The 71,893-nt window shown below is 36.3% G+C and overlaps 6 protein-coding genes across 8 annotated transcripts; 2 read left to right on the plus strand and 4 right to left on the minus strand.

Annotated features, from left to right (window-relative positions):
- The first annotated feature begins 11,836 nt into the window (after positions 1-11,836).
- LOC109011074 (pentatricopeptide repeat-containing protein At1g62914, mitochondrial) lies at positions 11,837-14,898 on the plus strand. Its single transcript, XM_035688328.1, has one exon. It carries the CDS (start codon positions 11,981-11,983, stop codon positions 14,495-14,497), a length of 2,517 nt encoding a protein of 838 aa, XP_035544221.1. The 5' UTR covers positions 11,837-11,980; the 3' UTR covers positions 14,498-14,898.
- Positions 14,899-23,185: 8,287 nt separating this feature from the next.
- On the plus strand, positions 23,186-27,595 carry LOC109011073. The gene is made up of 7 exons (XM_035688329.1): positions 23,186-23,907; positions 25,552-26,087; positions 26,169-26,236; positions 26,384-26,437; positions 26,592-26,681; positions 26,852-27,028; positions 27,227-27,595. Exons 1-7 carry the CDS (start codon positions 23,411-23,413, stop codon positions 27,269-27,271), a joined length of 1,467 nt encoding a protein of 488 aa, XP_035544222.1. The 5' UTR covers positions 23,186-23,410; the 3' UTR covers positions 27,272-27,595.
- Positions 27,596-28,617: 1,022 nt separating this feature from the next.
- Positions 28,618-43,694, minus strand: LOC109011071 (solanesyl diphosphate synthase 3, chloroplastic/mitochondrial). Of its 2 annotated transcripts, none has more exons than XM_018992120.2 (12): positions 43,452-43,694; positions 42,227-42,319; positions 41,151-41,231; positions 40,986-41,057; positions 34,635-34,766; positions 33,699-33,785; positions 33,349-33,420; positions 33,114-33,195; positions 32,006-32,145; positions 31,343-31,432; positions 29,838-29,936; positions 28,618-28,992 (listed from the first exon to the last, which is right to left on the minus strand). In XM_018992120.2, exons 1-12 carry the CDS (start codon positions 43,587-43,589, stop codon positions 28,813-28,815), a joined length of 1,266 nt encoding a protein of 421 aa, XP_018847665.2. In that variant the 5' UTR covers positions 43,590-43,694; the 3' UTR covers positions 28,618-28,812. The 2 variants fall into 2 exon arrangements, with proteins under 2 accessions (XP_018847665.2, XP_018847666.2); XM_018992121.2 differs by having other exon boundaries at positions 32,006-32,138; positions 33,110-33,195.
- Positions 43,695-47,732: 4,038 nt separating this feature from the next.
- LOC109011070 (transcription termination factor MTEF1, chloroplastic) lies at positions 47,733-48,998 on the minus strand. Its single transcript, XM_018992119.2, has one exon. The coding sequence runs from the start codon at positions 48,950-48,952 to the stop codon at positions 48,011-48,013; it is 942 nt and encodes a 313-aa protein (XP_018847664.2). The 5' UTR covers positions 48,953-48,998; the 3' UTR covers positions 47,733-48,010.
- Positions 48,999-49,426: 428 nt separating this feature from the next.
- LOC109011069 lies at positions 49,427-58,497 on the minus strand. Of its 2 annotated transcripts, none has more exons than XM_035688330.1 (7): positions 58,327-58,497; positions 56,513-56,717; positions 54,140-54,263; positions 53,272-53,597; positions 51,441-53,160; positions 50,142-50,389; positions 49,427-49,751 (listed from the first exon to the last, which is right to left on the minus strand). In XM_035688330.1, exons 1-7 carry the CDS (start codon positions 58,380-58,382, stop codon positions 49,680-49,682), a joined length of 2,751 nt encoding a protein of 916 aa, XP_035544223.1. In that variant the 5' UTR covers positions 58,383-58,497; the 3' UTR covers positions 49,427-49,679. The 2 variants fall into 2 exon arrangements, with proteins under 2 accessions (XP_035544223.1, XP_018847663.2); XM_018992118.2 differs by having other exon boundaries at positions 56,513-56,762; positions 58,327-58,496.
- Positions 58,498-65,158: 6,661 nt separating this feature from the next.
- Positions 65,159-68,427, minus strand: LOC109019057 (receptor-like protein EIX1). Its single transcript, XM_019001281.2, has 3 exons — positions 68,047-68,427; positions 66,668-67,359; positions 65,159-66,545 (listed from the first exon to the last, which is right to left on the minus strand). Exons 1-3 carry the CDS (start codon positions 68,405-68,407, stop codon positions 65,286-65,288), a joined length of 2,313 nt encoding a protein of 770 aa, XP_018856826.1. The 5' UTR covers positions 68,408-68,427; the 3' UTR covers positions 65,159-65,285.
- Positions 68,428-71,893: the final 3,466 nt, after the last annotated feature.

Raw genomic sequence — 71,893 nt, forward strand, 5'->3', positions numbered from 1 at the left:
ACATCATATAGTTGAATTACGCTATGAAAAAGATTTTTCTGAAAAAAATATTCCAACCAAGACTAGACCTATCCAAATGAATAATGAATTATTAGAATACTGTAAAAAAGAAATAAAGGATTTAAGATCAAAATGATTAATAAGAAAAAGTAAATCACCATGGAGTTGTGCTGCTTTTTATGTTAAGAAACAGGCAGAATTAGAAAGAGGAGTTCCTCGCCTAGTCATCAATTATAAACCTCTAAATAAAGTATTACAATGGATTAGATATCCAATTCCCAATAAAAAAGATTTATTATCTCGACTTTATAATGCTACAGTATTTTCAAAATTTGATATGAAAAGTGGATTTTGGCAAATTCAAATTGTTGAAAAAGATCGATATAAAACAGCATTTACAGTCCCTTTTGGACATTTTGAATGGAACGTTATGCCATTTGGATTAAAAAATGCCCCTAGTGAATTCCAAAATATTATGAATGAGATATTTACCCCTTTTACTCAATTTTCAATAGTTTATATAGATGATGTATTAATATTTTCTTCATCTATTGAACAATATTGAAAACATTTAAATACTTTTGTTCAAATCATCAAACAAAATGGATTAGTAGTTTCATCACCTAAAATAAAATTATTTCAAGATAAAATCAGGTTTCTTGGACATGAGATTTATCAAGGAACTATTACACTAATTAGCAGAACTATAGAATTTGCCGATAAATTTTCAGACAAAATAAATGATAAGAACCAATTACAGAGATTTTTAGGAAGTCTCAATTATGTCGCAGACTTTTATCAATCTCTCAGACCATTATGTAAACCATTATTTAAAAGATTAAAAAAGAACCCACCTCCTTGGACAGATGAACATACTAATATTATAAAACAAATTAAGGCTCATGTTAAGAAATTATCATGTCTAGGAATTCCATCTCCGCATACCTTTAAAATTGTTGAAATAGATGCCTCTGATCTTGGATATGGAGGAATTATGAAACATAAATTATCAACTGATTTGGAACAAATTGTTCGATTCCATTCAGGATGTTGGAATCCTACCCAAAAGAATTATAGTACTATTAAAAATGAAATTCTAGCTATTGTATTATGTATTTCTAAATTTCAAGATGATTTGCTGAATCAAAAGTTTTTACTTAGAATAGATTGTAAATCAGCCAATGAAGTTTTGATCAAAGATGTTAAAAACCTGGCTGCTAAGCAAATATTTGCCAGATGACAAGCTATATTAAGTATTTTTGATTTTGATATTGAACATATTAAAGGAGAATCTAATTATCTTCCTGATTTTCTATCCCGAGAATTCTTACAGAGAAAATCATGTATTCCTCAAAGTCCACAGTAAAGTCCAAATCCTCATATGCAAGGCCACCATCTCCTTCTTATCCTTCACCTTGTCCCTCCGCAACTCCAAGACCATATACGGTATTGGGGTCATTACCACAAAATATTAAACCCTCTTATAATTTATTTTCACCATTAGCTGCCCCAAAATTACCGACCTATTCCAAAGTTGTTTCTCCCTCTTCCTCTTCTCATTCCCAAATTATTAATCCTCCATTATTATCTCAACCTTCTTCATCTCCTATTATCATCAAGACTCATTGGCATCCAGTCTTTCCTATTGAATCTGAAATTCAACACCTGTCTGACTCCCAGAAATTACTTGATGCCTTCCTTTTACCAGATTGACATTATATTCTACAAAACATTAAGAAAACTCAGCATTTTTATGAATTCATATTAGTAGATACCGACTCAATTATTCTCTCTGAAATTTCTTGTTTTTTACAAACCCAACATTCTCCACCTGCATCACCAATTATTGCTTTTCATAAAGTCACCATTAAACAGGTTCTCACTCTAGAACAATGGGGAAAAAATCCCTATTTAACAAGAAAGTTCTCTCATTCTTATGATCCCCCTTATTATGATTACTATGATTACTAGCAAGCATGGACAAAAATGTTTCTAAAACAAAATAAAAACCTGCGTCATTCATGGTTCCTTCATTTTGACAAATTACAAGAAATCACCACACTCCCGAGATGGTTCTCACTATGGTGGAAATATTACGGACCTGAAACTCTTATCCTTCCTGTTCCCCTTCAAGAAAGTTTCCGAAATTTCATTTCACAAAATGACAATCCACCAGTATTAAACCATTGTTCTCCACTTCTGCTCTTTTTTCTCAAAACAAAATTAAATTGGATTATGAAATGAGAATATGTTATCAAACCTCATCCCTCTCTCAAAACCATTATGTTTCTAGCTCGTTAAGTTTCTGTCAAATGGTGGGAAAAATACAATTATGATCATGTATTAAAAATGTTTTCGAAAGTCACCAAAACTCCGGAAGTCCTAGTCCAAAGAAGCAGATTTCAAGCACAATTAGCATCTATTACCAACAAGAAAGATTTGAAAAAATTAGCTAAAGTAATGTCACAAGTATCAGACAGTGACAATGAAGAAGAAGCATAACATCAAACCAGATTATCTCCACTACAGCAATCCACATTATCACCAGCTCATCAGGCATCTCCTTCTCAACAGGCCTCCCAAAGTAACCAAGCCGCCTCTCCCTCTCAAGATTACTCACCTTATCATCCAGTGCAACTGATGGATTCTCAAGACCCATTTGAACTTGAATTAGCAAATTACGATCCTCAGAATATGTGACTCTAAAAGATTATTGCTTTTCGATTAAGACAAATGGAAATTATCAAGAATATTATCTCTCCAGAAGATTATTATTGTACATACAAGATTACGTGTCCTATGTCGGCTATACTGTATTTGTTTACATGTCATGTACTGTGTTTGTTTTTAGTGTCGGCTGGTACTATTCATGTATTATTAGACTTACTGTTTAAGTGTCTATATAAAGGGGTTCACGAGGAAAGAAGGACATTCAGAATTCCTGATCTGAAATCCCTTCCTCTCTCGCTCAAACCTCTCTGTTCGTCCAGTCCTTCGCACTTCATCTCCCAATCCTTTTTCCCAATGTCTTCAACCTTCAACTCCTTTGAGAATTAGTCTTCTTGTAAGTATTATGTTTTTAATGAAGAAGTTTAATTCTTATATCTCTCTTATACTATTTATTTCCTCATGCATATGGTCGGTTAAACCGTCTGCTCTATCTGTTATCATGCATATGGCCAGTTATACCGCCTATTATTACTATTAATACTATCTAATGGTTGGTTATATCTATTATATAATAAAAATAATTTTATAATCTTATAAATTACGTTAATTTATAAGATTATTTTTATATAATTTTTTTATAATTAAAATATTTTTTATAATTATTTCAATTTTGTTAGAGGCAACCGGGGGGTCGGCAATCCCAAGGAAATGGATGATGATGTGGCATTATTGACGTTAGATGAGATGATTAAAAAAAAAAAAATCATCGACTGAAACATAAAGGAGGAAAATTTCATCTTCTTAGTTCTTTCAACACATGAGCCCTCTACTGAAAATTTCATCTTCATCTTCTTTCCCTTTTTCGTCTTCGTCTTCTTTCTCTTTTTCAAAACAGCCGTCTATTGGAGATAAATTTGAACTACAAATAAAATGTAACAGCTCCCAAAAAATTCTTTCAACACACTTATAAAAAAAAAAAAAATCTTTCAACAATAAAAACCCATCACTCACGACCTAGGAAAAACTGAAAATGAAAAAAAACTTGGCCTCTTCTTTCACAACATTACGAATTGAATACCACAGAGTCCGAGTCAGGCCTTGAAATCCCCATTGCATAAACCGGAAAAAACTTCTCTAACTAGTGCTGGGCAATCTTGGAATCAATAAATCTATTCCTTTCCTACTCATCACGAAGACGAAGACGCAAGATTCAGACGAAAAATGAGCTCTGCTTTGGTTTGAATGTTTGAATATCTTTCTTCAGATTTCGTATGTGTTTTTATTCACATAGCAAGAGTATTCTCACTTCTGGTCTCATTATTTGCAACACTTTAGACTTGCCAATAGCAAACATTTTTTGATTCACCCTGACAATTACAAAAGATTCCACTCAAAAAAAAAAAAGGATAAAATAAATAGAGAAATAAAAGATTAGGGACACATGAATAAAGGAAGTGGTGGAGAAGATGAAGACAGTGATTTCGAGTGTTCGTGTGGGTTCTGTGGGTCGGTGGGTTGGTGGAGACCACGACTACTGACTGTGGAGAAGACGAAGATTGGACTGCAGCGGGCTTCGACTTCGTGAGGCGGCGACTTCATGGAGGACGATGAGGTTTCGTGTGGATGTAGAAGACAAAGAAATGAAGACAGAGTGAAGAGTAGCATTTGTGGGGATGAACTGAGACAGAGTGCAAACGCCGTCGTTGCTTTACCACGTCGGACACGATGCCTCGGGGGTCCCCTAGGACAGTTGCGTGTAGTATTTTTGTTAATTAAATGGTTTGGCTCGTAGTAGGTAGTCAAACACAATTGTTTGCTTTCAAGCATAATTGTTTGCTTTCAATAAAGAGTAGGGTACTAGGTTAGGAATTTTTGTTTAAATAGTAATTACTCTATCACAGTAGGAGTTTAATGTCATGTGTTTTAGTTTCAAGATTTCTCTAAAATTTTACTAATTTGCCAATTATGTATGGATGGTTGAGAACAATGGGAAGAGCATGACTTGGACCATTAATAGTTTCAATTTATATTATTTTAGAGCGAATGGCGGAGAAATCGGGAGGGCATCGTTTGTTTTTATAAATGAAATGAGATGAGTTGAGATTAAAATTAAAAAATTGAATAAAATATTATTAGAATATATTTTTTTAATATTATTTTTGTTTTGACATTTGAAAAAGTTGAATTGTTTATTTTATTTTATGTGAGAATTTAAAAAAATTATAATGATTAGATAAAATGAAATAAATTAAAATAAATCGTAAAAACAAACGAGACAGTTTCAATGCTAAAGATGAAAATATGCAATGATAACCATTCATAGACGTGTAAGACATTGATAGTGTCGATGATAAGACAAGAAATTTAATTTTGGATGATACTGATGAGATGGCCTAAAGAAGTTTATAAAATTTGTAGTCAAAGTTAAGTTTTAATTTGTATTTGAAGTTTTCACTTCAATGAAGTTTCATAGAATGCCTCATTGTTCAATCCATGAAACATAATATTCTGTAAAGTAGAATTATAATGTCCAAATTAAGGAGTGTTTGGATGAAAGCAACGAAATATGGACATGTTCAATTAATAATGCTCTTCAAAGATATTTCAAAGGTGGAATGCTACGGGTCAAATAAGCAAGTCCAGCAAATTCCAAGAGCTAGCTAGCAAAAGATCATCATATGAATTGATGTCCATGCCAGATTCGTCGTAAATAGGAATAGGAGACAAGTAAAAGTTCACGAGTTTGGTTAATGCGAAAGTCTTTACTTTCATGGTAAAGATCAGACATCTAGAACTATTTGCTCTATCATATCAGGAGTCCAACTTTATCTCCTAAAGCCATGGTTAAGAATATAATAAAATAATTAAATATATCTCTTTCTATCAATTTAATTTTTTAAGATAAGTGGTAATTTTATATAGTATGATAGTATATGTATGAGTTTAAATCTTGATTTTACACTCTATTCTATTTAATTAAATATCAACCAACTTATTGAGAGTGAATTTGATCCACACATGAAGAGAAGTATTAAAAATATAATATGAATAATTAAATTTATCTATTCCTATCAACTTAAATTTATAGAACAAGCGATAATATCATCATAATAATAAACATGACTTGTTTATCGAGTTTTGGGCTCTATAAAAACATTTGCCACATAGCATCTAGCTCAAATCCACCAGTCAATGGTGATAACATTACTTGTTTCACAATCTCAAGGAGCTCTCTCTCTCTCTCTCTCTCTCAAGCTGAATTCTTAACAATTATGAATCGCTGAGTGCCCACTACCTCCATTAAGAACAATCTCCTATTTAATCTCATGAATTGTTTGCATGCATGGTGTTTAGAAGCAAGATTTTTCGTTGAAACTGGACGTAAAAACAATTAATTACTAGTTCTAGTATTGTCAAAGTCAATGATCGATAAAAATAAAATAAAATCTAATGAATGAAATGTAAGCATGGTTAATGCCAAGTATCGACAGCTGAAACAAATTTTATTTTATGAGATGCAACTAAAAAAATATGAATAATTTTGTTTGAATGATATGGTGTCCTCAAAGATGGCACGTTATAATTCGAGCCAGGTCATACATATTAGAATGTTGTGTTTTATTTTTATTTTAAAATCAGTCAGAAGTCCAGTTGAATGGGTGTGGTGGCTCAAACGAAATTTATATTACAATACTTGCAATGTTAAAAGGAAAATTAAAAATAAGAAACAGGTAGTGGGTGCCCGCCACCTGCTACACCGCCCTCGCCTGGCCGGGACGGGGGATCCGCCCCACACTGGTGGGGGGCAGGGCCCCCCGCCCGTATGAAAGGGGCGATGCAGAGGTGGGGGATGGAGGGGTGTAGCCCCGCTCCGTAAATCCCCCGCCCCGCCCCCAAGTTTTCAGTTTTTGATTTTTACTTTTCCCGAATCTTCTTCAACAACTCAGTCCCTCTTCTCTCTCGATCTCTCTTCGTCTCTCGTCTTTGTTTCTCTCGATCAAAACCCTTTTCGTAGTTCGCACATGATCTCTCTCGATCTCTCTTGTCTTTAAGCCTCTGCCCCTCTTATGTAGATGAATCCACTGCTTCAACCCTTTTCGTCTTCTTCCTCAAAGTCTCTTTCCTCAGACTATTTTCATGTGCATGACTCTTTATTTTGCAGGTTCTTGAAGTTTTTGTTTTCCAAACAAGTCCGCGAGCTCCACAGACTATAGAGAGCATAGCCTGTTTCCAGATCTTCAAATGAGGTTGTTTCGCTCCCCTTCGAGTTCGCTCTGTGCTAAAACCCAGTCCCTCTTCTCTCTCGATCTTCAAACCAGATTTTCACTTTAATTTTCTTTTGGGGGGTTTGATTTTGTCGGCAAGTTGTTGGGTTTGGTTTCAATGATTTGTCGTTGGGGTTGGAAAAATGGTGGACATTGGACACAATAGTAATCGATTGGGGAGGGGAGGAGAGGGGCGGAGAGCGGACGGATAGAAGTCCACCCCTGCACCCGGTGCAGTGGACTGGGTACCCCGCCCCCTTATGGACGGGGGCAGATTGCGGGAAAGAAATCCCCACCCCCGCCCATGCAGGGGTGGGGGGCGGGGGGCGAGTAGCACCCCTGAGTGGATCAATGGTGTAGACCCATGTTTCTTGACAAAAGAAAGGGACATCGGAAGTTAAGAATATCACATTATATTTGTGAATGATAAATAAGTTATTTGAGTTAAAATGTTTTGTTGGGTTTTAAGAAATGAGAGAGAATAAGTTAAATAAAAATATTATAAAGATAAAAAAAATTGTTTGAATATAATTGTTTGAATATAATTTTTGTTTTGAAATTTAAAAAAATATTATTATTTCTTATGTTTTGCTTGGGAGTTTTGTGAAAGTTATAATGATTAGATGCAAAAGTTGAATATTTGAAATTAAAAATATTTTGTGTTTGAGTGATATTTGAGAATGAAATACCTGAGAATATCTAAGAATATTTGAGAACAATTGTGTTACTAAACGGACCTTAAAAGATAACAATCGATGGTTGCAACAATAAAAAAGAACTTCAAGCAACTATTTTGACTTTTTTGCTGACTTTTCTTCTTACTAACAACAGGAGAAGCGAGCTTGCCGCTTTTAGAAAGAGAAACTCTCTCTTCACTCTAAAAAGTTACTCATCCTCTTCAATTAGTGTTTCCATATAAGAGGTCCTCTCCGTTCATTTTCTAGTTCCTGTTTATATATAAGTTTTTTAGCTAGTGTTTTTAGTCCCTCATTTCTTTGTGGCTCGAATTTGGTTAGATTTATTGCACTTCGATGACCGACGGCCTGAACGTGCCCCACCACACAATCCCCCACTTGCTAATCTACTGGGATATAGCAAAATCGAGGCGAAACTCCTTGCACGTAAGGCTCATGCACAACTTGTTCCAGGTGTGGTCGTCATGCGCTGCTACAACAAAATGTGTCTAGCGACTACACACATTGTACCTGTAGATTTGCCATCTCAAGAAACTACATCTGCTGTAGTCTAGCTCATTTGATGCCGATCTCTCTACTATGTTTCCGTTTTTCCTAATCGATGATCTTGAAGAAGGAAATATGAGTCTCTTCAGGAAACATCTTAGGACAACAAACTACAATGCACCTTTAGTATCCACTGCCTCCAGTGGTGACATCATAGTTCCCATAGCTATGTGAACTGTAAAAGACCGTTATTTAAGACGGTGCCCTCTTTTGCAGCGTATGGGTGGGGATCAAGTTTTTGGTCCCAAAACCCGATTTCTTTCTCACCTTTGCCCTGTGATTGTTGTAATGAGGTATTTGTTGGAGAACCCTACCTCCTCCTCATGTGTCTCGCTTTCCGTTTCTTAATGAAATATTTGCTTGGTTAGGAAAAAAAAAAACACAGTAGGAGAAGCTATCTCAAAAATGGAAAAAGTAATAAGATAATGTAAGATGAAAAGTAATAGAGTAGTTAAAATCCTTTGGATCAAATGACACTAGCCCGAATTTCTCAATGGGAGAACCAAAGCTCAATCCCCCACTCCTTGTATAAAAAATAGAAGAAAAGCAACAAATAGCAAATCTTTTCGAAGCAAGCAATAGAGTAGCTACACCTTGCTCTATAAAGTAATGCCAAAAGCGAAGGCAACTCATTGGAATAATATGAAAGAATGGGGGGCAAATGAGATTAGATACCTTGGTAGTCCATATTGTAAATGAGAGTGTTCATCCTTTATTTAGGTTCACGTGCTAGCTAGTGGAATTGGGGTAGTGGCACCAAACGTGAAGATTTCAAATCGAGAGACTCGTTAGTGTTGCATCTCTAAGTATTAAAGATGTCATTTTGTGAAAGTATGCGAAATTCACTTCTAATTTTTTTTTTATATGAAGGTGGGGAGTTTAAACGTGATTCTTATAGAGACATCTATTTCTCCTCATAAAATACCTAATAGGATGAGTAAGGTAACTCCTTATAAAGACCAGGATTAATTTATTCCTAAGCCTTGTGAGACTTCTCAACACGTCCCCTCACGTGTGGGCCAGTATTTTCGATACCATCATCGTGGGTAGGTCGCAGGAGCCCATCATCGATAATAGGTTAACTTGGCTGATGCCATATAGAAACACCCATTTTTCCTCATAAAAGGCTTAATAGGAGGAGTGAAATAACTCCTTATAAAGACCAGGATTAGTTTATTCCTAAGCCGTGTGAGACTTCTCAACAATTCTCCCAATTGAAGATCATGTCTTATGTCATCTGATCCAAATAACTTAACAACTCACCTGCAATTTTGAATGACATGTAAACCCTACACATCGGTCTAATAATGGAGAGATTCTAAATTTTGTTTAAGGTACATAGTTGGAGAGTTCATTGGAATGGCCTTGTGAACTGTGGGTGACAGGAAGGCGACAAATCTAAACATTTTTAATCTGGAGAAAAGAAAAATTAAAAAAGAAAAAAAAATGAAAACGCTGTGCTTTGTATCAAATTTTATCTTTTCAACTAGGTGAAAGTAACGTGCAATGCACATCTACTTAGTTTATATTTATTTATTTTTGTTAAGAACTAATTTATTCTAATTTATATATTATCGATTTATTGTTGATTCTGTTCGAATACAATACCGTCCTTAAACACAACACCAACGAAGTCACAAACACAGTATTAAACACAAAAATAATAACTCAAAAAGAGAAAATTCCATGTGAAATTTGTTTTTTAGATGCTTTTTTAGATGATTTTTACAATACACTCACTATTTATGTTAGGTTGTATATATTGTATGTTTTGCTTAGTTTGTAACAAAAATCATTTCTATCAAACTTGTCCAAAACATAGTTTGTGACAATAACTTTTCCAAAACACTCACAATTTGATAAAATGGAGAAATAATTATATAACAAATGATGTAACAAAAAAATAACAATATACACTTACAAAAATTATAAACAGAAATGTTCACACTCAACCAAAAGACCTTAACAAGAGAAAAAAAAAAAAAAAACTTAAGAAGTTTAATAACCATTCATCCAAAAAAAAAAAAAGGAAGAGAGGAAATCCATAAAAGACTAAATTGAAATTTTTTACTCTTTAAATATGTTATAACCCTAACTTATTTTATGTCTCTCTTTCTCTCTCGCTTGAAAGCTCTTTTTCTTTTCTTGTTCTTCGCAAACAACATCAGATCTAGATGTTTTAGTCTAGAGCCGAGAAATTCCAACACTTATTTTTTTTTTTTGTGTACTGACATATCTATATCCATTCGTTTAGATCTTTTAGCTATTTATTTTTTTTAACTAATGCGTGTTGATGGGTGTTGGTTTGTTGTTCCTGTTTTTTTTTTTCTTAGGTTGTATATATTGTATGTTTTGCTTGGTTCGTGACAAAAATCATTTTTGTCAAACTTGTACAAAACACAGTTTGTGACAATAACTTATCCAAAACACTTACAATTCCATAAAAGAGGGAAATAATTATATAACAAATGACGTTACAAAATAAATAACAACATACACTTTCAAAGATTATAAGCAGAAATTTCTAGACTCAACCAAAAGGTATGAAGACAAATTAATAAGCATTGCATTAAAAAAGGAAAAAAAAATGAGAAAATACTATACTTCAAACATAAAATAAATGGGAAAAGAAGAAATTACAAATAAAATTAAGAAGCAAAACCTTTTTTCTTAGAAAATCACCTGTAATAAAGAACAATATGCAAAAGGAAAATGCTAGTAATTGACTAACCCCCAGATCTTTTCCATGTGCAGCGTTTTCTGTTCTCTGAATGTGGTGTTGTACTGAAATATTGAAGAGAATGGATTGATGCTGACTTGAGATGAGCTGAGATGGATTGTGAATAGTAATGAGATGAGTTGTGAATAGTAGTGAGATTTATGAGTTAAAGTTGCTGAATAGTAGTGAGATGAGTTGAGATGAGCTGAGATGAGTTGAGATGAGCTGAGATCACTTACGAATCCAAACGAATCCTTAATGACAATTTTTCATTATCCTGCCAAATGCATGAATCTGCCTGAATCGAAGAATATGCAAAGTTTTTTTGTTTTAATTTCTAATTTTTTTACTGTTTAGAAATAAATATACTATTTTTTTTGTCAGTGTAAATCTCTATTTTTCTTTCATTACCGATGATAGTTGCTGCGTATCTCGAGCATGAGCTTTTTTTTTCTTTCACAGATGCATAAATCTGCCTGAATAGAATAAATATAAAGAGTTTTTTATTTTTTTTTTGTTTCTATTTTTTTTAACTGAGATTGCTTTTATAATGGAATTGCTTTTATGATGGCTGACAGATGGGAATTTTATAGATAACGGACAAATTGACAAATTTCGTTAACTTTAACAGAAAATAAAAAACATACGTTAAACCAACAATTTCTGTTTGATATGCATTTTATATATTATAAAGAGATAATATTCGTTAATGCGTTTATATAATATTTTTTTAAAAAATAATTCTATTTATAAGTGATAACATATTTGATAAAATATTTATTTAAGTGATATAATTTAATATTTAAGTGATGATGTAGCCGATTTAAAAATGAATATCATTTTTTTATAATATAATAAAAAGAATAACATTTTCGTTTCCATTTGTTTTATTTTTCGAAAAATATATAAAACCCGAAAACTAGAAACACAAGAAGAGGCAGCTCTCACATTTCTCTCCGAGTATTTCTGTAGTTGGAACCAGCATTCTACGAAGCTCCAAGGCAAAGCTGCTTGCTCAAATCTTACACCGTTGTTTCAGATTACTAATTCTAAGTTACTTTTCCAGTTTCTTTTAGAGTACTGAGATGTTATATAACTTCAATTCCTACACCAGAATTCGAAAACCTTTCGCCAAACCTCAAAACTTCATCGATTTCTTAGAGTTTCATGCATGTGATTGTGGCACTAAGGAAGAATTCATTGGGCAGAAGGTTACCTCTAGATCCAGAAACTCTCTCTTTATAAACCACTATTTCATTGGATTTAGGGCATATTATTCTTCTCTTTCTTCAAGAAGTTCTGTCATTAGTTCTCATTCAAGCACTAGTAGTAGAGGGCAACGTGGGGGAAAATGTGACATTGATGATAGTGGTGTTGGGCGTCGCAGATTTAGGCAATTGGGTTCCGGGGCTTCTTGGAATCAGCAAGACTGTAACTTTAATGATTTTGATGAGGGTGAAGAGCTTGAGGACGAAGAAGAAGAAGGAGAGGATGGTAATGATGAAGATGATTTTATGGTCTTGAATTCGTTTAATAGGAACCGTGAACAAAGAGAAGTCGTAAGAAGAGATGAGGCGGACGAGGATGAACTTAGACACCCTTTGGTGAGAGAGATTTGTAGGTTAATTCAACTTAGGTCGGCTTGGAACCCAAAGCTTGAGGGGGAATTGAGGCACTTACTTAGAGGCCTTAAGCCTAGGCAAGTTTGTGCTGTTTTGCGCTCCCAGGCGGATGAACGGGTTGCTTTGAATTTCTTCTATTGGGCTGATCGGCAGTGGCGGTACAGACATGACCCGATTGTGTACTATACGATGCTTGAGGTCCTTAGTAAGACAAAATTGTGTCAGGGTGCTAGACGTGTTCTTCGGCTCATGGCACGTAGGAGTATTGAACGCCTGCCTGAAGCTTTTGGTTATTTGATGGTGTCGTATAGTCGGGCAGGTAACTTGAGGAACGCAATGCGGGTGTTAACATTGATGCAAAAAGCAGGAGTTGAACCTAATTTGTCAATATGTAACACTGCAATCTATGTTTTGGTGAAGGGGAATAAACTGGAAAAGGCATTGAGGTTCTTGGCTAGGATGCAACTTGTTGAAATTACACCTAATGTTGTCACTTATAACTGCTTGATCAAGGGGTATTGTGATGTGCATCGCATTGATGATGCCATTGAGCTGATCGCTGAAATGCCACTAAAGGGATGCTACCCAGATAAAGTTAGCTACTACACAGTGATGAGTTTTCTTAGTAAGGAGAAAAGGATAAAAGAAGTGAGGAAATTAATGGATAAGATGGTAATGGACAGTAAATTGATTCCAGACCAGGTTACCTACAATACCCTTATTCATATGTTCTCCAAGCATGGTCATGGGAATGAGGCTTTGGAATTCTTAAGGGAAGCAGAAGAGAGGGGCTTTTGTGTTGATAAAGTAGGGTATAGCGCAATAGTTGACTCATTCTGTAAGGCTGGGAGGACTGACATTGCAAAAGAATTAGTAAATGAAATGTTCAAGAAGGGTTGCACTCCTGATGTTGTGACTTACACTGCTGTTCTTAACGGGTATTGTCTCTTAGGAAAGGTGGATCAAGCTAAAAAGATGCTTCGGCAGATGTACAAAAATGGTTGCAAACCGAACACTGTATCATATACAGCCTTGTTACATGGGCTTTGTCGGCATGGAAAGTCATCAGAAGCTAGAGAGATGATGAACATGAGTGAGGAAGAGTGGTGGACCCCAAGTTTCATCACTTACGCTGTTGTGATGCACGGGTTCCGTAGGGAAGGGAAATTGTCTGAGGCCTGTGATTTGGCAAGGGAGATGATTAGAAAGGGGTTTCTTCCAACCCCAGTTGATATTAACTTGCTAATTCAGCCTCTCTGCCGAGAGGGAAAAATGCACGAGGCTAAAAAGTTCATGGAGGAGTGTCTGAACAAGGGATGTGCTGTTAATGTGGTAAACTTTACCACTTTAATTCATGGGTTTTGTCAGAAGAATGATTTGGATGCTGCTCTTTCATTGCTTGATGATATGTATCTGAGCAACAAACATCCTGATGCAGTCACGTTTACTACATTAATTGATGCATTGGGAAAGAAAGGTAGAATGGAAGAAGCAACCGAACTCACAATGAAGATGTTGAAGAAGGGTTTGGATCCTACTCCTGTTACATACAGGGCAGTTATCCATCGCTATTGTCAGATGGGTAGGGTGGAAGATTTGTTGAAATTATTAGAGAAAATGCTTTTAAGACACTCATTTAGAACAGTATATAATCAAGTTATTGAAAAGCTTTGTAGTTTTGGAAATCTTGAGGAGGCTGATAAACTCTTGGGTAAGGTATTGAGAACAGCTTCAAAAATTGATGCTAAAACATGTCACATACTTATGGAGGCGTATTTGAACAAAGGAATTTCTTTGTCGGCATATAAAGTGGCCTTTCGTATGTTCAGCCGGAATCTGATTCCTGACTTGAAGCTGTGTGAAAAGGTGACAAAAAGACTGATGTTAGAAGGAAAAACAGAGGAGGCAGATAAGCTTATGATGCGTTTTGTTGAGCGTGGGCACATTGTATCTGAGTGTCGAGAGCATCTGGGAAGCTAGTGGTACTATAGATCTGACCTTTTAATCATAATTACTTGTTGCTATCATCAAGTGCTTTATCATGTTAAGCCTCTTCTTCCATCATCACGTGATTAATTTAATCACGCATCAGCTATATCATGCCAAGTCCCCAATTTGGTCTCTTTTCTCATAACAAGAAATTTTAGAATTGTGTGGTCAGTTGTTACTCTCAAGAGGTTCAGACAACTAAAACTTGTACTAGTTCACCAGTCACCAGTCTGAATGTTAATATTTAAATTTTGATTTTTGAGATAAATCTATTGGATTAATTTAGGTTCTCTTAGATTCTTTTTACACTTTCAATTATACATAAATGGTCCTCGTGTCTACTTGTATTATTCTTAGATTTGATGACTAATGGATGTATTGATCTGTCATGATTGGTCTCTTTTTGTTGTCCTTGAAAATTAACTGTACATATTTTCCTCTTGATAATGTGACTACAGACGTGTGTTCTTATTTCCTCTTACTAAATTGCCCGCATATGTATCTATTAGTGTTTATTTGTTTTCTGTTTGGCCATGGCAGAAAAATGATATTTTTTTATAAAGTAAATTTGGCAGGAAAATGATATTTAAACTGGTTAGTGAAGATTTTTAAGAATATTGATTTTGTCCCATACTCTTAATTTTGGCTGTCAATTCAATGAAATGTTTAAAAGCCTTATATGATTGCACAGAATCCAGTATTATTGACATGAATTATAGGTCCATCAATTGATTATAGTACCCTATGTACTATACAATAAGAAGAACTGAGTTAAACATCTTATAGAGCACATAGAATACATAGATAATGACACACTAAAAACAAAATTACCTCTGCTGCTGTTGTGGATCATGCCCTTGGTTAATTTGCATAAAGGTTTATTGTGGTATTTTTTGTTCTCTTCGATAGGCTAAGCTGATAAGGCCAGTTACAACTTACAGCAAATACTAACGAGTAGCAGTCATTGTTCTTTTTATTTTTTATATTTTCAGTTAAGTGAAACTTGATTAGGAGTATGTGAAGTTAAAAATGGGGAAATTAGGAGGAGCCTAACATGTAATGCTTTTGGAGAAAGGGAGATGGTGGTAGTCTACTTTCAGTAGGGTAATAACCATATATTTTTTTCATTTGTTGGTAAGTGGGTTATACTTTTACTTAAAAAAAAAAAACAGTGGGTAATAACTCTTCAGGTCTGGCAAATCGACTACTCTAGGAATGTGTAAAGCATCATAACTGTCTTAATTTCATAATGATTCCTGGCGTATCAACACAAAATCTTTGTTCATGTTTGCTTAAAACATTTTAACTTTGATTTTGCCCTCTTTACATTTGCTATGATTTTCCCCTTAAAGCATGTTGGCTTGTTTCCTACTAATTATTAACCTTCTCACATATGGTACTCGATCAAGTCTTTTGTTTCAGTATGTTGATGTGTCCTGCCCAGTACAATAAACAGTTTCTGGCTACTACTTTGACATGGACTCTGATATATTTGAGTGCCATGTTTAAAACTGTGTATTTTGCCATTTCGATATCTAATCAACTTTTTCTCATAGCATTAAGGATTGTTCTCCATCGGTGTTTACACTTACAAGGAATTACTGAATTTCCTGAGTAGGTTTTTAGTATCTTCAAGTATTATATTTTTATTTCCAACCATATTGATAAGCTACAGCGAGATTTCTTATGGAGTGGGATGGGAGAGGAGTTCAAATTTCATCTGGTGAACTGGTCAATTGTTTGCACACCAATATCTAGGGGTGCATTGGTAACTTGATGCATTTCAACCAAGCTCTTTTGACTACATGGTTGTGGCGGTATGCAGTCCATACGAGATGGGTTTGTGGAAAAATATTAGAAAATGATGAGAGATTTTCCTAAGACATGCACTAATTGATAATATTAAAAAAATTATATTTTAATTTTATAATATTTTTATTTAACTTTTTCTCTCTTATTTTTCAAAACCCCATAAAATATCTTAACTCAAGTTATTTCAGTATTATTCACAAACTATTTCAATATCAGTATTATTCACATATTTTTCATCTCATTTCATCTCATCTTATCTCAACATTCAAATAAGGAATTGGGCTACTCTCGTGGCTCCCTTCAATGGAATTTGGATTGGAGTCCCTCCAAGAAAGGTAGATTCACAGTCAGATCGTTCTACCAAGTTCTAACTAGCTAGGGCATGACTTCTTTTCCATAGAATACATGTAAGACGAAAGCTCCTCTGAAAGCAGCTTTTTTATTGGACAGCCTCCTTAGATGAAATTCTTACTACAGAAAATATGACAAAATGTCGTGTAATAGTGTTGGACTATTGTTGCATGTGTAAGAAGAATGGAAAATCAGCAAATCATCTACTTTAACATTGTGAGGTGGTTAGGACCATGTAGGATGATTTTTTTTTTTTTTTTCTTTTTCATTTGAATTGGATTTTCATAGGCCATGCCTTATAGGTTGGTGAATTTTCTATCAAGCTAGAGAGTCCTCCAAGACAATCCACAAGTGACAACAATCTAGAAATGATAGAAGTTTCGAAGATCGCAAGAGAACAATGGATATACTTAAAGTTCTGTTTTTCCTTGTTCTTATGGGCGGAGATCATTGATTTTAATGGACTAAATGCTAAATGTCCATGATTTTCTACTTTCTCTTGTAAACCCTAGTTATATAATTCTTATGTATACATCTTGTGTACTTGGGCTATACCTATAAATAAAAATTCTTGATTACTTGTGTATACTTCTTGTGTACTCGGGTTTTGCCTATTACATTGTGATTAATAAAGTTATTACTTGTCAAAAAAAAAAAAAAAATTCTTGATTACCTATCAAAATTTTTTTTTTTGTTTCCTTTCTTTTTCCCATCCAATTGAAGTCCATCACACGAAGTGCAAAGATGTTACCTCCAAACATCTTATGAAGGGGAGGAGGAGGATCTGAAAACATTAGATCATGCGTGGGAAAGCTGCAGCTTCATCTTATCAAGTATGACTCATCACATGGCCCATCAACCCAAGGCTCCAACATAGGGAAAAGGCTCTTTGCTTATCTATGAATGTGTATGTCAATAATTTTCACTGTATTGAAAGCCAGGCTCTTTCTTTGCAAACATTAGAAATGCGATCTGCTCATAATTTTGTTCATAGATAAGCAAAGAGAAAATGTTACGAAGTTTGCCCTTTGCGCCAATGTCAGTTGCTACTGATTGAGGATGTTACAAACAACTGATCAATTGCAACATCATCCTCCATTGATAGTGGAAAGGTTTCCTAGAGGATTGTACGTATAATTATGTCTCTCCCATTTCCTTTGTGCTCTTTAATTTGTCTTTGCATGCTTGTAATTACCTCTTTTACTTGATCTATACATCTTAGCTAGCATTGAAAGTCGAGAACAAGTAAAAATTTGAGATGTTACTTTAGGTTTGCACGTGTATTGACTGTTCTTCTTTATTTTATCTGAGTTAATTATCCTATAATGGACGTTGCATAGTAAAGCTGGGATGCTCTTCACTTGTGGAGGGTCTGTCCCCTCCCTACCACTTTTAGGGTGTCCTTCTTGTGGATTCATGTGGCAACTTTATTCGACCATCCTCCATTATTGTCCACCTGCATGCGACCTAAGTGCCAGTCCAATCTTTACAGGTGGAATGTATATCCTCATAGGTGTTTTTTTTTAAAAAACTTTCAAGATGCGGATCGTCCTCATTACTTTTATATATGTACGTGGTCTGGCCTAGTACCAAGTGGTGGTTGGTTCTTAAGGGACGGCCTAAACTGATGTGGTCTTATATATAGTGACAGCTTTTTGACAGAATTCTCAGGACTTTGAGGATTGAGACTGTAGGGGGGAGGGGCCTGCTAGATTGGATTTGAGGCTCAAAAATTTAGTAATGGAAGTTGATGCAGAAATTATTTCAAAGTTGAATTGAGACCACAAAGAATGCCTAGCTTGTACCATAACTTTAAGGTTCATAGTACAGCATTAGATCAGCTGGTTACCACCTAGGTTCCCCAAGTTGCAAGGATATTCATAGAGATTTGACATTGTATATATATTCCTCTCACCAAAGTAATGCGCCATGCTTTATAGTTCAAGTAGATGTGTTTGTTCCTTTCACCATAAGAAGCCCCGAAGCATTTGTCATGTTGTTTACAACTAATTCAGGGCATCTTATGGTGAAAGGAAGAAACAAAATCTGAAAAGATGAAGAAGATAGAGATGATCAGATGAAAAGGTGGAGGAGCAATTGTATGATAAAAGATGGTGGGGGCTTTGAACATTCTTTTGCTTTTGGATTGAAGAGATAAAAAAGAGGATTTCCAAGTTGAGAATGAATGTCACCATATCGAAACTTCTTGCTTGTCTGCTTCATGGCCGACCCATCAACAGCCAATGATTCTACTGTTGTTGCTTGTTATTGTCACTGGTTTTATATATTTATAAATTATAGAAATACCAAGAGAATCTCTGTATAATTTTGATCCGTTAGTAATTTCATTAATTCCCTCTATGCTTTCCAGGAAACATCCATTAATTGAGTCCTTGATGTGTCCCGTACTGTCTAAATTACATATGGTTTTCTTAACTACTTAATTAAGTTAACATAAAGATACTCAGAACTTGTGCAAGCTAAAGCAAAAACTAGTTTTAATTAAAAAAATTTTTTAAAAATGCTTAGTCTATAAAGAGATTTTTTTTGTAGATCTAGTAGCACTTCTCTCAAATAGACATGACGTCCCATTGATCTATACGATGTTATTTATATATATATACCAATTAGGGCTACATGCACGAATCATATAGATGTTCATAAATAAATCATAGGGAATCATCACCGATAGCTTTACTTGCTATGAATGCCATATATATATATATATATATATATGATCAAATATATCTATGTCGAAGTTCAAATATAGAATTTATAACAACAATCATCTCATGCTAGAGATTGGGCGGGTTTCTCTTTTTACCATTATATATGTTTAATCGAGAAGGATGAAAGAAAACATCATCAGATTAATTAAATGGACTATTAAATATCAGCTCCAATATTTGGTTCATCCACTAATTAATACAAAATTCCATAATTTTTATCTATAAAGTCCAGAAAATTGAAGTCACATGAATTAAGTCATTTCTATAACAATTGACTGACATGACATTTTCTGTGCTCTTTATCTAATGCATGGACAAAAAATTATTATAAAGTTCTGCTTTTAATTAAAAGTAAGAAAAAAAATAATATGTTGATTGAAAATACTGATTTGACTTTTTCACGCCAGTTATGTTAAGGTGAAGTGTTTTATTTATTTATTTATTTTTTTTAAAGTTTTTTAGGTGAAGTGAATTCACAATACTTGCTGTTGAGATCCACATATTAATCTTTATGAAAAACATATAATAATATGAGTAGTGATCATAGGCTAGCCGGATATTATTAAGATGAACATGATTTACTTTAATGATTGATTGCAAATATATCTTCGACCTCATTAATGTGCATTCAAGGAGAAAACAGCTACTAAAGTACTTCTACCACACCAAGCTGCAAGCAGTACTGCTCACTGGAGATAAATATGTATGGGAAAAGCTTCTATATATGCCATCCTCGTTTGACCGCTCTAGTTTATCGTTGATCAAATTTTATTTTTTTATTTTTATTTAATGATTAATGAAATGATTTTAAATATATTGATTTATATATTTTTTATTTTTTAAAATTATTTAAAAAATATGAAAAAAAAATTCCTGGAAGGCACGCCCAGCAGTAAACGCTGGGCAGCATAGTAGCCTTACCCAATATGTATGTATAAACGTGTGTAGTACAGCCGTTTGGCTTTTAGGCAGGGAAAGTCTCATTCTCTCTAGAAATTTCAATCCGTTCGAATGTTCTCGCTGGATAGGTTGGTGGAGGTGTGTATATATTTTTATGGTAGTTTTTTTTCCCTCCGCTCATTCGGTTTGGTTTTGGTCAGATCTACCACTCTCCTGTGACCACATGTCGACACGCGCCCCACCACGCAACATTATAGCCACCGATCTAGTGGAAGGAGGCAGAACTACTGCGAAAATGTCGGCGCATGATGAGTGATCCACATCCACCGGTTACACACGCCACACCAGCAGATTGCCTACATCGAGATCTTTCAGATTTGCCCCACCTCACCTCCCAACCATCGGCATGTGGGCTCCACGCGCCACCACAGAGGCGCGGGCCGCATATCAGTCCATCCAATGCCGGTCTTGTAAAAGGGACTACTATATTATCACTTTCCCTAACCAATGATCTTTGGAAAAGGGACTAAGGATCTCTCCAAAAAATATCTCAAGACAACAAACTATAATGCACCCATAGTTTACACCGCTTCCAGTGGTGGCTTATTTAAAAACCATCTTTTAAGATGGCGCCTTCTTTGTAGGGCATGGGTGGAGACCAAGAAATTGGTCCCAAAATCAGTTTTAGTTTTTTTTTTCATCACTTTTACACTGTGGTTATTGTACTGGGGTGGTTTTTGGGAAACTTCACCCCCTCCTCATGTATCATTTTTTCTTTTTTTAATGAAATTTACTTGCTTAGAAAAAAAAAAAAAAAGGTGTGTGTCTGAGTCTGGACCACCACATTCCTAAAAACGAAGCAGAGGCCAACATTGTAATTTGTGGTTGAGTAAGTAGGTTGATCTACTCCATGAGATTAAGGCCTCAGTTGAACGTTGGGCTGAGTTGAGATGAATTGAGTTCTTTATAAATAGTAATGAATTGAGATGGTAGAGTGAGTTTTGTGAGGCCTACTTAATATGAGTTTAGATATGTTTGGATGTTAAGACGAGTTTATATGTATTTATGAGAAGTTGAAAAAGATTGTGGGTCCTGCATATAAAAAGATGTTGAGTTGAAAAATGTTGTGAGTCTCACGTGTAAAGAGATTTTGAATTAAGATTAATTTCATGATTTGAGAATTAAGTATTTAGATGTTAGACTCAGTTTAAAATTAAACTGAGCTGAATTGATCAGTACATAGTGGGCCTAAGAAAATTCCTTTCCTTTTAAACATTTATCTCCAAATATTTAAGTTGTCATTGTTAATGGGATCTCTTATGTGCATCACATCATCTTCTCTTTTGCTTTAAAAATTTCTGGTACCTAACCCTTATCTAATAATAATTACCTTATGCCACTGCTGAGATTAATGGCAATATTCTTTGATTGCAGGATTGATGATGATCTCTCTCTCTCTTTCGGGTTGGAAAGTGGAAAGCTTTTGATCAGGGCATGCATTGTCCCCTCTTCCGGTATCAACCATCCTTTCCCCCCCCTTCCCTCTTTTTTTTTTTTTTTTCACGCCTTTATCAGTTACAGCTAATTCACTAGTCCAACTTAATTAATTTTCTTCTATTTTCAAATTATTAATGCAGCAGCTGTAACAAGTGTTAAATATATTCTACTCTACTTATACCGATAAAATAACTCAATTAAGTCGCTGTATAAATACACCACTCGTCATTATATGATTCATTATGGTTATAAAAAAGTTAAAATTTCTCAACTTTTTTATTATCAATGATGTATTAGGTATGTCAATAAGTGGGCAACGACTACATGATCGATGTACATATATCGATGACATATCTATAAAGTAAGGGCAGGTTTGGTAACTAAAATAAAATATAAAATTCTCATATCATATCATCTCATCATTACACATTTTTCAAATCTCCATACAAAATATAATAAACAATTCAACTTTTTCAAATCTCAATACACATTTTTCAAATCCCAAAATAATAATAATATTAAAACATAATATTTTAAACTTCAAAACAAAATATAAAATTCTCATTTCATCCTCCAAACCTGCCCTACATCTAAGTCATATGTATAAATATTTAGAATAACTACTCTTTACTACAATCAATCCTGTGTTGAGTTTGTGGAGTTATTATTGCGGCAGCTCGGCTTGTTGATCCGGTCCAATAATAATTCGTTATGATTTTTGAGTAGATTTTCAATGAGACTATTTTTGACACTATTTTTTTACTCAAGAAGCGTCAAGATAAAAAATTCGCTCGACAATGGATTCCAGCAAAGCCCAGATAGAGAATTCTCTTGATAGTTGTTCAACTTGGTGCTCAAGCGAAAATCAGATAAAGAGTTCGCTTGACACTTCGCTCGAACGAATATCGTAGAAAAGTGAAAATTAAGATTTTTGCCGTGTAATCCTATAAATATGTTTATTTTTGTACAACATGATCATTTTGAATAATAAAAAATCATCCAAAAAGTATATTTTGTGATTCTTCTATATAATGAAATCTTTTACAACTTTGTGGACCTAACTAGGCATATTGTTAAACTCCGTAAACTTGTATCGTGTGATTACTTGTTTGATTATGTCTTATTTACGTTTGCTTTATTGTCATCATTTTTAGCAACATCATGTAGTTTATATATAAGCAACACTATTAAACTCACTCTCTAAGAAAAATAAAAGCAACCGAAAAAGAAAAGGGAAGAAAAGGTTGTGCCTGTGGGGACAGAAAAACCATGATTGAACCGAAAACATGTTTATTTTTTTATTTTTCCAGGTAAGCAAGCGTGTGGTAATTACTGTTAAGATATTGGAAAACATCATCAAGATTTCATTCATCATCGCCTTTGTTTGATGTTTCCATGTATGGGTTCCTCTTTAGCCACCACACACTGGACACAGAAATCCTTTGTTTAAAGAGAAGAAAAGAAAAAGTTGCTGACTTTTCCACAAAGCTCCTTTTGTCCCCAGTCTCTCTCCATATTATAAAAGCACGTAGAGCGTCCTTCTTTCAGTACTGTATATTAATCAAATCTCTGTATATACTTCAACCGGCCTCCGCTACCGGACTATTAATATATTATGGACGACTCCTGGCGAATGCGCATGGGAATGCCAGCCCTCCCTCGACGCCGTTCCATGGAGGACACGTCCTCCGGAAGATCCGTTTTCGGCAACGAAGATACACTGGACCCCGAAGACTTCGCCGACGTCTATGGCGGGCCGCCGCGGAGTGTTCTTCTGCGAAAATTCTCCGCCGACTACGTGAAGCCTGGCTCCGCCAATTTCTACGAGGAGGTTTTCCGGCAGAGGGAGTCTATGACTCCAGCGAGGAAGGGCGGACGGAGTCTTCCGGCTTTCAGGATTCCGGCTAGGAGTGAGGGGTTCTTCGGAGATATATTTGGATCGGATCATGATGATCATCTTAGGAGGTCGAGGGAGCGCTCCAGGCCGAATTCGAATGCGAAGTCGAAGTCGAAGTCGAACTCCTCGTCGGTTCTAAGCTCGGAAGAGTTGAGCCCTCTCCGGCCGATGATCGGAGATGACGTGGCATTGTCCTCTTTCGCTTCAAAGCTCAGGTAGCTTAACTGAAATGTGCTCCAGTACTCATGTGAATGACTCCTAACTTCTTTCTGCTTTGGATACTCAAATTTGACGTTTATGTCCCTCTCGTTTGCCATATAAAAGTTAAAAACTCGTTTTATGCTTTACGTTTTTAATGTCTGGTAAGAGTATTGTAAGAATTATGCATGACAGTTCGATGTCGTTAGGCTCCGAACCTCCGATAATTGCGGGAGAGAAAGCAGGGGGTGATAGACCGTTGTGTCGTACGTTTATTCTGGTAGCATCGTAAAAGTGTAAGCCTGCGTTTTGTAAGTTACGCGAAGGTTTTGATGTGAAAGTTTTGAGTTGAAATGAATTTAATAATTTGAGAGTTAGATGTTTAGATATTAGATTTAATTTAAAATTAGACTGAATAAACTAAACGCAGCCTAAATAGAAATTAATTGTCAGCAAGAAAATCAGAAGTTTAATGTTGTAATTTATCTTTTATTTTGAATCCTTAATTCTAAATTGAAACTCATATATAAATGTATTTATTATGCATCAATTATTATTTATTTTCACACTTCACACCTATAATCTTTTTATAAAGTATGAAAGTGTTTTTTTATAAAGTATGATCGTGTTTTTTATAGGATGTGGGATAGTGAAAGTGACTGATTAGAATAATTTTTCTATATAAATATGATAATTAGATTTGATATATAAAAGAAAGTAAAATATATACTTGTACCTTAGATAGATGCATAAATAATCCCCATTTTTATTTTTAAATTTCTATTTTGTTGGTAAGGGAAATTGGAATCTAAATCCCTATAATTATCTTATAAATATATCTTCTAAGGTCGGATTCGAAAAAGATAGATATAAATGCTTTTAGTTAGTTTTGGATCTTCTAATATTCATGTCTGGACTCTAAAATTTAGAATGGAGAAAGAGAAACATATTGAGAGACCAAGCTTAGCTCCAATTACTGTTAGAACTAGATCGATTGAGTGAGTGACACGTGCCTATGTTATCTTGTTATAGGACACGTGTCCCACATCCAATGGGTCTAGTTCCAACCGATATTCGGTCCAAAGCCAAATCTCATTTTGAGTGGATTTCTGCATTTATTGCTGTTTACAGCATCAAATGTTGAATGGATTACCCAATCATTATCTATCTCTCACTGCTTCCTTGACCTTAGAATTTGGACATAAATTAAATTTAGACAGTGAGATGAGATAAAATAATTTTAAATGAGTTGAATAAAATATTATATTTTAATATTATTATTGTTTTAAAATTTGAAAAAATTGAATTGTTTATTATATTTTATATAGAAATTTAAAAAAATTATAATAATAAGATGAAATAAGTGTACTCAATTGAAACCTTAGAGATCTTGACTCCCTTTGGTCTAAAACATTTTATGAGTATTAACTATTGATCACACGTGAGTACTCTCCTTACTGGCTAATTAAGATAATCCTGGTAATTAAGCTGGAAATTGTCATTAAGTTTTGAATCTTTGATTACTCATCTGGGAATTGTCACTGAACAATTGATATTATGAATTTTTTCATAGCTCAGAAAGCCAATAGTCAACACTCACAAGAATGCTGAGTAATCAAAGATTCAAAACTTTCTAAGATTATATATCTTGATCACTGCAGGCCAATCAGTGTTCCATGTAGATGGAACTCATCCACTATGATGCCCGAATTAGAACATGCGAAGAAACAAGCTGCTGGGAAGCCTGCTTTTCCTCGAAATCGCTCTTTCCACACCGAGCACCAATTCGTGGAAAATGAATACCATGAGAACTTCAAAAGCTTCTACAATGGATTCCCAAGTCGGCGGGTCTCTTCCCCAGAAACCATTAGTATTGAACCGAATTCATATCGAAGTGTCAAAGTGTCTACTGTGGATGATCTAGAGCTCAACTCCTCTTCCTCAGCTGTGTCTTCACTTCATCAGGACCCCGAGGCTGAAACCGGGATTCCGGATCATGTATTGTCCGAACAAGAAGACGATGAAGTTATGAGCTCTTATGTCATAGAGATCAATTGTGACCATAGGGAGGGAACCAGTGAAACAGTTTCTATTGACGAAACAATCGCATGGTTCAGAGAGAAGTCTCAAACACATAGTACCGAGAAAGATTTGAGCATAAGACACCATGACAATGAGCAGCCTGTTGAAATGGAAGGTAATGTGGTTATTTGTTTTGACGAATCTTAGGAATCCAACGAGAAGATGAATGACAAGTATTTCACATAATATAATGCAGGAAGGTCTACTGCAAGTGAATTTTCACATCAACCTGTACATGGGCAGGGAATGATTCAGTCTACAGAGGTAAAGTAATGTTTTTTGACTCGCAGTGGTGTTTGCATAGTCAATACATATAATATATATAATATATATATTAATGGAGAGCGACTGACGAAGTACGTAGTGATAATGCCAATACTTTAACATCTCCTTTTCCCCCCTCTTTTGCAGGAAGCTGGAAAAAGAAATTGGACAGCTGAAGAAGAAGAAGAGTCAGAAAAAGATGTAAGCTTCTTAGAAAAATAAGGATTGCATTACCAGGACCTAAACTAAAATCTTCACGATATTTCGAAAAAGATTCTGTACATTACAATAAATTTCTACAGCTGATCACGAAATTGGCTTTTATTTTATACTTTTACTTTCTTTTAAACCATAGATGGAAGTAGAGCTATATGATGAATACATAAGGTTGTGGTCTGCTGGCAAAGAAACCAACATAAAGCTGCTGATTTCAAAACTACATCAAGTAAGATCTTTGATGCTTGACATGATAGAAAATTCTCTGACTTCCTCTTCTTCTTCTCATTCGTCCATTGAGTTTCTTCTTTTTTCTGAATTCTTTTTTTTTGGGTTTGATGGCTAAAATGGGATGAAACTCATGTTGATAAATAACCATTTGGTTTGACACGGATTCAGATTCTCTGGCCTGATAGTGGCTGGCAGGCTATACCCCTAACAAACCTAACAGACAGCTCACAAGTGAAGAAAGCTTATCAGAAAGCAAGGCTATGTCTTCACCCAGACAAGCTTCAACAAAGAGGAGCAACACTCCCACAAAAATATGTTGCAGAGAAGGCGTTCTCCATTCTCCAGGTAACTGTTCTCTCTTGCAAATATTCGATGCAATCCAGGCACTTCAATAAACACGCACATGAACAAAACGTTTTACGAGGATGGCTTATAAGGAATGGAAAACGAAGTAGGAAAACAGCAAGAAATTTGAAAGCATGGTTTGTGAAACAATGTTGATGAGTAATTTTAATTTGGATCATTACCTTGCTGTGATTGTAGAATGCATGGGCTGCTTTCATCTCCCAAGACGTCTTCCTTAACTAGTGGGAGTAACCGGGATCCTTTGAAACTCACATTAATGTCTTGGAAGATCAAACATACAATTATGAGCAGGGTCTGGATATATATATTCAATAGCTGAAGCAGTCTGTCGAGACACGCACATGATGAGGGACATGCATGAAGCATGAATTATAGGTAGAAATGGTTTTGGAATTCCAGTAGATAATATATATTCTAAAATTTGTATGTTTGTTTGACGCTTTTGCAATGTGCCGCATCTCCTTCCTGTACTTGTATAACTCAATAACGATATCAGAGATGAAGATGAGAACGATAGTGATGATAATGGCTGCATTTACCTGTATAGTGGTTCACACAAATCACTTTGATTTTGATCCCCCCCTTTCTCTCGCTTTTTTTTTTTTTTTTTCACTTTTAACTTTTAGAGGCAAAATAATTATGGTATCAAGGAGTTTAATCTATCTATTAATATTTATCTAACTTAAAATAATACCTTTTAAATACAACAGATACATTTCAACTTATCCCATGGTAGCTCTGTTAGAATTCTATTACTTACCATCATTTAGTAAACACACTGCTTATTGTAAGATTTATTACCAATATTTTGTTACTCGTAAATGCGACAAGCTTCTATATCAATAACATATTTGATGTATTAATAAATGAGTTTGTAAATAATTTTTTTTTCCTATTATATACTCTTTGTATCTGATAATACTTCTTAAAAAGGTCTACAGACTGCTTATCCCTATGCTCTTTTTATGGCAAAACATGGTTGTGTGATGGTTTATAACAAAAAAAAAACCTCTAGTTACTTTATTTTCTCGGATTTGTCATTTGGCAGTGAGGTATTCTCAGGTATTCTATGAATAGTAGTGAAAATGTGATAAAAAATAATTAGTAGTGAAATATTTTGAAAATACCTTAAGTATTCCCAATACCCAAACTTATGCAATTTAAGCCGAGTGTAAACTACCATCAGAAGATGAGTCACTTTTGAATATAAGATTTCAACAAGTATGGATATGGGAAATAAGGGGAAATAAGATTTCAATCGGCTGAAAGGAAGTCACAATAGTTCTTTTGTATTGGAGTTTAAGAGTTCAATATACCCATATGTGCGGCTATTGATTGTGATTTAGTGAAGATAGAAGATGTATCTAATAAGCTAAATTTAATCTGATTAAAATAGATCCATTTTCTATTCAATTTGTGTGGTCAAGAACAGTGTCAATAAGACATCCATCGTGACTGCTTAAATTAAGTACTTTCCAAACACAGGAGAACTCAAAGAATAGTCAGGACAATAGCAATCAAGTCATATTTGTAAAGCAAGAACTAGATGTCACTACATTTGGAGCAGATACTAGAAGATCACCTGTGTTGTCATTACTCCAAACTAAGAGTTTAATTTACAAGACATGAGTCATTTTCATGAAATTATTGAAAAACAACAATTGGAATGATTGAATGAATATTGATAAAAACAAGGAGCATTGCCCCTCACATTACAGAAACAAATGTTATCTTCTTAAGTCGTGAATTACAAGTCTTGTTTGTCACTTGGTTCTGGTAATGACCCTTTGAGTGAGATCTACGAGTGCCCTTCTTGATTTTCTTACTTCTTCATCATCGCTATCGGGGAGAGAATCAATTGCTGCAACAGCAAGGTTGGCATGCTTTGTGGCTAGCTCCCTTGCTCTCTGTATTCCACCACTCTTCCCAAGGTACTCCAGAGCCTAATTTTTTCAGATAAGAGTTCAACTTTCAGAAATCGAATCCAATAGAAGAATTGTGATGTACTTATCAGAAATGGTAATGTCATTAAAGGATTCTGATAGATAACAATTTTTTTTTTTCCTTTTTTTTTTTTTTGAGTATTCTGAAGTATCAGAATAACACGGGCCCATGTTTGACAGTAAGACTGAACAAACTTGCACATCAAGTTTACATAAAAAAAAAAAAAAAATGCAAAAGGCAACTAGTAAATCATACAAGTTACATACAGTACACTACTGTACCCATATCTTACAAGAAAACATGATCCGTTATTCAGTTTTATTGACCGAACAGAAAGAAAACGATTTAGGGAATTGGGTTCTTGTGAAGGTGAGCAAAAAATAAAGACAGACGAGTCTGAAAATAGGAATACAAAAGAAATGGTTTAGAAGGAAGCTATTCTGTAGATCAAAGCCATATTTGATATTTCTGAAGGCAGGGGAGATTTATTCAAAAGCGATAAAATGCACAAATAAAGAGTCCAAAACAGTGCCTAAGGTCAAATATCCAGGCCCCATGTTACTAAAATCAGGAGAAACGAAGATATGACAAATAGTGTAGAAATTTGATGGGAATTCAGGATCCCTATGTCCTACTTGGAAGATTTTAAAATCAGCTGATCTTTACAAGACAGCAAGCAGTATAACCTTTTTTTTTTTTAATAGGTTATGTGGTATAACTTGTAAGAGAAAAAACATTAGAAACTGTGCATCGCCTGTAGTTGCTTCAGCAACAATCGTCGCAAATCACATGCAACAGTCTGAAAATAAAATAAATCAAAAGAAAGTATTCTCTATAGACTTACGAGATCAACATTCGCAGGGTCATCAAATCCCTGGTCAACAACTGCACGCAACTGAGGGAACTCTTCCATGGCAAACAGCATTGGAGCAGTTATGATTCCCTACAAAAGTTAACTTATTTATTTTGTTAATTTGATTATAACAGAGGCAGGTGCATTGTCATTGTATATGTTACTGATGAATGGTCCAATAAAATATAAAAAATTATACACGCGTGTCTAGCATGCTGTACACAGAAACTTGAAAATTTAGCAGCATCTGACAAAATAATTGAGATCAATGTTCTAAAACCATGATAGTTAATTGATCCAGGAGACTGACAGGTCTAATAGTTATTATGTAATTTAATATTATACATATACATAAAAAAGCAATGACGACAAATATAAATTTGATAATTACCTTGGTTTTGGGGGCATGAATATGTTGGCAATTATTTATGGTTTTAAGACATGGCATTATCTTTGCTGCTTTTGATTTTTCACTTGACTAAAACCAATATAAAGCCTGACTTATTAAAAAGAAAAGAAAAAAAACTTATGATAGGGAAGAAGCTTATAAGCCTAATGGCAAAGGCCTGAGCTTCGTACTTAGTTTCAAACATATGAAACTTAAAAAACTAGAAGTTTGACTGAACTGAGACTCATTACAACTACTTCGGACGTTGAAATAAACGATTTAAAGTTTTCTTTTTCTTCTGAGTCCATCAGCAACCAAAACCATCATGAATATGTAGCACGCAGGTGCTTCAGAAAGTTCCAAAATTTAATTCATACATAGAATTAACAAACAAATAGATATAGAAAACGTTTGTGTAAAACAGGTACGAAACAACCACAGCCATAAAAGGAATAAAGAAAACATCAAAATGAAAAGGCTAAAAAATCTAGCAGGTCCAATACTCGGGTTATTTCTAGATATATCTAGCAGCCCGGGCCACTTTTACCTGTGGCCAAACACTCAACAGTTAAGGTGGATTCCATGAAACAATATGCTTCAAGCAATTTTCATCCAGAAACAAGTGACATTATCAATGAGTGGTATAAGCATCAGGAAGGTCACATTTCAATTTGTGCAATAAATTTGGACACTTTTTACAGGTGAGGGAGATGAGAGGATAAAGGGGAACAAGTAAAATGATTAATAGGGATGGATATTATACTCCAATGTGAATTGCCATTGAGTTGTGGAATGACCTTTTCAGTCGTGTTGGGATGACTTGGGTTATGCCCAGAAATATAGTAGACTGCCAATTGGAGAGGATTACCTGGCAGTTGACAAATTGTGATACCATGGACAATGGTCCCTATCCGTATGGTATGGTGTATTTGGAAATAAATTGATAGAAGTTTGAGGATTGCGAGTCAAAGTTAAGAGGAGTTTAAAACTTTCCTTTTAAATACTTTATTTCTTGGGTAGTTTCCATAGATTTTAACGCTTTTGCATTTTTCTAATAAAAGTTTTTGATTACTTATAAGAAAATGATATCACAAGATAGATGAATTACATGGCGGATATCAGATAGAGAACCCTTTCCAAGGGAAGCTGATGTGCCTGTGAAATCAAGAATGTCGTCTATCAATTGAAATGCCAATCCCTGTGAAAGAAAAGAAAAGAGATCAAATGTCATCTATATAGATACCCAGGGAAAATGAACTGTCTTAAACTTATCCAGAGCAAGGGAAGGAAGCATCCAGTTCAGAATTATTTGCAGACCCTATATACAGCTGTATACCAATCAAGGTACAGATTACTGCTGCTACCATTTTAACACAAAACGTTAAGATCTTTCACATAATAACAGTATTTTGCTTCTATATTGGACCCACCAACTTGATCCCTACAACTAAAAAAAAAAGCATATTGCACATTAAGTTGGGCACAAAACAATCCTAGTCATTAGTTACAATAAAACTTAAGGGTGACCCTCTTTCATTTACCACAGCCATAAATCAACTCGTAAGTTCCTCGGTGCAGTTTATTTTTTACTGCCATTTTAGGTGTCTGTATGGAATATCTTTTATTCTAATTTTGATGTTTCCTGAATTCAAAATAGAATGAGAGGCCTAGTAACTAGAAATTAGGAAGGATCGCTCATTTTCTATTTCCATCACTCTCTAAGCCTTTCCTTGAAGTAAGTAACAGACAAAAGAACTAAAAATTTACATACCAGATTTCTGCCATACTCATAAGCCAACATTGCAACTTCTGCAGTCTGCCCCGCAAGAAGGGCAATCGCCTTGCAGCTGTTGGAAATTAGTGATGCCGTCTTGTAGTATGTTTTCTGCATATAATATTCCATGCTGCAAACTCCAAAAGGATGCCATTATCACAAAATTAATATATACTCAAGAAATACAGGAGCTACAGATAAAGTTTGGTGTTCATTAAAACTGAAATTGTAAAAAATGAAAAGACAAAATTGCCCTAACTCTTTCATTGCTATAACTGCAGTAGTGTAAATAGTACCCTAAGATAAGAGCTCACTAAAAGTTGTTTGCTAATGGAACTGCTTATAGATAATTAGATAGCTCATTTCTGCTAGTAAAACTACTCACAATTCAAATATAGATTATAAATCTCCAGTATCACCCAAGATCCATTCTTGCCAGATAATCACAGGCATTCATGAGAGTCTTCTACAACTCTATTGCGTGAGTATGTATGTGCATGTGTGTGAGACACTTTCCACGTAGAATAAGCCCAAGAAGGAAACCATTGCCTGCAGGGAAGTTATGACGCCTATAAAATTTGAACTGATAATGCCAATAAGCATGCACAAACAGAAGGCAGCCATTTTTTATGCAAGACATCCTTTTTTTTATATCTATAAGGAAGGCAGACAACCTTTTTTTTAAAAAAAAAATACGGCAGGCAGAATTTTTATTCAGGAACTCACAAAGTAGACAAGATTCAAACTGTAGAACCAGTGACACAAATTGAGAAACCATCATCTTAGTAGTGGATCTAGGTAGGCTGTGCATGAAAAATTTTTGGTCCATCTTGCATTGAAGTAATTATGGGACGAACCAGAGTCAGATGATCTAAGATAGTGGTCATTAAAGGAAAGAAATAATAAAGTAATACAAGGTATTAGCAAGAACACACAGATGATTGGGTAATGAAAAGAATGGAAAAAAAGAGACAAAAATGAAAGCTCTTTCAGTGGCTGAGAAATTATTGCATTTAAAGAGCTCTATGTAACGGTAAAACTTATAGTGCAAGGAACAACCAAAACTTTTGAAATGATAGAAATTGTGGTGGAGCAGGATACCTACAACGTTGTTGAGAAGTCGTAGTCATTTGCATGGTTTCACCCGTCACAAGATGCTCTACAACTTTTGCCAGTAATGATACAACCTAAAGATAACAGTGATGAACCATATTGGAAAAAAAAAAGTGTACCTCTGTATCATTTTTCAATCAAGTTCAATGTGTTCATTAAGGAAGTACTTACAGAAAAAAAGAAAAAAAAAAAAAACATGTTTCATTAATATAGAAGTAACGTGATACCTCTGTGTTTTTCAATGAGGCGAGTGCCACACAAGCTCGAGAGAGCAGAAAATCGCCTGCTAACACTGCTAACTGCATTCGAAATGAATGAGAAGGAACAACAACAAATTAGGCAAACTACTCTACACTAAAACTAAGTATACATCACAGGGGAAAAAACAGCCATAATATTTTTTACCAGAGGGAAAAACCCTCGATATGGTCTATAACTCTTTAAAAGCCCATAAACAGAATTCCACACTTGAAAATATAGAAAGCAGAGATACATAACAAATTTTTATGTTTGAGAAATTAAAAAACAAAAAAAAAAAAAAAAGAAGGAAAATTTACCAATTTAAGAGAAAATGTACCTTATTGCCCATGACAAAATTTAATGATCCTATACCACGTCTCGTATCTGCATCATCCAAGACATCATCATGTAGAAGGCTTGCCACCTAAAAACAATGACACAATTACGTCAGTCTCAAAGCGATAATGAAGGTGGTTCCTGACATGAGAGGAACATTACAACTACTTGCAGCAAAATAGAGGAAAAAGCCAACAGGATAGTCAATGGCTTTCTTCAGGGCCATTTCAAATATACATGGATGACACATACCAGAACTCTGTTGATAAAAATCTTATCCCTTACAATCACTTCATAATGAATTAGTAGTAACTAACTGCAATCAATCGGACTCAGAAAGTATTGTTCTGTTGGCTCTTTGTTCTTCATTTAAAAAAACCATTTTATTTTGGAGTGATCTTTCTACCCACCTAACATGTTCCACAAGTTACATTGAGTGGCATGGGCTGACAAAGTGGACTATATTCAGAGCTGAGCTGCCCTAAAAAAGACAGCAGAAATATGGCATAGAATGTGAGAAACGAAGGGTGGAATAAACATGTAAACAGCAGGAGAAAAGAAAAGAGAAAAAAAAATTAAGGGGGCTCATTGCCCTTCTATACTCCAGGCTCCAGCTCTTGAAGTGGTTGAATAGACTAATGCACCTTTACTGGTAGATTGTTAGCCATTTTGCAAACATTCAAAATGAAATGAGAAGAACAATAACTATACTATAAGATCTTTTCAGTCTTGCTACAACATGGACACGGAATAAAATAGCATATTTAAAACCACTAGTAGGTGGAAAACAAAGATAAACGACTGAATGAGCAACAATAAAAATATAAGTGACTGGAATTATCAGTCCATATTTATTCCCTGAGGACTGATAACCCATTTATATATCAGCATCATCAAAATATTGCACAAGAGATTTGACAGAAGCATCATAACTGACATGAATCATCTCAGTGATCTCAGCTATAGATTGCTGTCTGGCACGTAGTTCCTTAGTCAAAACATCTCCGGGTCCACTGAGATATGGTTTTGGTACAGACACATTCAAAGCTGTTGCCATCAATAATAAAACCTGCATAGAATATCTTTATGTCATTCCATACATGAAAGATGAATGCTACAAAAAAAAAAAGAGTAAACTTATAAACTGTGTAGCTATAGCTAGCATAGATTTCCAAAACAATAGCTGAGGTGAAACACCATGTCACTAGTGTGATCCATAAGCAGTTATATATAATATCCAAATTAATTAAAAATAAAAAATAAAAAATTATGTCGTGAAACAAAAGTACAAAATAATTAAGTGAATCTAATCTAACAATTAAGTCAATCTAATCTAATTAAGTACAAAATAATATACAGACCAGACTAATTTTTTTAACCTGTCCCCTCAGCCTCCTCTTCATATTATATCAACAGAAGATTAGGTTTTTTGATCCTACAGATGTATCGCTGAGAATTAAAAACTGTTTGAGGACCAACTAGTTTAGCTGGTAAAGTCTCTTTGCGTCATACCAGAGACTTGAGACAATAGCCTCAGCCTCAAAATCCTTTTTAGATCATAGTATTATTATAAAGGGGGAAAAAGTGGATAAAGTGCATGTATTAGCAGTGGCCCAACAAATTTGTTTGAATTGTTTCCTCTCACATCAAGAGAAGCAAATTTGGGATTCACTGTCAAAGCATAAGTTGCTGTAAGTAATAACATAACAAACAAGCAACCATACAAGAAGTGGAGAAAACCTCAAATTTAGCACAAAAAGATGTTCTTATTTTTTTTTTTTTTTTGATACGCAAGAGATAAATTTTATTAATGAAAAAGGCCTAAGCCATGTACACTGGAAGTATACCACAGAACACCTAAATACTTTCTAAGAGCGATGAACTAAAGACAAGAAGTCATGAATGTTATCCCCAATTAAAACAATAGCAGAAAACCAAAGCAATAAAGTATTTAAAAAGAAATTCTTCAGCTCCACCACTGTACGTTCATTGTCTTCAAAACAGCACGCATTCCTTTCCATCCAAGTGCACCACATGATACACAACGGAATCATCTTCCATATTGCTGCCACTTGACGACAGCCTTGCCAATTCCTCCAACAACCCATCAAATCCACCACCCTCAAAGGCATTACCCAAGCGACACCAACCCTCCGAAAGATCTCATCCCACAACACCCTTGTTACCTCACAATGTAGTAAGAGATGATCCACTGATTCTTCATTCTTTTTGCACATGTAGCACCAATTCATCACAACACATAATCTCTTCTTCAAATTGTCGGTGGTCAAGATCTTCCCAAGGGCGGCATTCCAAACAAAGAAAGCAACTTTGGAAGGCACACGAGATCTCCAGATGTTCTTCCAAGGGAATGGAGTATGGTCCTGTGTTATCAAAAGGTTATAATACACCTTAACAGTACATAACTTATGATCCTTAAACCTCCACTTCAAACTATCATGTTGTGCCCTAGTAGTCCCCGAGGAATGTAATAGGCTGAAAAATTCAGTAACCATATCTAGTTCCCAATCGTGAAAATCCCTATTAAACAAAATATTGCACTGATGCGAACAATGAGAAAATAACCGCACATCAGCCACTAAAACCTCCCTATTAGCTGCAATACGATATAAAGCCGGAAAAACCCTTTTCAAAGTCTGATCTCCACACCACACATCTTGCCAAACATGGATTCGGTTACCCTCACCGACTTCAAAGCGAATATGATTTTTAAAACATATCCACCCATTCCTTATATACTTCCATAACCCCACTCCATACCCCCCTCAATTCGTTGGAACACCATCCGCCCCATGCAACACCATATCTCGCGTCTACAGTTTCCTTCCACAATGCTCTCATCTCCCGATGATATCTCCAAAGCCATTTCCCCAATAGTGCTTTATTAAAGGTTCTCAAGTTGCAAACACCCAACCTACCATTCACAATTGGGGCACATACCGTCTTCCAACTAACTAGGTGGAATTTCTTCTCCTCCCCTAAGCCTCCCCATAAGAATGCCCTAAAAATTTTCTCAATCTGATTCGCCACCCCTGCAGGCATAGGGAAAAGAGATAGGAAATATGTGGGCAGGTTAGTGAGTGTGCTCTTAATAAGAGTAAGACGCCCCCCTTTTGATAAATACACAATTTTCCATCCCGCCTGCCTTTTCTCTATCTTCTCCACCACCCCATCCCAAATAACTCTACTCTTGAAAGATGCTCCTAACGAAAGGCCTAAATATTTCATAAGAAAAGAGGACACCCTGCAATCCAAAAGACTTGCAAGACTGCGAATATAATGAACCTCACCCACCGGTACTATCACAGATTTGCTAAGGTTCACCTTAAGTCCTGACACTGCTTCGAAGCAAAGTAACAATGCCCTTAGAGTTTGGACCTGACTACTATCCGCTTCGCAGAATACTAGAGTGTCATCTGCAAAAGGAAGTGAGATGATAAATGGGCCACCAGAGCCATTTCCCACCTTAAAACCTGATAAAAAACCCTCATCAACAGTAACTTGCACCATCTTACTCAATGCCTTCATAACGATGACAAATAGAAGAGGAGATAACGGATCTCCCCGTCGCAAACCCCTCGAGCTATCAAAAAAACCAGCAAGAGTGCCATTAACTAAAACTGAGAATCGGGGCAGTTGAAATACAATGCCTCGTCCAAGAAATCCACCTATTTCCAAAGCCACACCTCTCAAGCAGGTACAAGAGGAATTCCCAATTCACATGATCATAAGCCTTCTCTATGTCCAGCTTGCATAGAATACCTGGACTTCCCTCCCGCAATCTAGCATCTAGGCTCTCATTTGCTATGAGCACAAAATCAAGAATATGTCTCCCATGAATAAAAGCATTCTGAGGCTTGGATATAATATTTTCCAACACTGGACTAATCCGGTTGCCAAGAACCTTCGAAATAATCTTGTAAACACTACTAACCAAACTTATTGGACGAAAATCCTCAATAATTGAAGCCCCGTGTTTCTTGGGGATGGGGGCAATAAAAGTCGCATTAAGGGATTTTTCAAACTTATGAAAAGCATGGAATTCACTGAACACCTGCAAAACATCACCTTTCACAACATCCCAACAAGTTTGGAAGAAACCTATTGAGAAACCATTCCGGCCTGGCGCTTTATCCTTAGCCATACCAGTGATGACCTTGAAAATCTCTTCTTCATCGAACGGTCTATCCATAATACTCACATATTGCGGATCAATTGCTTCAAAAGACAAAGCATCAAGCTTCGGCCTCCAATTTGCCGATTCGGTGAGAAGATTCTCATAATAATGTACAATATGATGTTCTAATTCTGGAGGAGAGGATAACACCTGAGTACTAGAATGAAGCGACTCAATAGCATTGTTTCGACGATGTGAATTAGCCACTTTGTGAAAGAACTTTGTACACCTATCTCCTTCTTTCAACCAAAGAGCCTTGGATTTTTGACGCCATGATATCTCCTCTGACAACAAAACCCTCTCCAACTCTGCCACCACAGTGCCCTTCCTCACCAATACCTCCTCCGAGGCATCTCCCAATAATTCCCTACCCTCTATCTCCTGCAATTCCTCCAACAAAGTAGACTTTTGATTGTCTGTGTGACCAAAAACTTCCAAGTTCCATTTTTTCAGATCTTGTTTTAGAGCCTTAAACTTGGTTGCTAAAATGAAACTTGGCGTGCCACTAAACTGATACAACGCCCACTAGGCACGCACCGTGTCTACAAACCCATTCGTTGTTAGCCACATGTTATCAAACTTAAAGTACTGGCGGCCCCTATGAATGCCCCCACAATCTAGGAGAATGGGAAAATGATCTGAACTGACTCGAGTTAATCTTTTTTGACTTACTTCTGAATAGTGAGCTTCCCATGACAGAGAGACAATGAATCTATCCAATTTCGACCAAGCCCAACCGTTAGACCATGTGTACTCACCCCCCACCAAGGGAAGGTCCATAAGATCCAGATAAAAAATGAGCTCAGAAAATTCCTCCATGGCCCTAGAATGCCGATGATGCCCTGAACGTTCACTAGGAAAGCGGGTAATGTTGAAATCAGCTCCCATACACCACGGCACATCCCATAATGAGTATATACCCGCCAATTCCTCCCACAACCTTCGCCTATCACAGCCCTTGTTTGGACCATAACACCCTACAAAAGCCCATTCCTATCCATCACACATTTTTGAATAAAATCGAAACAGAGAACTCACCAACACACTCCTCGATCGCCTCAACCACTCTTCTATCCCACATTAATAAAACACCACCTGAAGCTCACAATGAGGCCAAATAAGACCAACCCACATGCGAGCATCCCCATAAGCTATGCACAATATTTGTATCTATTAGACGCAACTTTGTTTCTTGTAGACATACCACATCACCCTTCCACATCCTCAATAAGGTTTTGATACGAAGACGTTTATTACTATCATTGAGTCCCCGTATGTTCCAAGATAAAATCTTGGGCTTCATAAAAAGCTTAACTTGCCCCTCCTTTTCGGTCTTATCCCTTCCACTACTCCCTTAACGTCATAATTGATGGAACACATTCAACGTTTAAGTTCCCTATCCTGTTTTGTGGCGGATTTCGATCTGCTAACTTCAATAGCCACTATCAGAGCCATAAATTGCTCTTCATAGCCTCCAAAAAAAACCTCAAAAATATCATTAAGCTCCTCAACCTTCTTAAAAATCCAATTAGACGAGCAACTCCCATGGTTAGAACTAGGAGGACGTGTACAAAGAGGAGCAGCTGCCCCCTCCTCGCCTACACTATCTTTGGGAAGCAAAGACAGTTCCGAGCCCCCCACATAACTTGGTTCATTTCTAGTAACCACATTTCCAGAGAAAAAATCTTCCCTTGATTTATGCCCATGACACATCCATTTCCAGTTTCGAGCTCCCCACATCTATCGGAACCTCCAGACTCGATGATCCAAAAACTGGCGAAACAGCCTGCACCGGCATGGCATCTTGGGCTACGACCTCCACACACGACTCAATCTGGCCACTCCCCAGCCCCACCTAAAGAGACGGCAACGGTTCAACCTCATTCAAAGTCTCCACCGCGTCTAGCTCCATCGCAATCTCTCCATCCTCCAACCCCTCCCATCGGAATAGCTCAACCGGCACACCAAGGTGGTCGACGGAGGCCAGCGAAATTTTCTGTGCCGGTGGTGGTGCCAGCAGACTATGTATCGACTCCCCAAAAGCCTGTTTCGGTTCCTGGCCTGATATTTCGGTGGGAGCTCAAGTTAAGACCCTCCAAGCCTTGGTTTGACCAGCGCCCCGGCCCAAACTTGGGCCCCACGAACCCGAGTTATACGGCCCATTCTTATGGCCTGTTACCCGACCCAGATAAGACTTCATCTCTGCCTTACCCTTAACACAGCGTTTCAAATAACCAATTTCCTCTAACACTGCACCCACTTTTTCCTCTAGGCCAATCAACATCCTCAGAATAGTTTCCTCATTCAACCCCAACAGCCCACTGCCATCTCCCTCATGTCTCTGTATAGCCTCTGAGATGGACATGTCTGACACCCCAACACTAACGGCATGAGGCACTGCCTTTAGCACCTCACTGTACGACCTTTCACCTCCTGCCTTCGACAATGGAGCAACACCACCATCTCCTCTGTTCATCCTCAAGTTACCTGCTTGAACAAGAAATGCTCTGGTTCTCTTACCCGAAACAGAGGATGCATGGAGTTCCATTAATGTATCACCGAAATTTTTCCACCCCTCCCCCTTCCTCCCTTCCGGCACAACAATCAAACCTCTCCTCTTATCACAACCAAACTCTGAAAGATAAATGAAACTGCCATTGTGATTATGTCCCTTCCGCACCATTAGCACCGTGCCTCCTTTTCTACGAGTTCTCAAAAACTCGTGAGCACCCCTAGACACTGCACATTCCCTCACCATAGAACCCAGCCACCCCATAGCTTCATTATCTAAAGCAATCTATTTCACAACACGGTGACTACTTTCTATGATTTTCCACCACCTATCATTTTCCTTCCTGAACTCGAAAAGCTTTTGGTCGATGAAAACCTCATTGCAACACCCCATCTATTTCAACCCACAGCGAAAACCCAAAGCTACAATGATACTTTAATCTTCGCAAATAGCAGAAGCTTAACGAATCACCACCAACATCAGGAAAAACCAAAAGAAAAAAGAACAAAAAAAAAAAAGGGAAAGCTTGTACGGAGAGAAAAGAGAGTTTCAAGATCTTTCTAAGATGTTCTTATTACCGTGGGTCGAAACCTCTTCCCTTCTGCCCCCATTTTGAATAAGTATTCAGCAGCTGATGCAAGCTTGGGGACCTGGGTGAGACAAAATCCGGGTTTGAATGTTACATGAAGATTATCATTTTCTAAGCAAGAAATGATAATAGCAAGAAGAAAAAAATCAGATACCTCAGCAACTACCATTGATCGCAATCTATTAGCAAGAAGTGATAACTCATCAGCAACAAGTGAAAACGGGTCTTGCTGTTCCTGGAGAAATAGCGAACAAAACATAAAGCTAAAAGGGAGAAAACAAATTAGTTTCCTACAGGAACACTAAGGTGTGTTTGGTTAGTTGAGGTGATCTCAAGATCACCTCAAACTACCTCACTACTATTCACAAACTATTCACTATTTTTTTACTAATATCCATTACTTTTTCACTACTTTTTTACTATTATTCACAGATCATCTGAAATCACCTCAGTATCCAAACGTATTAGTCTGAAGCATAATAAAGGATTTGTATTGATTGACTTAAATACTTCAACCATTGCCCAGAAAACATATTTCATCAACTTAAATTTTACCAATTTGGGAATTCTAAGAAATTTCAAAATTTTCATCCAAAGAAAATATTATTTAAATTCAACGGTATGTTCTATTGACATGGAGTATTTGAAATGATTAAATAAATTATGTTGCTTGAAATTTGCAAACATAAGTGATCTTATTGGAGTAAGATCCTCAAAACTCATTTCACGATACATTAATAAAAATTCATATAAGTAAGCCCTTGTGTTAAATCTTAAAGACAAATAAAATCTTACTAGAATGTAACATTTGTGAGCGACTATTGCACTTTTGAACCACAAGAAGTGCTTAGTCATACATTAAAAAAAATAGCAACAATTTGAACATCAAAATAGGCAAGGAAGAGTGATCTAAGATTGCACGGCCAAGTATCAAAGAAACAATCAATGTCCAGCCAAACTGAAATGCATTTATATTTTAAAACAAAAATTTGCTCGGGCCACAGTAGAATGCATGAGAGTAAGGCACAAGGTTCCTATCTATTTTATAGCTTTTCTCACATAGGGGGAAATTATGAAAAGGGATTGGAAAAATGGGAACAAATAGGAAATTAAATAAGTTTTGGACTTCTGGAAGTCAAGAGTCCTCTGTAAAAGATATAAGCACGTACAAATATTTGCAATCATAATGGCATGTGCAGGAAAGCAAGCAATGAAACTTCTACACATTACCTCAACTATGGAGCTGCTCTGATGATGGATGTCATGGCTGAAACCATGCAAGGCAGGCAAATCCCGGGAAAAAGTTTCTCTACAGCCCAAAACCTACTAATCACAGCAAACCATAATGAATATTAATGAAAATGGTATTACATTTATAGAACCAGCAAAAATATGCCATTTTATAAGAGCTCTATCATAAAAGTGTTGGGTTACGGAGCTTGATTGGTTTTGTGAGTTGGAAAAGGCGCAAACAGAGTGTTTGCTCGACTGCCGCTCAACCTGACGCTCGAGCAAATCTTAGGCAGTGAGTTCACTCGAGACGCGCTCAACAGTTGGCTCGAGCAAAGCTTGGACAGAGAGCTCGCTCAACAATCCGCTTGAGCCAATGTTGGATTGGTTGTTAGCTCGCGGCACGCTCGACACCCACTCGAGTGAAGAACCTTGTTTTTGCTAGATTAGAGTTTACATCATCGTTTGCTATATATATGTTATGTTTTATGTTCACAAAGAATTAGATTGAAAAGAAAGAAGCAAGAAACGGTGTAGAGCATATTGCGAGAGAAAGAAAAACCCTAGAGAGAGAGAATTGAGATTGTGTGAGTAGAGTAAAGCTCTTGTAACTCACTGTATGATTGTAATTTCCTCTGGAATAAAACCCCTTGCAACTCTATGGACTTAGGCCGTTGCCGAACCACATTAAATACTGTGTCATGTGTGCATACTTGATTCCTGTGTTTCTGCAGTTATTTCACTATTTGTCTCGTTATCGTTGTGTGTAGGTGTGGTGTTTTTCACAACAAAAAAAACTAATACATTTCAAATGCAAACCATATTATCATAAAATATCCACAATCACCACTAAGCCTCAGCATGCAACCAGTCATCAAGTTCAAAGCTAAAAAGACAGCACCAACACTACCACTACAAATAACGACGACAACAGCAGCCCGCTATCAAATAACACCTACTGATCAATTCCTTCGTGGGAAAACACTGTATACGCACATGACCCTCGACTCCATTCACCTTACTTCTAAATGTTCCAAGGTGAACCTAATACAGTAACATACTGCTGCGTTTGGCTACAGAGGAAAACGGTTAAAAAAATCGACTTGGAATGTTAAATACATTACACAAACAACAACAACAACACTAGCTCAACGAAGAACATAATAGATTCATTTCACTCAATAAAAACAAATCAAGGGGTTCCATTTCGAGGAAGGGGCGCTACCTTTTGAGCAGACTCAGTCGGAGGGAGAGGATTCTCGGAACGAAAGAATTGGTGATGGTGGTCCGGTCTGTGAAAGAGAAACCATCGACACCCATTTATGCCGGTTCTCTGAATCCTCGAAATCCGAGAGAATAACATCTTTGAGAACAGAAATCAAGCTCCAGTTGCGGGGGGAGAGAGAGAGAGGAGGTTGGGGGGCGGTGAGTCAAGAGAGAGCAAAATATAAATGAAGTTGAACCAAAGTCTTTGGAAAGGCTTTACGAGAGTGACTTTTATTTGCGATTTTACGTAGAAGGCGTGGCCACGACACCTTAGACTAGCTAGTCAGCGGCAGAGGACGCCCAATCTTCGCCCACTTTAGATGTTGGAATAAGCTAAACTCAAAGTGTTTATTTAATATGATATTAATTTATTTTTGTCTATTTTATTCGTATCTAATCTCTATATTACATTATCTATATATTTTTTATATAATAATAAAATAATATTAATTTATTTTTTTAAAATTTTAAAATTATTTTATTTTATTATATTTTACCATTCTATTGACTATATATTAATTAGTAATAATATTATAGCTCTCAAAAAATTGCTACAACCAAATCATGATAGGAAGTAAGGAAGAAAATATTTTTTATTCCTTTTGATGATATTACAGTAACTATCAAATCTGACCTACAGCACTAACTTATTGTAGCAAAAAGCTATCCCTTTTTTTCATTTTTATAATTCAATGCAACACATTTTGAGACTCTATTAGCTAAACACCTCCATTAAATTTGTATTTGCATAATTCAGTGAGAGTGCTCTTACAAGTTTAATATCTATTTCATAATAAAAATAATTTTATAATTTAACGTAATATGTCAATTTAAAAATTTATTTTTATACAAAATTTTATAATTAATTTTTTTTCTCTCTCTAATAATTAGCATTCCATTACAAGTGATTAGCCAAAAATAGTTGAGAATCATGAAGAAAAATTCACCAAAAATAGAAAGTATGCATCAAGTATTACTACTAATTGTCAACTCAATGTTAATATATATTATATGAGTAATGCTACATATAATTGTGGAGTGTGCAAGCACCTCATAGTCGTTTTGAAAAAGAGTGAGGTCTACTATTAAAAAATTAATTTATTTTCATGTAGGTCTCATATTTATTCATTTTTTTCAAAGTGACTGCACGACGCTTGCACACTCATGACTGCAAGTATCATTTCTCTTCTACCAAAGGTGGTTGCTTAATGATTTTTGAATTCTTTTTATATGATTTTGGCATTTAATTTTCCAACCATGTTACTAGCCTCGAGCTAGGGTTTAACCTATAGTTCAAACTCTATAGAGTTTTTCTACATAGCAACCGCTTATTCTAATAAAAAAAATTTTATGCAGTTACTTTTACGTACTTTTTGCACATTTCATTAATGTGATTGGATGCGTCACTTTTTTTAATATAAAATAACTACTTTGGTCAATCACATCTATAAAGTGTGCAAAAAGAATACAAAAGTGATTGTATGTAGCAGAACTCTATTCTAATACACCCTACACACTAGTCCACGTCATGATGACCTGATTTAAAAAAAAAAATAGAAAACAAGTGCATGGAATCTTTTTATTTCAACTTTTTCATCGAAACCCTATATATAGTATCTTTTCATATACTATGAGATTTAAATAAACAGCTTATATATAGTATCTTTCCATACATACACACAACGTGGAATTTAACTGAGCTGAATATCTATTTCTTGATTACGTGAAGTAACTTTTTATCTTTGTACACCTTTACAATGGTAGAACTGTTTCGAAGATCTTCGCCAGAACCAATTTTCCTGTGATACTCCCATATGATATGGATAAGGGCAGGTGGTGTATGGGATCCCACATTACTTGGGAATAAAAAGGTCTTGCTCTTTATAAGGTTCCAATGGGACTTCAATTGCATCATTGACTAGTCCTTTTGGAGTATAGGCCATGTGGTTTGGGCCTTCCATTGAAGCGTTACAAATGGTATCAGAGCTAGGTTTCGATCCTGGGACCGGTGGAAGACCCAAATCACATGGCCTATACTCCAAAAGGACTAGTCAAAGATGCAATTGAAGTCCCATTGGAATCTTATAAAGAGCAAGAACTTCTCATTCCCAAGCAATGTGGGATCCCATACACCACCTACCCTTATCTATATCATATGAGGGTATCACAATCTACCTCCCTTAAATTTTCGGCGTCCTCATCGTGCCTGTCAATTATAAGTGGCAAGGCTCAAGTCCCATATTTCTGGTTGGTTTGGCTCTGATACCATTTGTAACGTCTCAATGGAAGGTTCAAACCACATGGCCTATACTCCAAAATGATCCATTGTGATACCTTCATATGATATTGAAAAGAATCAAGTGGCAGTTCAATGTCAGATGAAATTTTAATCACCAATCAATAGGACTTGCCCTGCGCCAGCTACATAGTCCATATTTAGTGTTTTTCTTTTCATTTTTCTCCCTCAAAGAAGGGTTGTAAGAGTCAGGTTGTAAAAGACTCTTACAACTAGGCTCATCCCAGTATAGCTTTTCCCACCACTTTCTACTTCCCTTGACGTGCTTGAGGGAGAAAGGCAACTTGTCTATTGAGAAAGGCAATTTCCTTAGCTTCTCACAGCAAAAGGGTTCTATGGAAATCCGTTATAGATTCACAATTTGAGGAGGCTTGGGGAGGGTGGTGTTTGAATGAGGTATGCGGCCCATATGGGGTAGGTTTATGTAAATACATTAGAATACATTGGGAGATCTTCCGGAGACATGAACATATTGTGATAAGTGATGGCTCCCATGTCAGATTTTGGTATGACAAATGGTGTGATGAACAAAGCCTCCTTTCCTACTATTTTTTAACTCGCCCGAGATAAGCATGTAGCGATAGTCAATCTCTTGGTCTTTTCTAGTGGCTCCCCTCAATGGAATGTAGATTTCATAAGGGCAGCCCAAAATTGAGAGTTGGAGACTATCATAGAATTCTATGCAACATTGTATTCAATAAGACTGGCTGAGGGTACCATAGATAAGATGAACTGGAGCCCCTCCAAGAAAGGTAATTTCACTGTATGATTGTTTTGAAGCTCTAGAATGACCATGTTCCCATGGAAGAGTATATAGTAGACGAAAAGTCATTCAAAATTAGCTTTTTTTGTATGGACAACTTTATTGGACAAGATCTTCACCATAGATAATTTAAGGAAACCTCGAATAATAATGTTGAACTAGTGTTATATGTGTAAAAAGAATGGCGAATTAGTAGATCATTTGCTTTTACATTGCGAGATGGATAGGTCTATGTGGGACGATTTTTTTTGCCAGAATTTGATTATCATGAGTCATGCCTCTTAGATTGATGGATTTCCTTACAAGCCAGAGATGCCTCCAAGGTAACTCATAAGTGGCAGCAATGTGGAGAACGGTTCTTATATGTATGTATTGGTGTATTTGGCGAGAGAAATTATAGAAGCTTCAAAAATCACGAGAGAACAATGGATGAGCTTAAAGTTTTCCTTTTTACGTTATTGTTCTTATGGATGGGGGCCATTGTTTATAATGGGCTGAATGTCCATGATTTTCTCATTTTGCTTGTAAACTCTAATTAGGTTAATCTCATGTATACTTCCTATGTACTTGATTTTCGCCTATTTCTACAAATAAAACTTCTTCATTACCTATAATATAATATATATATATATATATATATATATATATACACGCGCGCGCGCATGTGTGTGAATTGTGATGATTTTGTTTGAATAGTGATAGGCATAGTATCCAGTGTTTATAGTGTATGACTGCTTGGTCGTATGAATAATATCTTGTATCTATTTGTTTTCGAATTGAATAAATCTTATGGTTAACTCGAAATTGGATGCAACTTTATGCAATTGTGCAATCAATAATCTTTTTTGATTCCCAAGGCATTTCATCAGGCGATGAAATATAAGAACATATCAAACTGGAGTGCATTTCTGAGTTATGTCGTAATAGTTCCGTATTAGAATTATTCACAATGAGTTCCGTACTACATATACAATTATGATAATTATTATCTCTATTTTGAACTTTGTAATTTTAAAATATTCTTATATATATATATATATTCGTATTTATAATTGGTTGAGCTAAAAACTTTAATTAATTTGAATTATATGATTCTAGAAATTATAAGAATGTCCACAATTCTCATCCAAAATTAACATTAATAAAACCTGTTTTGTTCCTGAAACCTACGAAAATGAAAGTTAATATAGGAAATAAAACAATTTACAGTGCTGTTTCTTCAATGTATATAAAATAAACAACCCAATTTACACTCGGACAACTTACAACAGCTTCTGCAACTGATCACTCGCTTTTAACCCTTGATATAAAAAGATTCTGCAACAATTTATAGTGCTGTGGCTTCAATGTAAAACAAAAAATCGGAATATACATTGATAAAAATTTCTTGGCCCTCGATCGATCGTTTTATTTAAGATGAAAATGTAAAGACTTTCCCACTCTCAAAAAGAGAGATTAATCAGGGGGACAATGGTGCCTCCGCCATACTCATCCGGCCCACTTGTGTTATCAACTCAACGAACTCATCATCGGTGCTCTTAAGCATTAATGGCAAAGGGACCTCCACCCCACTCTGCAAAACCTGCGCGTGCCTCGGCTTTATCCTCTTCTCCAAACTGAAAGCAAAATACTGGGGGAACTCCTTCAATTCCTCCATCTTCTTCTCCATTACCTCAGCAAAATACTCATACTTGGGCTTATAATTATTCTCGATACTGAAAGTTAACAGAGATGGGCATCTCAAAACCATGCCCACAGTCTCATCTCTTGAAAGTCCCAAACTCTCCAAATACTTGAGCTTGGGAATCAGGGTATTCTCTAAACTAGAAACCAACAAGACTGAATCGTGGTAAGCCAATGCCTCCAAGTCCTTGAACCCAAGTCTCTGAAGGTAAAATAGAGCTGGTTTGAGCTGGTCTCTAACACTAGAAGTTAGCAATCTTGGACACCTGTTGATGACCCTTCTAAAGCTATGGTCTGGGACTCTCAGGTCTTGAGAGAGAAAGGTGAAAACTGGGTTAAGATCGGTTCTGATGGTAGAGGTGAGAATTCTGGGGCACATGCCAAAGATCCTGGGCAAGTCCTTCTGGAGGATGCCTTTGGATTGGAGGAAGGAGATGATGGAGTGGATGGATTCAAGGGTAGCGGTGTGTAGAGAAAGGTTTTGGGAGAGAGCCTTACCTGAATCAACACCCATAATTTCAAGGCAGAGGATCTTCTCTTTGATCTGGAGGGAGAGATTTGCATGGGTTGGCGTATAGAGTGGATGCTTTTGGAGGGGGGTTTTGGGTTTTGCTGCTAAGGAAGTGTTTAATTGGTGGCAGCTTAGTGGTGGGGATAATGGTTTCTGAGGAGAGGAGCACAGAAAAGAATGTAATGCTGTTGCTCCTGCAACTGGCATGGTGCTTCAAGAATTTGTGTGTGGGCGGGAGAGAGAGAGGGGGGGCCTCTTGCATGTCATCCGGTTAGCTTTATTTGCACGAGGTGATGACGTGTCGGCTTGCTTCAAAATGATTGGTTGATATTAGATATCAGAGATTGTTCGGGTGAAAAAGATCGGGATACGTCGGCCTGCTACCTCATGCTGCCTTCTATCTTCTCCTCTATCCGGAAACATCAGCAAAAATTCATCATCTCTTACACTTGGAATAAGCATCACCCGTTTTGGTTTCCCTTGTACAGTTCTCACCCGAACCGCTTTTATTTTACTTAGTCAGTTTTTTTCAAAAAAAAAAAAACACAGAAAACTGCAAGCAACAAGTTCACTAAGTTTTGAAGTAAATCCCAGGTGAGAAGCCTATTTTCTAGAAGAGAGAGAGAGAGAGAGCGAGAGAAAGCAATAACTAAAAGAAAACATCAAAATGCTAAGACCAAATGAATTAACTATTTATTTATAAATTATAGTGTCAGCTGCATCAGGTTTAGGTTCCTCAAAAATAAAAATTTCATTTAATTAAGTACAGAGCGAAAATAAAACTCAGGTCCAGAATCGTTGGTTTACTGATAGTCACGGAAGAACCATTAATTTCTTCTTAAGAAACAGCGACATCAAACCGAGACAATAAAGATTACTTGAGAAAGATACATATCATTATAGGGAGCCATGGGTAATCACTTCAGACTGAATCTCAATGTTGCCCATGACTTCTGCTCATCGAGTGGTGTCGAAGAAGCTTTTGATCACGAGTCCGCTGATCACCCTGCAACAGCAAAACATTTAAATCAATGCATAGATACGACACAGAGAACTCAAATTATTTGAATGGGAGCCGACTGATTATGACACTGAGTGGAGTGAATTTCTCTATTTGCAACAGCCAGACATGCTGTTCCGAGTTATATATAGTCCTGCCTAGGTTAAAATAACTAGCAGTAATTCGAATCTGTGATTAACCTCCAATTTATTCAAGTCCAAAACATAGCATTTATGAAACCTTAAAAAGAAGTAATAGCTTTCATTTCTTAGCAGTTGGCATTTTTTTTTCAGCTTAGCAGTAATTATTTCATGACATAGAAAAAAAGGAGAATATTGCACAAGCTGCTTAAAAAGAAAACTAAGAAATACAAATTAATATCTAAACTCAACAAACCTTATATAATGACGCTGCTGATTCAGACTGTACATTCTGAATTGCAATATTTCCAAGTGATCGCAAATTATCCAGTGCATCGAGAGTCAGCTGCCACCCACAAAGCGCAAAAGCATCAGTATTGGTGCTGGAACCAGTACAGCCAGCAGCCGCAACATTTCCATTCACCCAAGGACAGAACTGGTTGTGATGGACAATCGGATCAAATTCCAAAGCTTCCTCATAATTGCTTGCCCCTTTTGGAGGCCCTGAAAATTTAAATGGTTTTCATGCATCATCAACAGAAAAGTAAGAAAAAAATACACAAATAAAAAAATTTAAATATTTAAATTATGACAACACATGTATGAACTTTCTAATTGGAAGTAATCCAAGGGGGTTAGTTGCATAAAATTATCATTTTTTTAAATGTGCACAAAATTGTATATAGGTATTTACTCAGGTCTGGGGGTTTAACCGGGTATAGGGGTGTAGAACCGGGCTGGATTTTTTTCCAGTCTGGTCCAAAACCCGGAATCCGGGTAAAGACATGTTGCATTTGCACGGTCTCCGGAATTCCTTGTCATAAAAAAAATGTATATAGGTATCGAAGTAGTGATGGCAATGAAACAGGTTAAATAGAAAGCTCAATAGCCTTTTTTATTTCTGAGCTAGGATATTATACATCCAACAGTGTACAACTAAATGACAACCCGAGAATAGAATCAAATAGGGTAAAGCTGGAATGGTGACTCAGCAAATGTATATGTTGTGTATCCCTAGATGTGTGTTTTGTCCAAGGTAGAGCTCTTAAGGTAATAACTCCCAAAAGAGACCTTCAATAAATAAATTCAACATTGGATAGAAATTTACAAAGTATGTCCTCAATCCAATGTGCGTAATGAACTTCTGGTTTCGATTTTCCATTGTCAAGCTATGTGTTGACTGACCTACGACTCAAAACAAAATTTTCCAGCATCACCTTCTTTATTCCATTGTATCTTAAATCTACAATTAGCAATGGACAACTTTGTTCCATTAAGTGCCCACTCATTTTCAACCTTAAGCTGAAATCAGGTAACCTCTTGTAAAAGCAAGGCCAAGGATGAGATCAAGGGCTCAAACCTCACAGTCTCACAAGGTCCATGCATAACTAATCAATCTAAATAGATAAATAATTGGCTCATTTTTCATGAGCAAAGCCACTAACGTTACAAAGTGGTAATGTAGTTAAGAAATCAATAATGCCATATAATTTACCAACAACATTGGCATAATCTGACTCTAGGTATAAGCAATTGTTTGTAGAAGAAGAATTACCAGCTTTTGCAACCTCTTTCTTCATTGTTTTACAACCAGAAAACACGTTAGCATTGCAAGAAAGAGAAGGGTGGGCATTGTTCTCAGGTACTAACTTGTCGCCTTGACTTATCTTTTCACCACTTTCAACTGATTCAGTTTTAGCAGAACCATAAATTTTTGAGCTGCTATCTGCCCTTCCAACTGATCGAGACAACATTTCCTGGCTATCTCCATGGGGATCTTCCCTATTAATTTCATCAGGGACAATCTCGTCCATTAGTCCAGGATCTGGAGCAGATTCCCCAGTCTGGCCCTGATTTTCAGCATCTTCTGCTCTTGGTTCCACATCACCAACCACACTATTAGCTCTATGGACAGATACATCAGCCCCATGAATTTCAGCCTCATGACTAGCACACATCCCAACACTTCCTCCACTAATTCCAAAACTAAACCCGTCCCTGGCTTGAGCAGTCACAGTCTCTGCATTGAAAAGTTCTTCCCCATCATTTGTACTACTGACACCCATTTCCCCAGGGATGGCCGCAGCTGGCCGGAAACCAATGCTCGGCTGAGCTTGGTTACTATGATTTATTTCAGATGTATCATTCATGTCCAGATTGCCATATATACTAGACGAGGGGAGATGAACATCATCAACATCTCCAGGATAATTTTCAACACTTTCCATAGAGTCGGCATTTGCACTATGGAAACCGGTATCCATAGCAATTACCGATGACGCACGAGTAGAATCCCTAGCTGATTGGATCCCAATAAGTTGGTCACTTCCTTGCCGAAACGAAGAAACCCTATTGCCATCTGTGTATACTTCAAAACCCATTGAATGGCTAGGACCAGCACCAGATGTATCTCTATGAGATGATGAACAGTATGTATCAAATAAATCAGAGTCACGAGCACGTTTTGAAGGCCCAGCTGAATATTCTTGGCCATCTGTGACTTCATCACCATCACGATCAATGACAGTGCCTTCAATGCTATCAGCTTGCTGCATCCTTAGGTGTGGCCTATAATCTGAAGTTCCCCCTTTCTCCAGGTTCCGCTTACGAGAGCTGGGACCCCGTGATTCATATGAAGCTGCACGGTCACCAACCTCACTGCCTGAAGGCTGCCCAATCATGAGGTCCCTACCCATATCTGCATCAAGAATATTTTCCGACATTGCTGTCCTGTCCAACTGTGTAAAAGGTAAAGCCCCTGCCATTGTAAGATTCAAATCAACATCTGTATTTGGCAGCACTTTCCTATCACTTGTTGTTGCAACTTCATCGCGGTCTTCAGTATGTTCTCTTTCTGTATCATCAGCAGCAACCCAGCCACTAATTCCACTGGCCGCACTTACTCCACGTGTTAATCCCATTTTTTTGCTTGCATCAGGAATATCAATGTTGTTTGGAGTGAACCGTGCAGGTCGAGGAATTGATACGAAATCTGATATCCTAACCGTAGCACCACATAAGCTACAATCTAGCAAAGGTGACCTGAACTCACATCTAGAATCCTTAACCAACACTTTACTCTTCCCTATCTCTTTTTTATCTGCAGCAGTCAGTGGCTTCTTGCCTGTTCCATGATCCTGCAATAGATGGAGCTGGGCCTGATTAGGGCCTGCAGAATATCCGTTCCTAGCTGATTGAGCAGAATGCTCTTCACAGTCTTGAACATTTAAAAGCCATCCGGGTTCCCATCCACAGAGGCTTATAAGCTTCTGGGCCTGCCAAAGGAAAAAGACGAAATTATAAATATATGAGCACACAGATAAATGGAAAAAGAAATGACTTGGTAAGCATTACCAGCCACCAACAAGTACATAAATATATCTTACACGAGAATATAAACATAATGCCCCATCTCGAGAGCTTTCAAGTTCTGGTATACTCTCTGGTTTAATATCTACTTCCTCTGACAAAAAGCGAGCAACCTGTGGGCCCCGAGAGGCCCGCATTGTCTCAATTGCAGACGCGGCCACAATGGGAAGAGATTGATATTGCACAAGTCCATCACATCTATCCTTATATCCTCCAATCAGGGCAGACTGAGAAGTTGGAGGAAACTGCACCAAGCTCTCTGGGCAGCTATTTCCCCTCCAAGGACAACTGACATTGTGCACAGCATCCAGCCGTTTGGCAAATGCTTCAGCAGCATCTTGAACTTAAACCATGAAAGAAAGAACAAAATAAGCTTGATATTAGCAAGGACCAGCTCGTTCAATCACTACTGACTCATTAAGTAAAACTTGTCTAAATAAGATAAATATGCTTGAAATAGGAATTTAATATCATTATAATTGGGACTTCCAGCAAAATGTAAGCTATAAACAAGGTAGCATTAAATCATTAATGAGACAAATGAAAAAAGATCCATGTATCCTACTTGGTGGTGCAAGTTAGCTACCATGGAGAAATCACAACTCCATAAAAGGCGCATGTTTCCAAATAATGAAGGTCTACAGCATAAGTTTTTAGGAAGTTACTCCCGCTCCCCCACCCTCCCTTTCTTACTTGTCCTCCCTTCATATACTTACCTTTCTCCACATATCTTGCAACGCTGCCCTTAGGTTTAATCAATTGAAAGATCACCATACAGCTTTTTGAAACATTTGAAAGTTTATTTGAAACATCCAATGTCGGGTAATAATGTGAGAAGATTAAAGAAAAGGCAGAACAATAAGCCATTGACTTGAATTGGCTAACCTTCAGTAGGGGTCCAAGATGGTGACAACGTAAAACTCAAGCATACACCACATGATTCACATTCAATTTTGTCCACATCCACGTTTATCCAACCTCTTTGAGCACAAGTCAATGAACTGACAACCTGAAACAAATCATAAAGTAACAGTGAGAATGCCTCAAAGTGGTCTTGAATCTATATCTGAAAGCAAACAACATTTTGTGGCAGTAATGTAAATTTTTGCATGTGCAGACCATAAACTTAGAAGGTATAGTGGCTCATGAAAAAAAGTACTGAAAAGCTTGGTTTATGCAAGCAAGGCTTCAGTCAGCAAGGGATTTCTATGGATGTGTTAAACTTTGGTTTTGAAATCTTTTTTTTTTAATAAGTACTTTGGTTTTGAAATCTCTAATTCTTCTAAAACAGATCCCGGTCTATTGGTACGAAGAATTACAAAAACCATGAAAACTCAGCCCATTATAGTCTTTGCAGCTGCCCAAAGAAATAATGTATTGATTTATACTCTTTTTAAAAAGATAATATTTATTGAAAACAAAAAAAGAGGAACGCAAAATCGAAGTACATGGGGGTATACAACAAATACACCAAATGTTAGAGGGAGAGGGAGGGAGATAGAGAGAAGAGGGCAATAAAGTCCTGAAACTAGAGGGATATATATTGGCTCCCATCCAATGATAGATTGCATTTAAAAAGGTCTTCAGGTCTTTGGTAGTCCTTGAATATTTTTGAAACTTTCACTCTTTCTATCCAAACGCACCATATCAAGTAGGCCGGGATCATTTTCCACAAATTGTTACAATGTTGTTTATCAAGCCATCCTTTCCAACACGCTAGAAGATCCCCCACTCGTCTAGGTATCACCCACTTCAAGCCAAAGAGATCAATAAGAGCTAGCCTTAGTGTTTGTAAGAGTCCAAGGAAAGTCCAAGCCACATCTAGATCCATACTCCAAAAGGCCTAGTCAAGTTTACAATTGAAAAACCTTGGAATCATTATAAAGAACTTGAACTTCTCCCTCCTAAGCAATGTGAGATCTCATTCACCACCTTCTTATACACAATTCGGGATATTACAATGTTTTAGCTACCTCATAATGGAGTGAAGAATGATCCACAGATTCTACATTCCTCTTGCACATACACCACACACCACCTTAATGTGTCCTTACTTAGGTTGTCCAAAGTAAGGATCTTCTAGAATGCGGCCATCCAAGCAAAGAAAGTCACTCTCAAGGAGCTTTACTCCTCTAAATGGTCTTCCAAGGAAAGGTAGTGTTTTTGTGTGGGACTACTGCATTATCTCTTTGATATGCTCAATTGCATCCTATCTTCCCCATCCTGTCTTACTCGAAGAGAATATGGCCAAGCATAAAAGTAAAGGAATCCACCTCTTAGTCTTGCGCCACTTGAACAAACATAACTTTCCAATTAGGTGACATTTGAGATCCATAGCTTGTCTGCCACTGATGCCTCCTTCTCCCTAGCAATGTTGAATAGGTCCATGAAGGCCCCTTTAAAAGGTTGATCGCTACACTAGACATTATACTTGAACTTGATCTTGGTTCCATGATCCATCCTCCACCTCATATTTAATGTGCCTGGAAAATTCCTTCCAGTTTCTTCAAATGTTCTTCCATTACCCAACCCCATAATTCCCAAACAACTCTTTAGATTTCCATCCAGTTAACTCACTGTCATACTTTGTCTCTATCACCACCCTCTATAGGCTACCTCTATCATACTTAACCACAGGTTGAATTGATTTCCAAGCAATCTAAGTAGTCTTATGAAATGTGTAGCAGCTTAGGGAAAGAGCAATTTATGTAGATTATAAATCATCCTGAAAGATATGTTAAGCCTCAACTATGTAAGCGATATGTCTTGGTAGCATTCTTGTTGGAAGATCCAGATGCACCACTCTAGTAACAAACTGGAAAAGCTGATCCGAAAGGATGCCATGAGAAATTCAAAGGCAGAACACATACAGTCAACACTCTTATAATTAACAATAGTTTTGACATTTTTCTTGTACACACTTTCCATGATCTATAATAAAATTTTAGCACGTTGCAGAAAACCTTCTGCAAGAAAAAGCATTTTGTATAGACTATAAAATAGTTTACATTATCACCATGTAAGGAAATTTCTCAAGTTATAAAATAACGGGTCATTGCTTATAGATTCATAAAGGCATATCTAGAGATATTCAGTTTCAGAATAATAACAATAATAATTGTCACTTGATAATGCATCAATATGTAGTGATATATTTCTATTTTACAATGCTCTAACATTGGGATTTTCATATATCTGAATCCATCAATCACAAATGGCTTTAGGGATAAACTATGATGGACCAAAACATGTTCAAACCTTAGGCTTCCCCAACCAATTTGAAGGCTTGAAGGTAGCCAAACGCCTCAGTAAATCTCCTCTTTCCCATGGTCTACATGACGGCCTTGATGATACAAAAGCCGAACCACCAGCACTTGCACTCAAGGAAGTCAATGGTGGTTGTGAACCAACACAAGACAAAGAAGCTGCTTTAGAGCCACGGCCATGACTGGACCCATCTATACTGCCAACATGTGTAGGAACAGCAGGTGAGGATGCCCCAGCAGAACTGATAACGCATAAAGCAATAAACTTGTTCATAAAAAATGTATATATAAACTTGAGCTTGATAAAATTCTTAATCATTTGTTTGAGAAAATAGACATTGTCATCTACATAAAATATCAGAAAATACAATAGAAAGTATTTGGTAAAAAGGGGTGGGGCAAGCGTGGGGGAATTAAGTCAATAATTAAATAAATCTGAAAGTATTCCAGGGACAATTAAAAGAGTCTGTGGTGGAATTTCTAGACCAAGTGTTCCTGATATTTGGTTTAGGAGCTGAGTTACTTATAAAAAAAAATATTTAGTTTAATTGCTGAGCAAAAGGGATAGGTACAGCAAGTCCTTAGGTTTAGAAGAGAAACATGAAAAACCTAATGCATAGCTTCACGACCATATAAAGGATGGAAGCTACGCAAGGTTACATGGGTAAGTCCTAAGGGTTCTGTCGTGGGGTAGTTCCCCCCGTCATAAAAAATGTACTATTTTTTTACAAGTATAATGTACTATTTTTTTATTAGTAGTAAGAAAATTTTATTGACCACTAAATAGGCACAGCCAAAGTACAAATGAAATATACAAGAGAAAACACCTAAATACAAGCTAAGAACTAGAATGGGCTAAAAGAAAATCATGAAGATTATCTCCATTCAATACAAGAGCTTTAACCCAAAAACATAAAGAAGAACTCCCTAAGTGCTCCAATCGAACGTTCTTTATCTTCAAAGTACTCCCCAAGTATAATGTACTATTTACTAAGTCTTCAACTCATTTTTTGTTGTTTGGTGTTTTCAAATGTCCTAGGTAATGAGGATGAGGATGAGCAAGTGTGCCCAATAAAGATTGATGAGACCTATTTCAGTCAATTCATATTAAGTGTCATAAACATGGCTAGTTTTGGATTGATATGTTGTAGTGTGAATAAAACATTATTTACTTTCAGTTGTTTAAACTTGCTTTATCTCGTTTGGATATTCTTATGATAAATGAAACATTCTAATGTATTTATTTCGATCTCATACACAGAGCTAGTTTTGGATTGTTATGTCGTGGTATCAACATAAATGAAATATGTTGCATGTAATAACCTTGCTGCTAAGTTATTAAGTAGCATTGCTAAACCTACAGGAAGGGGGTGCCACACACGTGGAATGCAGAAAGCAAATTTCAAGTGCCAGTAAGATTGTCCAAATGAGAACACTACATTACCCAAATGAAAACACACACACACACACACACAGGTGACTCGATTAGATTTTTCCAATCTATTTGATTAAAACTAAACCACGATTCCCATTTTACTAAGCGCATTTACAGCTCTAATTTCGGAGATCGAATTCACCTCCCATGCCCTTCCTCTACTTTCCCGGAAACCAAACAGCGGTTAGAGCCACCAATCCCTCCACAAAATAACCAAAACGAACTCAACAAAAAAATCCGAGTCTCGACAAAGCTAATTCAAAACCCTAACTTCAATCAATTCACATAATTCAAAGAAGAAAGAAGAAAGAAAACACAAAACAAGAATTCGAGATCAATATCGTGATTGAGATGGAGAGAGAAGGCGGAACCTGGCAGCAGGAGCAGCGTCAATGGTCCCTCCGGAACTGATAACCTCCTCTCGCATTTCTGCCGTGGCCCAAATTTGCGAAGCAAGAAGTATGAGAGAGAAAAAAGGGGAAGAGCCGAGAGGAGACTAGAGAAGTGTGCTCACTTATACCGAGAATATTCGCGCGTGGAGCTTTGGTTGCATTTGGACACAGACGTATAATTTGAATCGATTGATTTGTAATAGATAAGTCTCCAAACAAGTATTTATAAAAAAATTCATTATATTTTAAAAATATGTAAAAAAATAATTTTTTATTAATAAAATCTATTTTTTATAAAAAATTTCTATGAAATTTATCTATTTAAAAATTATATTTAATATTATTCTGTATGAATAATAGTAGTTTATAAATTTCATGATATATGTTAATATAAATAAATTGAAATATGTTTAAATATACTAAGGATGTTAAATAAGTTTAATTTTTTTTTATAAAAAATTAATAAATTTTGTTAATGATTAATTTGAAATGGGATGAATTTAGTTTATGTACCAACATAGCAAATGCGACTCAAAAGCTCAGTCTCTGATGACGTGGAAACGAGGTTGGTTTTCAAATGACGTGGGTTCGGGTTTGGATTTGGGTTCAGATTTTGGGAGACTCGGGTTACTTCCGTAGACAATTCATGAGTTGTCCATGACACCTTTGATCATGGTAACAGAGAAGTTTAAATTTTTAAAAGATGTGTTAAATTTATAAAGGGGTTTCATAAATTTATTGTGGTATGTTAAAATTTATTTTTATTTTACATTATAATTTGACACATCAAATTACGTCAGTTTATAATTTTTTATTAAATTCTATTATAGGTAATGTATTTGTATTTCTCAAATTGTAATAACTTATTACAAAATTTTCATCGAAGAGAATTATCTAGACTCATTTCTCTATTTAACATTTAACATTAATAAAATTTAGAGTTGGGCTAATAAAGAAGTTCAGGGGTACCAAAATAAGTTCAAATTCTAGGAAATTAATTGTATCTTGAAGTTGAAATTGACTAGGTATCCATTTACCACGGTTTCAGAATCCAAACATGATCGAATCAATTGATAACAAAGCCAAATAGTGCATGAGCAAAATTCTAATAAACAAGTGATGATGATATTGTTTGCAGGGACCTTCTACATCAATGCTGAGGCTGTAAGAAAAATTATAGATTAACGGGAAGAACTTTAGAATAGAAAAGTTACCAATTATAGTTAAGCATATTAAGGAATTATGCTTGCCCCATTGTTTCGTCTTTCTAGATTGATCTTCCTAAGTGGGGAATTGTTGATGCAAATTTCGGTACACCCAATGCCACCTCGTTACCCCTGCTAGTAAAGAATGAACCTCAGACTCCCTGAATAGATATCTTAGATTTTTTGTGCGATGTATCTCAAAAAAATGAAATAAAAACACATAGTACTTTAGGCTTACCTTTCTTTTCCTACATATCGTGGGGGATGTGGCATGACTCGCTTTCTTCCTAGGCCTCTAACTCTTGTGGCTTGATACAATCATATCTCCTAAATGGCTACATTGAGACATTAAGATCTCATTTGTGTCATAGAGTCACTTCAATCAGGCTCTTAGGTGATATTTTCTCCTTCCGAGCTAGAAAATCACATAGTACAGTACTACGAGACCCTTCTCTCAGAATTGGTTACTTGGAGGCAGAAGTTTGATGCTTTGCATTTTGAGGCGATTGATTCGCAGAGCGTGAGTATTGTGGAGACCTTTTGTAGAAGAAGAGATCTACAAGGTCTTATCCGGCATGGCCAAGGATAAAGCGCTGGGGCCGGATGGCTTTTCAATGGGTTCTTTCAAACTTGTTGGGATATTGTAAAAGGCGATGTTATGAAGGGTTTTAGCGAATTTCACTCTTTTCAGAAGTTTGAAAAGTCCATTAATACAACCTTTATTGCTCTTATTCCTAAGAAACACTGGGTTTCGACTATTGAACATTTTCAGCCTATAAGTTTTGTTAGTAGCATATATAAGATCATCTCGAAGGTTCTTGCTAACCGGCTTAGTCCGATGTTAGAACAGATTATCTCCAAGTCTCACAACGCATTTATTCGTGGGAGACAAATTCTTGACTCCATACTTATTGCAAATGAGTGTTTGGATTATCGATTATGGGAGGGAGGTTCAGGTGTTTTGTGCAAGCTCGACATAGAAAATGTCTATGATCATGTGAATTGGGAATTCCTTTTATACGTGCTTGAGAGATGCGATTTTGGGGATAGGAGAATTGCATGGATGCGTCATTGTATTTCAACTGCTCGGTTCTCAGTTATGATTAATGGTACACCTACTGGTTTTTTTGCTAGTTCGAGGGGACTGCGGCAGAGAAATCTTTTATCTCCTCTTTTATTTGTCATAGTTATGGAGGTTTTGAGTAGGATGGTGCAGGCTATTGTTGGGGGAGATTTCTTATCAGTTTTTCATGTGGGCAATGGTGATGGTGGCACTATTGTGATATCACATCTTCTTTTTGCAGATGATCATTAGTTTTTTGTGAAGCAAAGAGTAGCTAGATCCAATTTTTAAAAGCATTGCTACTTTACTTTGAGGCAGTGTCGGGGCTAAAGGTGAATTTGGGCAAGTCTGAGATGGTTCTTGTGGGTGTGGTTTCTAATATTCTCAGGTTAGCTAGCCTCATGGATTGTAAGATGTCCTATTTTCCAATGAAATACTTGGGTCACCCGTTGGGAGCAACTTTCAAGAATAGAGCCATATGGGATGAAATAGTAAAGAAAATAGAGAAAAAGGCTGATTGGATGGAAACATGTATATTTATCGAAGGGGGGCCGTCTCACTCTTATCAAGAGTACTCTCACTAATCTCCTCACTTATTTCTTATATTTGTTTCCTATGCCTATAGGGGTGGTGAACAGAGTGGAGAAACTCTTTAGGGCATTCTTAATTCTTATGGGGAGGAATATGGGAGGAGAAGAAATTTCATTTGGTTAGATGAGAGACTGTATGTGCCTCAGCTGTGAATGGGGAGTTGGGTGTTTATAATTTGAGAATTTTCAATAAAACTTTATTGGGAAAATGGCTATGGAGATATCATTTGGAGGGGGGTCATTGTGGAGGGATACTATTGATGCTAGATATTGGGTCGCTTGGGGTGGTTGGTTCTCTAAGGAAGTAAGTGGGGGCTATGGGGTGGGTTTATGGAAGTATATAAAGAAGGGGTGGCTATGTTTAGTAAATCAAGTTCGCTTTGCAGTTGGTGAGGGCAGTCGTATCAGATTTTGGAGGGACGTGTGGTGTGGAGTCCAGGCTTTGGAAAGGGTTTTCCCGGCCTTATACCGTATTGCAGCTAATAGGAAAGTTTCAGTGGCTGACGTGCGAATATTCTCTCAGGGTGCGCATTTGTGGAATATCATTTTTAATAGGGATTTCCATGATTGGGAATTACCTATTGTTTCAGAATTTTTCAGTTTATTATATTTCACGGAAATCTCATTGATACAGCGAGATAGTTTGAAGTGGAGGTCTAATAACCATAAGCTATGTACAGTTAAGGCGTATTATAGCATATTGACAATGCAACTTGAGATTACTCCGTTCTATTGGAAGAATATTTGGAGGTCTTGTGTGCCATCTAGAGTATCTTTTTTCGTTTGGAGTGCAGGTTTTGGGAAGATATTGACCACGAACAACTTGAGGAAGAATGGATGTGTAGTTGTGCTACTTGTATAAGAAGAATGGAGAATTTGTGGACTATTTATTACTACACTGTGTGGCAACAAGAGTATTGTGGTATGAGATCTTTCTGAGAGTTTATATTGCTTGGGTTATGCTTATGAGGGTGGTGTATTTATTGGGATGTTGGTCAAAGTTGTAAGGTTGTAAGTACGTGGCAGCAGTGTGGAAGATGATTCCTTTATGTATTATGTGGTATATTTGGACAAAAATGAACGCGCGTTGCTTTGAAGATAAGGAATGCACAAGGGCTGAGTTGAAGAATTTTTTTCTCCACGCTCTAATGTGTTGGTTTTCCACGATTGTATTACATGGGACAATGTTCAGGATTTCCTGTCTTTAATTTATCGCTTTTAGAATGTATTTAGGAGTTCCTTTGTATACATCCTGTGTACAAGGACTTTGTCTATTTCATTCATATATATAATATCTCTTTTTTTACTGATAAAAAAAAAAAAGATCTCGTTTGTTTACGCAATTCCTCTCAACTCAACTCATCTCATTTCATCATTATAACTCGAGGTGAAAACCGACCATAAATATGATAATCGATAAGCTTTCTCCAGTCCATGCCGGCAAGTTTGCAAAAAATCAATTTCCTTCAAGATCGAGGTGTCTCAATTTTGTGTATTTTCTAAAGAAAGAAGGAAGTTGATCCCCTTCAAGATGATTATGGTGTGATGATAACACCTCTACCAAATTCAAATACTACATTGAGCTTGGAATATTGTTAGATATATTATTGTTTGATATGTCAAGTAAAGATAACGAGCGCAGTTCTTCCCACTGAGGAGGGAGTTAGTTCCATAGATAAATGATTGTTTCTCAAAACAAGTTCGTCCAATTCATGTAGTATTCCATAACTACCGGCAAAAGATGAGAATAAGAGATTATAAAGATACCTCAAACTTTCAAGAAAACCCAAAAACCTTGGAATGTTAATTATTGTTTCCGCTAAAATTATTCAGACTTGGGTACTGCACATAACTCAAAAGCTTTAAATTGATCAATTGAGTAAAATTATTCACACACCAAGTAGCATGCATGACTTCTGATCTTCCTTTGCTAACCAAAAATGGGCTTTTAAGGTTGAGTATGCAGCCTAATGAAGGCATGCTCACTACAAGAAAATAGGCATTTTTTAGCGATTTTAAGATCACTGGAAAAATGCCTAGTCATTTGCGGCGATTTATTGAGTATTTGCGACGAAATTTTTCATTACTATTGACTTTTCTCAGCTATTTAATGGTACACGGATCACACTAGTTCCAGCGAGTTTTTGTGCATTCGTAACAATTAAAAATCGCCAAAAAAAATAATTTTTCTCGACGAGTTTTGCCTCTCACTAGTTCAACTTATAAATGAATAAACAATTACGACAAACATCCGACACAGTAGAAATCGCTGGGAAAAATTAAATGCGGTGATTTTATGGGTTATTTGAGACGATTATTAGCGTCGGAAAAGACAGTTTTTCTTGTAGTGGCTTGTTGAGACAGCTAAATTGTTTCAAAATGCATGGATGGTGCCTGCATGCATGTATCTTACTGTTTTTTAATGATCGATGCTATGTATATCTCCTTTAACTTAAAAGTGGCTATAAACGTGAACAATAATAAACAGTGTTACAGTAATGAACAATGCTACAATAATGTGAATAATGCTATAGTAATAAACAGTGCTACAATATGAACATTGCTGTAGTAATGAACAGTGCTACATGAACAATAATGAACAGTGCTACGTGCATCCGCGTCCCTCTCTGCATCCTCACAGCAAGATCACCACAAAATCACCAAATCATCATACAAATCACAAAATCACCGCAAAAATCACAACACAAATAACAAAATCACCACATAAATCACAAAATCACCACGCACGGGGAGAAACCCGTGTGTGTAAAGGAAGAGAGAGGGCTATGGGCTTCGACCTATTGCGGGGGGAGAGAGAGAGGTCTGTGGGGACGAGATCGACGGCCTGGTGGTGGTGGTGCGGTGCCGTGTGGGTGGCTAACAGCTGCGCTACGGGGAGAAACCCGTCCATGTAGAGGAAGAGAGGGCTACGGGCTTTGGCCTGTTGCAGGGGGAGAGAGAGAGGTCTGTCGGGATGAAATCGGTGTGGGAAAGGTCGCCGGTGACTGGGCTCGGTGGCGACGTGGTAGCGGAGGCTGGTGGTGCTGGGAGGAGCCGAGGAGAAGAGAGATCGAGAGGGAGAGGGCCGTGCAGCTGGAGGGAGGCAGGAGAGAGAGGGAGGAGGGAAAAATGAGAGAAAAAGTTAGGGTTTGAAATTTCAACCCTTCATCTTCAATCTCCAGATTTGATCTAACAGTGGAGGTTAAACTAGCTTAAAATAGATAATTCAAATATAAATTCAAATTTAATTTATAAAATACTAATCTTTTATCATTAAATAAATGATAGAGTTTTGTTAAATATTTTTAAGAGGGTAAAATCATATAAATAATTAGAGTTTTTAATATAATTTAAATCTCATAATATTCTTAATTAACTAAAATCATTTAAATAAAATGATTTTCTACCATTATAATATTTTTGGAGTTTCCAAAAAATGGGTGGCCCGGACGGTAGCCAATAAATTTCCGATTGCCAAAATCTAGTGACCTGCAACGGTCGGCCGGTGGTTTTCTAGCCGCCACCCACATGCGGCGGCCTGATTGATGGTGATAGTTTTGAAAATAATTGGAGTTAGGGGATTTTAAGAATTATGCTTTATATTTTACTATTTTAGTTTCGGTCATCATGTGATGCATATTTTCTTAATAAAACTTGTGCATCTTCTATGTTGCATCTTGGAATTTGAGGGTGTAAAAGCCACTTTTACACCGCGTCCCAGAACAAAGAGGCACTCCTCGACAAATGTGGGTTTTATTATTTAATATGTGGACCAGCATTAATTGTGGAAACCTTAGAATATATATATTATATATATATATATATATATATGTTGGTATAAAGAACCTGTGATGCCACTTATCATCTTTTGAATGGCACAATGCATGTCGTAAGGATAAAAGGTCTAATATAACACCAAAACCAAATATTTTAGAAAAGCTTTCAGCAAATAACAGTTTAAGCATTCAGAGTACGAAGAAGAAGGGAAAAAAAAACATACAAGCAAACTTAGGAGTTTTCCCTGTTGTGTATGACCACATGAGGGAACCACTCTGACCAATCTAATAATTTCCCATAGATTCATCTTCTCTCCAACTTGATCCTCCTTAGAAAGGGAACCAATTTGACCATAATGAAAACATAAATCTTGTCTTTCATATGATCAAAGCTTCTAAAGTAAGCTTGCCTCCATGAAGTTTTAACAATCAGAGTCCCACAAACTCCCCAAAATCCAACAATAAATCCAATTGCCAAACTAATGTAGAATGATATTGGTGAATCAAATACTCCCTTTCCGTCCCTGTCATCTTCTCCATTTCCCTCACCTGGTGATCCTCTAGGTTCAGTTTCAGAGCCTGGACACTTGTTCGGAAGAGGTGGGCCACAAAGTAGATAGTTACCTTCATATATAGATGGGTCATTTAGTGTTTGAAGCTGTTTTCCATATGGCACTTGTCCCGACAAGTTGTTGAATGACAAATTCAAGTTACTCAAAAAGTTCAAAGCAGACAAATTTTCAGGGATTGGACCAGAAAGCTCGTTTCTTGAGAGATCAAGCGATTCTAAATTGTGCATATTCCCAATATTTTCAGGAATTTTTCCATTGAAATGGTTCCCAGACAAATTCATGTTGATAAACTTCGATAGGCTTGTAATATTGTCTGGTATTTCTCCTGATAGATTATTGTTTGAAAGGTCTAAAGAATGAACAAGAGGGAGAATTGAATCATATGGATATTCTTTACCTTTCGTAACCACTAGCATTTCCACAAAAGATTTATAATCATGATCTCTAGTTCCAGTACTCAAGTTCCCCAGACATGGAGGGATTCCCCCTGACAGATAATTGCCTGCAAGGTCTAAAATCTTAAGACCTGAAAGTAAACATAATTGTGAAGGTATGCTCCCCTCAAAAGAGTTAGAACTCAGTCTCAACCTCAATAAAGATGATAAGCTTTTTCCTATCCATGCCGATAGGTTTCCAAACAATTTGTTTTCTCCAAGATCGAGGCTTATCAAGCCTGTGCAGTATCTAAAGAAGGAAGGAAGCTCCCCTTCAAGATGATTTTGGCTTAATGATAACAGCTCTAGTGAACTCAAATATTGCATTGAGCTTGGAAAATTGCCGGATATGCTATTGTTTGAAATGTCCAATACATTTAACGATGACAAATTCTTCCAATGAGGAGGGAGTTCCCCAGATAAATAATTGTTTCTTAAAAAAAGAAATACCAATTTTTTTAACATTCCAATAGAAGAGGGAATTCCACCAGTCAGAGAATTTGAAGAGAAGTCCAAATATGACAACTTGGGCAGTAGTTCACCTATGTTTTCAGGGATCTGTACAAAAAAAAAAAAAAAAAGGGTACTCATGAGAAAAAGTGATCTGTGCAAAGATTGGAACAATTGAATTATAGTCAATGTAATCTGCCAAAGGTTGATCGAATTGGTAAGTGTGGTACCTGTCCGCGTAGTCCATTATTGGCCAAAATTAAAGTCTCACTATTTGAGCAGGAATTCCAAAAGCCGTGCGGAATTGTGTCGGAAATTCCAACATTGCGAAGAACAATAGACACCAGCTCCGTTTGATTTTGAAGCCATGCTGGAAACTGTGGTCCAATCAACACATTATATAATTGGAGACGCTTAAGCTTAAAAGGAGGAAGCCAATCATGATTTACTTTTACGACCAATGTCCATTTGGTGGGTTTTCGAACAGACAAATACATATCCTCTAATCGAGAGAGATTCTGAAAATGAGCTTCAGTTAAGGCACCTTCCCAAAATTTGGAACCCAAGTACAAGGAAACCAGCATTGATAGATTCCCAATGGTTTCTGAAATGCTTCCATTCATTTGATTTTCGGAAAGGTCAAGTTTCTGCAAGGATGACAATTTCCCAACAGAAGATGGAATTGAGCCCCAAAAAGAACAGAACGAGAGGTCAATAGTCTTCAATTTCTCGAGCCCTCCCAATGAGTGTGGCAGGATACCCCCAAGCAATTCATTGTCACCCAACACTAGTGATTCTAGGCTGGATGTAGAACATTGAGACAAACCATCCACAAGCCCAACTATCTCCCCACTTACGTTGTTGGACGATATATCAAGCGTTTGCAATTGGCAAAGGTAGGCAAATGAGCTCGGTATCTCTCCTATAAAATTGTTAACAGATAAATCCAATATACGCAAGTTGGTCAGGTTTCCCAGACTAGATCGTAACTGACCTTCAAGTTGGAAATTATATGAAAGATGAAGCTCACGTAAATAATGTAGATTAAAAATTACAGTATCAGAAAAGACACCGCGAAGGGAGCTGGAGGCAAGATTGAGTACTGTAAGGTCACTCAGATTTGACAGCCAGTGAGGTATTGGGGAGGAAAATTTGTTGAAAGAGAGATCAAGGACAGAAAGCCCTGTGAAGTTAATAGAGTAAATGGTTTGAGGAAGACTAACAAGTTCACAGCCAACCAAGTGTAACTCCGATAAGGAAGGGAGCACATTAACCGCCTGTAGCCAATCTGATGCTTTAGAGAGGTTTACCAAACTCATGCTAAGGTACTTGAGGGAAGGAAAGCCAGCAAGCCAGTGTAGGCTTTCAACTTCCAGTCTTGGAAAGGGGCTAGAGAATGAATCTGAATTAAGGTCCAGATATTGGAGCCGTGATAGATTACCAAGATGGGGAGTAATAACTCCACCAAAAGATGAAAACGAGAGATTAAGATACCTCAAACTTTCAAGGGAACCCAAAAAAGTTGGAATATTGCTTCCATTAAAATTATTCAGGCTTAGGTCTAGGTAACTCAAAAGCTTTAAATCGAGTAAAGAAGGGCTTATCTTACCCCCCAAGCATGATTTCTTGAAAGCTTCACTAACTTCATATGTTTCTGTATCAAAGACCGGATCAACTGGATTTTTGAGGTCAAGCTTGACGACATGTGATCTTGTTCTGTTGTCACAACCAACGCCTATCCATGTACAGCAATTTTCACCAACCCAAGAAGAGAGCCGACCTGATGGATCTGTTAGACTTTCTTTGAAGGCAAGAAGTGTTTTCCTCTCCTTCTCTAAGCATTTGACAGTTAGGCTTTCGGTGCATGAAGCGTGTTTAATAAATTCCAAACAAGGAGGTCCCAACAGAAAGAGGAAGAAGAAAAACAGAAAGAGATGAGCAATGGAAACGAAGTTGTGGGAACTTGCCATACTGCTCTTGAAATACTTGCATGAACAGCTAATGATATTCTTTTGGGAATTAAGGATACTTGTCCTGCCACACCAAATCAATATATAAAGTCGGGATTCATCGTCTTGATATGATCCGTGCTGCAAGAATTTACCAATAAATTATGCATTTCTTTCGTCAAATGTGTTTGTTTTATTTGCGTGTTTGATTGATGCATCTGGCCGGCCGGCAGTATTAAATCCCTTGTCCATCTTCTGTTATAATATATTATGATCATGTAATTGATCACAAAACCTATTTTAATCTGTATGTGCATGGCTAAACATAGATAGCATTAAAATAGATGAAGCACGAAAGACTGGCAAAGAATGTAATATTGCCGTCACAACAGTACTAGGTTGGCTAGTCAATCCGATCATGTTCCTTCCACCGTTAAGTTGGATTACGGAAACAACAATTATATAAAAGAACAAAGGTCATTAAATACAAAAAGAACCCGAGTTCTATAAGCATTAGTTTAGGGATTTGGGTCAATATCTGTTCATCTAGAAAATGGATGAAATGCTAGAAAAATGTGTAATATTGACCCGTGGACTTCATGGTTAATTCACACTCGTATGTGCACTTTCGGATTATCCAATCGTTCAAGAGGAAAAGAACAAAAGAAAACAGTAGACAAAGAACAAAAGAATAAAGAAAATAAATTAGAGTAAAATAAAGAAAACCAGCTACAACCACTTCAAAAGAAAATGTCCAATCTCGACTTGTGACCGCGTGTATTCCGTTAAAATTTAACAGAACATGAAAACTAATCCCAAAATGTATGGAATTGATGTTAAAAAAAGTATATATCCAACGTCAATTTAGAGACTCTTTACCTGGTCACGTACAGGGCAATCAACCATCATATACATAACTCATCCCTTCGGGTATAAAAGCAGCACCAATACATCAAACACAATATACCCAAAGGTACACTTAGGGATTAGTTGGGATTTTGGTCCGGATACCCAAGAGTATAATTGGTCCGGTTTGGTTCAATTTTGGAGAAACTTTGGAATTGAACCGGTATATACCGATTTTGGAAATTTAAGAACCGATACAGACCAATTCAACACCAAAACTGTAACTTTCAATTTTTCCGGTTTCGGTCCGGTCCGATTTTTCGGTTTATCATTTACACGTGTGACACTATATATGTTTAATATTATAATTTTTTTAATACTAAACTTAATTGTGAGAATTGAGTATTTATTATTAAAAAGTACTAATTCTTTAATGTTCAATTATAGTAGTATAATATAAGTAGTGTCTAACTTATTAGTGAGATTAATAAATTTGAATAATAAGATTAAAATAGTATACTTAGTGTCTAATTATACTAATATATTAATTTTATATTATAAAATAAATAAACTTGAACAATAAAATTAAAATATCATGTTACATTAATTAGAAATGTAGCATATAATATATGTAATAATAATATATAAATTATATATAATATAAAAAGTGATAAGATGGAGACCCATTAGTTGCTATTATCTCTTTCAATGTTAAGGGTCTTGTCTTTTACCTATGAGTAATGCTACGTACAGTTCTGAAATGCGCAAGTGTCGTGCAGTCGATTTGAAAAAGAGTGATATTCACTATTAAAAAATTAATTTCTTTTCATGTAGGTCTCATATTTATTGACTTTTTGCAAAGCAACTGTGCGGCGCTTGCATACTCACGACTGTAAGTATAATTTCTCTTTACCTATATAGTAGTCGAGCCTGTCTTCTATGGGACGTTGATTATGCGGTCTACCACTTGCAATATTTACACCAACCAGATTTCAACGTTGTGTATATATTGGGATGGAGAAAGAAGATTGTGACTGAATTGGTTCTTGTTTAAAAGAAAAATATTTTTTTTTCATTGACAAAAAGTAAAAAAATATCAAAAACTAAGATGTTTATCGAAAACTCATTTTCCAGTAATATAGAAAATTAATTATATGTTTTCAAAGTATATAATATCATTTCCAGCTAGTATAGATATATTGTAGTGTCCATGCTCAATTTATAAATGTGAGACTCGCTTGTTAGATGATTGAAAAAAAAAGCTCCACGATCGAGAGAACCTCCGCCATTAATGTGGATTGGGATTATTGATCTAATCCAAAATGAAAGAAAAGTCATGACGTATGTTGATGGTCAAGTCATTAAATTTGAAAGGCCGTGCACTGATTAATTAAGCAAGCAGTGGACGTGAAGAAGATGTCCATTGACTTGAAAAACGAGCACCATTAGTATCGAAGCAAGTTTTCTATGACCCATCGATATCTAGGAAATCCCTTGGAAACTGTTGGGATTTATAAGGGTGTGTAAATAAATTGAATTCGTACGTACGTGGTTAAGACTTTAGGAGTGGTCCAGTGGAGTATGATCTAATTTTATTCAAACACGACTTGAGTTTACTTGTTGTACATCATTCATAACCTTTTAAAAATATCACTCAAAAGTTTGAAATAAAAAAAAAATGAAAAAAAAAGATATCTTACTTTATACAATCTCCTTTACATAATAAGCCATTTTTGTGAAGGCTACATGTCCTATCAATTGTCGAAATCCTTCTCGGTCACTACCACATATGAATGATGTCTTTTTTTATGCTCATATAATTTCATTCTACCATGTTAATTATATTTTGTTTTCAAATTTTGTACAGGCTAACACATCAACATTATTATCTAGCATGTCTCTAGTATTTTAGGTGAGCACATAATTAATATATATATAATGCAATCCATGGATGATTATGAATTATGATATAATATAAAAAATCATAAAAAATTATTTTATAACATATAAAAAAATTAAAAAATATATATAAATCGGTCTAGTCTAGTGGTGGCAATATGTGATACGACTAGTTAACCCCGACACAATAAAAAAGTTAGAGTTTAGTCTTAACGGGTTCGGGTCAAAACAGGTTGACCCGTTAAGACACGATTGCTTAACGGGTCACTAACGGGTCAACCCGTTATGACCCGTTAAGAAAATTAAATTTATCTTTATACCCTAGACCTAAAGGGCAAGAAGGACGCTACACTTCATTTTTCAAGTTCTAAATTTGTTTAAATCTGTATTTTTTAATTTTTTATTATATTTGGAATTATAACATTAATATATTTACATTGTATGTTTTGTTTATTATATTTGAGATGTAATTTTAATAATGAATATTATTAAAAATTGTGTGGATCATATTTGTTTGGATTGAAATTTTAGACTTGTAGTTAGTTTTTCATTTTTTATATATATTATTTATATTTATATATTTATATAAAATCAATTAAGTCAAACGGGTTGTGTCGTGTCATATCGTGTATGTTCAACCCATTAATATAAACGAGTTGAAACGGAACGGGTCGTGTCGTGTCAATTTATTTATTATTTATTAACGGGTCATAACGGGTCGTGTCGTGTCAACCCGTTATCTTACCGTGTTGTGTTCGGGTT

This window comes from Juglans regia, chromosome 3 (assembly GCF_001411555.2).
Source record: "Juglans regia cultivar Chandler chromosome 3, Walnut 2.0, whole genome shotgun sequence".
NCBI lineage: Eukaryota > Viridiplantae > Streptophyta > Magnoliopsida > Fagales > Juglandaceae > Juglans > Juglans regia.

Bases quoted from the DNA above. Each gene is read 5' to 3' on its own strand.
- LOC109011074 (XM_035688328.1), top strand. From the start codon at position 11,981: ATGTTATATAACTTCAATTCCTACACCAGAATTCGAAAACCTTTCGCC.
- LOC109011073 (XM_035688329.1), top strand. From the start codon at position 23,411: ATGGACGACTCCTGGCGAATGCGCATGGGAATGCCAGCCCTCCCTCGA. The intron at 26,088-26,168 runs GTAATGTGGTTA...AATATAATGCAG, and splicing joins GCAGCCTGTTGAAATGGAAG to GAAGGTCTACTGCAAGTGAA. The intron at 26,682-26,851 runs GTAAGATCTTTG...ACACGGATTCAG, and splicing joins TGATTTCAAAACTACATCAA to ATTCTCTGGCCTGATAGTGG.
- LOC109011071 (XM_018992120.2), bottom strand. From the start codon at position 43,589: ATGTTATTCTCTCGGATTTCGAGGATTCAGAGAACCGGCATAAATGGG. The intron at 41,232-42,226 runs GTAATGTGTAGA...CTATTTCTCCAG, and splicing joins AGAGCAGCTCCATAGTTGAG to GAACAGCAAGACCCGTTTTC. The intron at 31,433-32,005 runs GTATGTAAATTT...TTTCTTTCACAG, and splicing joins ATGAGTATGGCAGAAATCTG to GGATTGGCATTTCAATTGAT.
- LOC109011070 (XM_018992119.2), bottom strand. From the start codon at position 48,952: ATGCCAGTTGCAGGAGCAACAGCATTACATTCTTTTCTGTGCTCCTCT.
- LOC109011069 (XM_018992118.2), bottom strand. From the start codon at position 58,382: ATGCGAGAGGAGGTTATCAGTTCCGGAGGGACCATTGACGCTGCTCCT. The intron at 54,264-56,512 runs GTTTGAACATGT...GATTTGTTTCAG, and splicing joins ATTGGTTGGGGAAGCCTAAG to GTTGTCAGTTCATTGACTTG. The intron at 49,752-50,141 runs GTTTGTTGAGTT...TTGCTGTTGCAG, and splicing joins CAGCAGCGTCATTATATAAG to GGTGATCAGCGGACTCGTGA.
- LOC109019057 (XM_019001281.2), bottom strand. From the start codon at position 68,407: ATGGCAAGTTCCCACAACTTCGTTTCCATTGCTCATCTCTTTCTGTTT. The intron at 67,360-68,046 runs GTAAGATAAGCC...ACAATTTTATAG, and splicing joins CAAGAAATCATGCTTGGGGG to GAGAGATACCGAGCTCATTT. The intron at 66,546-66,667 runs GTACCACACTTA...TTTTTTGTACAG, and splicing joins ATAATGGACTACGCGGACAG to ATCCCTGAAAACATAGGTGA.